Genomic DNA, 72,089 nt, shown 5'->3' with positions numbered 1-72,089 from the left:
TTAAAGGATTCTCTTTCTGCTGAAGGGAGCACCAGGAAGGGCAGGTTGGCTGAGTTATTAGCTGCTTAGATAGCAATGGACCATGAACCAGACAGGTTCTGTTAGTTTGTGTGGTGACCTGGGTAGTGGCCCTTGGCCTCTGATCTTTGTTGAGTGTGAATTCCCTGGGTGAGGGTGAGTCTTTGCCATACTAGCATACTAGCATGGGAGACTATGACTATCACTGGTCTGTGAAAATGATAAATATACCAGGTATTGAGTGACCTCTGTTTTTTAGTGTTGCATATAAATGAAAAAGAATCTGTGCAATAACTCAGTACATAGGTCAAGTTCTAAGCTGGTAGATTCACAGTGCAGAAAGTGAGAGACAGGACAGTGGTTGAGAATGTTCCTACTTCAACAGTAGTTGAGATTAGCAGTGTTTAGCTATGTAGTAATTACCTAATTAGTAATTAGTAACTATGTAATCAATTTTAGACGCTCCGTAAATGTCCCAGGTGGCCATTTTTTGTCCACATGCGAGGATAATCAAGAATCTTGATAAAAAACTGATCTTGTCATAAAGCCAAATTGCTATAGTTACAGTAGTTCAACCAAAATAGATCTGAGTAAAATGTGGCCCTGCCTAACAGGACTGTTATTACTGGTTTTAAATATACACCCTGAGATAAAAGATTTGAGAAATCTTTGACATTCTCTAATATAAATCCCTAGTTACTGAAGCACATGACCATCAATCCTGTTTCAACTTTTCAAAATAAATTTTTGAGATTATATCATATCCACATTCTCTTTCCTATTGAAATATTGGATCTGTTGGATGGTTATTACTGATGATTCATTCAGATCTACAGTAAAAAGAAAACAAGTGTGGCTGAAATAAATGAAGATGAAAAGGTAGTTTCAGGTAGCAACCAATTACTAGGATAAGCATGGAGTTTCAAGGAATTTATTACTATTGTAGAGAAGGCCCTTGCCTTGGAATGGAAGTCTAGCAAGATGTTCCAGGAGTAAGACTCCATCCACATAAATCTTCAATTTATGTAAGGAGTAAGAAAAGAGATTCCTAGTCCTAGGAAGCAACTTCATACAACACCTGCTATGCCTGTGGTCCAAGTGTGTTAGTTTCTATCAATTAATAAGTTAAACTTTTCAGGACCACTCATCATGTGCTGGTCCTGGAAACAAGAAAAAAAAATCAAAATTTAAGGTACTGGGTTCTGATTTTCTGGTTACAACTCAGCACTGTTACTGGCATCCATGATTGGCAGAGTCAGAAACCCAGTAAAGAGATTGTTTGAGAGTTCATGCCATGAAGCTGTGAGGATAAAACCTGTTGTTGTTGTTTTTACTTTTTGGGGGGCCTGCCACCCAGCTCTCAAAAAATGACACACACTGAGCCAAACTCGGAGACTTGTGGTCTCTCATGGGTCTTCAGAAGTTCTGCACTTTTAACATTTAGATTTAGGATTCATCTGTAGTTAATTTTGTGGGGCTTGTAAAAGGTTTCTCCTGTGTAGAGTAGCACTCCACTGCTAAACTGTGATGTAGAAGAGTAGAACTGATAATAGAATTAATGGTATAAGGATTTACCAGTCCTTAGGAGACATTAAGGCACACAAAGTGTTAGGTTGGGAGGCTAGGCTCCAGTTCTTAACATCTATCACTGCCACGAGGCCTGGTCTGGACTTCAAATCCCAGCATGCCAGGTCCTGACCCCTCTCTGGGGTGGGGTCGAGACCCCTCCCTGGGGTGGGGTCGAGACCCCTCCCCAGGGTACTTAAGTGATTCCCCAAAAGAGAAACACGTGGTGGTCTCCCTTTCTTCCTCCTGGGAGTCTTGTTCACATTAAACCTGCAGATTTCTTAATTCGGATTGTTTTGATTTGGCTTAATTGGGAATTTTTGCATCATCAGAGAGCTCGTTTAGGAAATATTCCTAACATTTGGATGTTCCCACCGAGCTAGGCCAGGTCCTTTCCACGTGGCAGGCCTCGTGTTTAAAGGCCCCTAGTCTGCAGTTCGTGCTCTCTATGCCACTCTTAAAACCGGCTTCTGGGCTACAGCAGCTTCGTCTTGGTGAGTCCCCTTTCTTGTCTATGCTATAGGCTTTGGGGGGGGTACCCATTCGTACTTATTTTTGTTGTTTTCGGATTTCTATTTGAAGTCGTGAGCTGACTCTGGGAATTCGAGTCAAGTTCTGGTCTTTCCTGCAGGATGGGGTTGGGTGAGGCAGAGATCTGTTTGTATCCGGACGCTGGTGTGAGATTGTTTGTGACTTACACCTTCGCCTTCAGGTCACTGTCCCCAACTTAGGTGGAGTGGCCTCCTGAGGCTTTTGGCCAGTGTTGTGCATCCTCCCCTTCCTGGGTGGTAACCAGTTAACAAACACAGAGTTTAGTGTATTTCTGTCTTTTCCTAAGTAGTCCTAAGTGATTCTTGTAACACCCTGCTGTCAGCCTCTGAATAACTTCACTGCCTGGGCTGTGTCTGCACAGAGCAGAGTGCTGCAATCCACAAATGGTGCTGCCTTATGTTGTTTTGCTTATGTTGTCGCATGTGAGAGATATCACCAAATTTTCCCAACTCGGAGCCTACTGGTCTCTCCACTATGTTCAGAATTTCTGCACCTTTTTAAATAATTAAAAAAAATGCTGCAAGATCCATGACGGAAGTGTGCAGCTGAATTGCTAGCGGGCCATGTTGCGCCAGACAGCAGACCATAGAAGCTGCCAGTCCTTAGCAGAAATGGCTGCTGGTCCCAGAGTGTTTGCCTGAGTGGTGGTGGCAGGCCATGTGGTGGCAGACAATGGATTCTGGGAGCAGCCAGAAATGGCCTGCCCCAAAGTGTGGCACGTGGAGGCATGCAGGGGGCCCTCAGAGCAGCCTGTCCCAGGCAGGGAAACAAAAGGCAGTCTGGCAGAAGATAGACATGGATAGACACTGTTGTTTCTTTTTGGGAGTCTGAAAGGAAACATGAAACAGTAGGAGCCCATGAGGTTAGGTTTATTATTGTAAAGCCTTGCCGACAGTGTTTGAAGAGTGGTTACAAAGAGGGCAGATGGATGACATCTTTGACTTTTAAATGTGTGTGGGTGAATGCCTGATGCTGGGTACTCCTGGGAAATGTGGACTTCTGGGTATGACAACACTCTATTCTGCGCATGCGCGGCCTTTTCTGGTGCTTCTGGGAAATGTGGTCTTTTAGATCAGGCAGGAAGAAGCTGTACTCTGCACATGCGCAGCCTTTTCCTTGATGCTGCGTGATTCTGGGAAATGTGGTCTTCCCCGTTTTGGAGAAACACTACTGCTCCATGAATAAGACTCCATCCTCCATACAACACCTGCTATGCCTGTGTTCCAAGTGTGTTAGTGCCTATCAATTAATAAGCTAAACTTTTCAGGACCACTCATCATGTGCTGGTCCTGGAAACAAGAAAAAAAAATCAAAATTTAAGGTACTGGGTTCTGATTTTCTGGTTACAACTCAGCACTGTTACTGGCATCCATGATTGGCAGAGTCAGAAACCCAGTAAAGAGATTGTTTGAGAGTTCATGCCATGAAGCTGTGAGGATAAAACCTGTTGTTGTTGTTTTTACTTTTTGGGGGGCCTGCCACCCAGCTCTCAAAAAATGACACACACTGAGCCAAACTCGGAGACTTGTGGTCTCTCATGGGTCTTCAGAAGTTCTGCACTTTTAACATTTAGATTTAGGATTCATCTGTAGTTAATTTTGTGGGGCTTGTAAAAGGTTTCTCCTGTGTAAAGTAGCACTCCACTGCTAAATTGTGATGTAGAAGAGTAGAACTGATAATAGAATTAATGGTATAAGGATTTACCAGTCCTTAGGAGACATTAAGGCACACAAAGTGTTAGGTTGGGAGCATAGTCCCCAGTCCTTCACATCTATCTCAGCCACCAGGCCTGGTCTGGACTTCAAATCCCAGCATGCCAGGTCCTGACCCCTCCCTGGGCTTGGGGTCAGGACCCCTCCCCAGGGTACTCAAGTGATTCCCCAAAAGAGAAAGACGTGGTGGTCTCCCTTTCTTCCTCCTGCGTTTCATGTTCCTGTGGCTTCCTGTTTCCCCCTCTAGGCTACCTGAGAGTTCAGATTTCCCATTAAACCTGGACATTTCTTAATTTGGCGTGGTTGGCGGTGGCGGAGGCAGCTGTGTTGTGAAGAGCAGCGGTGCAGTGGTGGCAGTGGCGGAGGTGAGGTGGGCGCTGGGGGTGTGTGGGAGGGGGAAGCGGGAGCTCAGAAGCCAGCGAGAGAGGGAGCAAGCGAATGGTGTGGCTCAGCGCTTACAGCCCATGAGGCAGTGAGAGGCCCCGGCCTGCCTGGGAGCAGCACGTGTGGCGCTGTTTGGCTGGCCTTGGTAGGGCCTGGGCCTTGGCGCGGCGGCTGCCTGTGGGGAAGCAGGCCGGGGCTAAGGGAGCTTTGCGTCCGGGGCCCCAACCATGGAGGGTATGGATGTGGACCTGGACCCTGAGCTCATGCAGAAGTTCAGTTGCCTGGGCACCACTGACAAGTTGCAGCCCAGCCGGAGTACAGGCATTTGCTCCCTGGGCAGGTGCGGTCCCATGAACTCCAAGCAGGTTGAAATATGGATGTCTCCATGGGAATTGTAAACCAGGCTAGAACAACTGACTGCAAAAGATACAAGAATATGTGAAGTCCCTCTTCTTAACCCCTCCTTCCATAAGTTAGTGATGCAAGAGCCTGGGATGTGGATTTGGTGTGGCTGCAGGTCCTCTGCCTGCCTCCAGCCCCCACGTGCTCCAGGGTTGTCAGCAGAGCAGATAGACCAGGGTGTGAGGTTCTTTAGCCTGGGTGTGGGTGCAGGTCTGCCTGTCTGTCTCTGTCTGGATGTTTGATTTCCAAGTGTGTGATGTTTGTTGCTCCTTATTCTCTTCTGAGACTATTGATTTTAAACACTTGATTGTGAAAGAAAAAAGCTTGTACGAAAATCCCCCCTCACCTTTTCATGTCCTAAAAAAAGCAGCCAACAGTAAGCTTTGTTTTATTGATGAAGTCCCTGGGCTGGTGGAGAAGGCCATAGAGAAGGGCAGTGCAGCCCGGTGTCCAGTAAATTGGGGCTTCTCAGGGACCGTATTTCCTCTACATACTTGGACCCTTGAGCCAAAGGCAGCCCCTAACAGGTGCTCACGCCACAAATCTCAGGGGGCTTTTGTCTGAGGGCCTTCTTAGGCCCAGTCTCTTAAGGACACTGCCACCCTAAAGCACATGTATGGCCATCCATTCTTTCTGCTTCCTGGCCTTGGAGCAGTGCATCTCCAGCTGTTCTCTTGGAATTATGAGAGGCTTCAACCCTGCCTCACTGGCTTCCCCATCTGTCCCCTACTAAGTACCTTCCTTTCTCAGTGTTCCAGCAAGGACATTGTGGGCTACTGCCACTGAGTGTCCTTCCCTTCTTGTGCCCCTTCCCACTTGTAGCAACCTCACCTGTAAAATGTAATGGCTCAGGTACCCTGGCTTCCTTCCCACAATCAAGTCCTGTCTGTGTATCCACGAGAGGTAGCTCATTCAGAAGGCCAGAGCAGGTGCAATCCTTGATCCATGGCTTCCCGGGTTTCACTCTTTCTGCAGCCCCTTAGAGTCTTCATGTCCACTAGGCCACCTTTTGGCAGGATCCCTGGTCTGCCACAGACTAAAGGCTAAAGGTCTTAAAGTGGAAAAAAAGGAACATTAGTTTGGTGTTGTGGTACACACCTTTAATACCAACACTATAGAGCCAGAAGTAGTTTGACCTGTGAAACTTTAAGGGGCAGAGGTAGATTGACCTCTCTGACTTCAAGGTGTGGCAGGACACACCTTTAATCCCAAGCCTGGGATGCTGGGACAGACAGCTCTGAGCTCAGGGTGTGGTATCAGACAGCTTTAATCTCAGCACAGGTGGTGCAGATCACTTTGAGTTGAAGGACAACCTGGTCTACAGAGTAACTCCTGGGCAAAGATGTAGAGAACCTGTCTCAAAAAGTAAAAGTAAAAATGAAAGACACAGGTTAATTAAGCCACATAAAAATGAAAAATATATAGAGAATCTTGATACTGTATGTTGTTATGCTCTCTTTGAATTTTTTTAATGCTGGCCCTTCATGTTACAAAACAGCATTACAACTAATATGGTTTCTGTGTAATTAATTCAGGTCTGAGCAGCTGGCAACAAACAAGCAGCCCCCTATCAATTCCTTAGAGAAGGTAAGGCACATTGCTCTGTGGAAGGTCCAAGACCCTCTCTACTATATCTTTTCTGAACAAGGTATCCATCCAAAGAGAATAGTTTCCCAAAAAAGCCAGTATAAGCAGTAGAGATAAATCCTGGTTCCACTCCCAGTGGCCCACCAGTCTTCCCCAGCCTTACCACTATCAACCACATTCCAAGGGAATACTTTGCACCTATGCTGGTTCCTTCCCAGTCTTACTGGTGTTGGTGAGCTCCCATTGGCTCAGTTAAACTGTGACCCCATCATGGTCTTGACCTCTTTGTTCATATTCTCACTCCTTCCAGTCTTCAATTGGACTTTGCCTCTGAGTAGAAATCTATTTTTTTTTTTTTTTGGTTTTTCGAGACAGGGTTTCTCTGGTTTTGGAGCCTGTCCTGGAACTACCTCTTGTAGACCAGGCTGGTCTTGAACTCATGGAGATCCACCTGCCTCTGCCTCCCTAGTGCTGGGATTAAAGGCTTGCGCCACCACCGCCGGGCCTTCGATTGTACTTTGAAAGATCAGTCCAGAGCTGTGATGTGTGTCTCTGCCTCTGCTTCCATCAGTTGCTGGATGAATGTTCTTTGATATTTAAGTTATTCATCATTTTGACTAAAAGACATGGCCAGCTCAGGTCCCCACTCCTCTATTGCTTAGGGTCTTATCTGGGGTCATCCTTGTGGATTCCTAGTAATTTACTAGAGTCAGGTTTCTTGCTAACCCCATAATGGCTCCCTCATTCAAGATATCTCTTTCCTTGCTCATCTCAATGATCCCATTTCCTCAAGTTCTCCCCACCCCTCCCCTTTCCCCCTTCTCTTCTCCTACCTTTCCCCCCCATCCCTGTGTTCCCATTTTCTTTCAGCTGATCTTGTATATTTTGAATTTCCAAGTGGATCTATATGTTTTTCTTAGGGTTCACTTTGTTACTTAGCTTCTAGGATCATGAACTATAGGGTCAATATCCTTTGTTTATAGCTAATATCCACTTATGAGTGAGTACATAATACCACATTCATCTTTTTGGGTCTGAGTTACCTCACTCAGGACGGTGTTTACTAGTACCATCCATTTGCATGCAGAATTTAACATATCTATGTGAATTTTCTACATTTTCTTTGCAAAAGCCCAAGGATCAAATGCCAAAGAGCAGTGCATAGGGTGCACTTAAGTAGGTTGGCACCATCTGTGCTCTGTATCCACTCTTCCACTATTTACTTTTCTGGTGCCTCATGTAACTGTCAGTGACAGCATCCTACAGCCCCCATTTCGCATTCTCCATAGGAATGTAAAGCTCTTTAGTCTCCATCCCATCAATCCCCAATACTTGTCTGCCTGACAAGAATAAGGATATTCTAGGATACATTTAAATTTCTCCCTTTGGCTAACAACTACTGAACTAATAGACACTATGAAATTTGAGTTTCCCTGGAAATTTCACTGAAAAAGACTGACTCTTTCAGGTGAGACCATGTCTACTGATGAAACATTTACTCCTTATCTTACCACCTTACAGGACAGACAGGAGGGTTTCAGAGATGGGAATGCTTTCATTATATGACTTATTTATATTAACTTAGTTTTGTATATCCCTTATCTTCTACCTAAACCTGTTAGGACCCCAAGGATAAATTAATCACCTTATATCTTCATCACCGTTTCAAATTAGTCTCACCCTAAAATATCATGTTTATTACTTTTATTAATAATTTGTTCTTTTTTATTTTCTATATTTTTTTAATCTTAAGTAATAGCCTCATTATGAATCTCTGGCTGTTTTGGTATTCAGTGTATAGACTAGGATCTTGTAGAAAATAGGGCAATTTGGCCACTTTATCTCCAGTGTACCTGAATTATAGTTTGGCATATCACAGACAACTCAATTAATACATTTTTGTTGTTCAAGACAGGGTTTCTTTGTGTATCTTTGGCTGTCATGTAACTAGCTTTGTAGACCATGCTGACCTTGAGTTTATAGAGACCTACCTTTCTCACAATATGTGGCTTACAATTGCTTTGAACACCTAGTCCTGCTTCTTTTGCTCAGTGCTGGAAAGAAAGTCTTGCAACTGCTGCAAGGCTGGGTCTTAAGTGGTCAGTGAGAAGGAAACTAGATGAGTGTCCTCCAACTAATCTGTAATTTATTGTGAACTTACAAATCAAGAGGGACTCATGTAAGAATTGAGGTCACTGACAAACTGTAAATCAGGTATAGTTCCAGCACAGAGAGGTATGGGCAAGAAGCATGAAAGCTTCCCCCCTTTGCCCATAGCTCACATAAGAAGTAGGTAGTGAGTCAATCAATTTTACATATTTGCTAAATGTTCTTACTGACCATTTCTTGGATCCACAGATTAAGGAATCAAGAAACAGAATAAAGAACCAAATTTATGAAACCAAATTACAGTAGTTCAACTCTGCTGACAATAATATAACTGTATAAAATGGTAATCCCCTGCCTAAAAGAACTATTATTTTACATATTTAAGATGTACAGCCAGAGATAAAATGTGTTGCTAATCCTTGTTGTCCTCTAATATAAATCACTAAACTTTGGAGCACATAACCATAAACCTGTTTCATCTTTTTAGATGAATTTTTGTGGATTATAATTACATCATTTACATCATCACTTTCTTGCCTCTAAGAGTTTCCAGAAATGAGAAAAATCATGAATTTTGCTTTTTCAAGAGTTGCAGTTTGAGTGTGACCTAGTGTTGTCTTCAGAATATCTGAGTTATGAGGGAAAGGATTGATTACACTGGTCAGTGACTCTAATGGAACACACACACACAAGAGACACCATATTTTGGAAAAGAACAGGAAGTGTTATTCTTGTAATATCTACACACAGTCTACACACAGGGTCATGCTTTTGGTGTGCATTGTGAAGATAGATTGGAAAACTGATGATATGGTTTCTAGAATTTCTGAATATTGCATTCCACTTTCAAATTTGTCTTATAAATGTCTCATATATTTTAAAAGGTGGTATAACTATGGTGATGTTGATTGTCTTTTGGCAATACATGATTAGAATGCTTCTAACTTTCTTCTCTCACCAGCAACAATGATATGATTCAGTGATGTTTAGTTCTAGGGGACAAAAGGAGCTACCATAGTTTCTCAGGTGTTCATGGTATTGGGCATGTAGATAGGGTAGAATCTATATCTTGTGATATAATCCTTGTGACATGAATCAGTTATTAAATTATTTTTCATAAATATTTTTTCATAACCTCATTGATCACTCTGAGTGTTTCCACTATGTAGCTTTGTAATCATCTTTTCTGTTATAAATTTTTGGAAATTTTCATTAAATTGTATTCATTTTATGCTGCAAATTTACTATACACAGCATAATGTTCCCAAGAATTAATTATTTGCCCATTTCTTCCACTTCTGCCCAGACAACTGAACAAACAGCATGTAATCTGCCAGACTGAAAAAGGTACTGAGCCATGTGTCTAACATGAATAACAATAATTGATTAATATAAGCTACAAAAGTTAACAGGAAGCCTGAGCTAATAGTACAATCAATTTTATAACTTATGGAGATCTCTGTGATTTTTATTTTGGGGCTTTCTGGCTGTGGGGTATCGGGAGGGACAGAAACCCCAACGAGCAGGCCATTCATTGTTACAGTGGGGTGTCCATTGCAAAAACAATAAAAGGATTTGTGTGTAGCGCTTGGCTTCTCCTTTCATACCAGAAGAATAGAAACAGTGTCCTCTGTACACTGCAGGGGTAAACACACTGGACAATGGCTAGATCTTAGACTGAAGTTTAAGGGCATGGGCTGCAGGGGTTTCCATAACAAGTACCTGATGGGGCACAGTGTGTGACTTTCTGTGTAATTTCCCATCATACATTATTTCCTTCCATGTGAATGAAGACAGTCACTGGTGGGTGTACAGTTTAGGAAGGAGAACTTGAACTACTAAGTATCCATTTTCCAATTAGTGAACTTTCCCAAGCAGATATGTTCAATCTTGGTTGACACAGTTAATCAGCTCAGATGTTTGAGACACAGGCCATTGACTGTAACTTTATGTGTCATCTTAGAGCACTCAGCAGCTAACCTTTTACATGGGACAAAGTCTTGCATTCTCTTATTAATAACATTCTCCCTACCAGGGAGTACCTACTCTGTTTCAAAGTCAGTATAACTAAGTATTCAATTATTTTTATCGTTTTTAGAAGTCAACTATTGTTTATCATATTTTAGATTTTATTTTCTTCAAAGGCATTACTGCTATAATCTCTTTGTTTCTATTTTCCAGTGTTTCCCAGTTTTTGAATTATCATTTTAGAGCAGTGGTTCTCAAACTGGTGGGTTATGACTCATTTTGTAGTGATCAAATGAATCTAGCACAGGACTGGCCTAAGATCATCAGAAAGTACAGATATTTATATTATAATTCATAACATTAGCAAAAATATAGTTATAAAGTAGTAGTGAAAATAATTTTATATTTGGGGGGGTCACTATGAGTAACTGTATTAAAGGGTCATAACACTAGGAAGATTGAGAAAAACTGGTGTAGATTAATATCTCCTGTAGCTCAGGCTTGCATCATACTATGTAACTGAGAATTGAAGTTAACACCTAATTCTGCCTTTGCTACCTAGTGCTGCAAAAACAGTCCTGCAACTCCTACCAAGCTGGACCTTGACTGGTCTGTGTGAAGGAGAAATAGATTAGTGAATGAGTATCCTTCAACTTCTCTAGATTTTACTGTTACTTTATGAGTGAAGTAAAACCTGTGTAAGAATTGAGTTCACTGATCAACTGTAAATTCAGTGTAGTCACATCAGAAAAAGGAATGGGCAAGAAGGAGGGTAAAATCTTTCCTGCTGTGATAATAGTTGACATTAGCAGTAAGTAGTGAGGTCATTAATTTTAGATGATCCATAAATGTTATCTGGCCATTTTGTGGGTCCACAGACCATGTATTTATGAATCTATATAAATAAATAAACTTATCATTAAACCAAATTACTGTAGTTTCAATAGTTCAGGTAAAGTAGAAGAGCTGGATAAAATGGTGTGGCCCTGCCTACCATGATTTATTTTTCAGGTTTAAGATGTGTACTCTGAGAGAAATGATGTGAGTAGTACTTGGTGTGCTCTAATACAAATCCCTTGTCTCTGGAGCACATGACCATAAAATCTGTTTCAACTTTTGAACAGAATTTTTTAGGATTATAAATACATTATTTCCACTGTCTCTTTCCTGCCTCTATGGCCTCCCATTGTGTTCTAATTCATGGCTTTTTGTTTAACTATTTGCTGTTTTAAAGTGACCTGTCTTTGGTTGCAGAACCTCCCAGTTATGACATAAAGGTTTGGCTACAGTGGACATTGATTGTGTAATTGAATACGTACACATAGGACCTGGTTTTTTGGAGGAAGTACAGAAAGTGCTCTGGGAGAATAGAAGATTTTACTAAACTACAAATTTCCGAGATTATGATCTTGTATGACCATAGTGTGGAAGGACAAACCTGAAAGATTTTTGCCTTCTGAGACATTTGATCTCTGCTCACCCAGTAGGGAAACTGCTATTGTCTTGAAGCACAGCTGGGTCATCCTAGCTAATGAGGGACTTTGGTTGGCAATCAGGAGCACCAGTAGGAGGTATTTGACAGGTTCTTTCAGAATTCTCTTGATTTGCTCTAAGGAGGTCCACAAGTCATGCCATGGTGAATATGGGAGCCACTGCCCCAGACCAGGAAGAGCAGGTTGGCTGAGCTGTCAGAGCTGCTTGGACAGGGATGAACCATAGCCAGATATGTTGTTGTTCTTTGTGGTGACCTGGGTAGCATCCCTTGGCCTTGATTTTTGTTGAGTGTGGGGGAGGCTCTGCCATCCTGGCATGGGAGACTAACTTGTAATCTTGTTGCCTTGTGCTATGTAACTGAGAATTTTTTAAACACCTAATCCTGCCTCTGCTGCCCAGTAATGGGTAGATAGTCCTACAACTTCTTCAGTACTGGGCTTTGACTTGTCAGTAAAAAGGAAAAATAGACCACCTAATGAATGACCTCCAGTCTCTCTGACTGTGTGTGATTGTAGATAAAGAGGGATCTGTGCAAGAATTGATTGCATAGACAAAGCTTGAAGCTGGTAGATTCACAGTGCAGCAAGGGAGAGACCGGATAGTGGTTTAGAACTTTTCTACTTCAACAGTAGTTGAGATTAGCCATGTGGAACTAGGTAATCATTTTTAGATGCTCCATAAATGTCCTGATGGTCATTTCTTGGTGTCCACAGACCAGGCAATCAAGAATCTTAACCGATCTTATTATGAAACTAAATTGCTATAGTTACATTAGTTCAACCAATATAGATCAGAGTAAAATTATGTGGGCCTGCCAAATAGGACTTTTAACTGGTTTTAGATATATACCCTGAGATAAATCTTTGATTTGCTCTAATAAAAATCCCTAGGTTCTGAAGTACATGGCCATAAATCCTGTTTCAGCTTTTCAAAATAATTTCTTGATATTATAACTATATCGTATCCACATTCTCTTACCTGTTCGCAAGCCCTACCATGACCCCTCAGTGTCTTCTAATTCATTGCCTGCTTTTCTTTAACAACAGTTGTGAATGTGACCTTTGTTTGGCTGCAGCATTTCCCAGGTATGATGCAATGGGTTGGCTGCACTGCACATTGAGTGTGTAATGGGATGTCCACACAAAGGACCCTGTGCTTTGGACGAGGAACGGGATATGCTCTCTGAAAGTCGAGTAATGTCTACTAAAATACTAACTTTCTAAACTAAGGCCCAGAAAGTTCTGTGATATCTGATTAATTTGATCTCTGATCACCCAGTTGGCAGCTGATAATATTCTGAGGCCCAGCAGGGTGGTGTTAGCCAGTGAGTGACTATGGCAAGGCTTAGCAAGCAGGAGCAATAGTGGTAGGTAGCTTACAGGTGGTTCTTTCCAGGATTCTTCTCTGCTTCTTTGTAATGAGTTGTAAGGAAGACCACAAGCTATGCCATGGTGAGTGCAGGGTGTTCAGAGATGATCTGATGAGCTGTCATTTCCGCTGGAATTTTGATGGACCATGAGCTAGGCTATGGTTCTGTTTGTTTATGTTGTGACTTGTGCAGTACACATTGGAGTGTGCTTTTGGTATGCAGTGGGAAGACAGATTGGAAAACTGAAATTTCATTCCACTTTAAAGTTTGTAATATAAATGTTTCAAATAGTTTAAAAGGTGGTAGAACTATGGCGATGTTTTTCTTTTGGCAATACATGATTAGAATGCTACTAACTTTCAGTTTTCACCAGTCACAATGATATGATTCCGTGATGTTTATTTCCAGGGATAAAAGGAGCACCAAGGTTTCTCAGTTGTGCATGGTGTTGGGCAGGTAGATGAGGCAGAATCTATATTTTGTGATACAATCCTTGTGACAGGAAGCAGATATTAAATTATTCTATTTTTCTAAATATTTTTCTAAATAATTTATCTTAAATATTGTTCACATTCACGATTGTTATAGCTTTGATGTAAGTTTTTTTTTGAGTGTTGTGTTTCTCTGTCTTTGAACTCACAGAGATCTGTCTGTGTCTGCCTCCGAAATGCTGGGATTAAAGATGTACGCCACCACTTTCCAGCAAGAAGTCATATTATGTCAATCTTTGTATTATTTTCTTATAATCTTATTGATCACTCTTAGTGTTTCCACTATGAATGCAGCTTTGGTAATCAGCTTTTCTGTTATAAATTGTTGGAAATTGTTATTGAATTGTATTCATTTTATCCTGCAAATTTACTATACACAGCATCTTTGTTTTTAGGTATCAAGTTCCCAAAAATGAATTATATGCTTCTTTATATACTTTGGTTTTATTTTTCATGTTGCTGATAATCTGCGAAATACTTTTGGTTTATTGGATACAATGTCTTTGTATGTGGGTTTTGCTGATTTTAGGTTATCTGTTGCTTTAGTTTTTGTGCATGAAGGTAGCTTTCTTGGTTTTGGGGTTTTCCTTCTAGTACTTTCTGTAAGGCTGGGTTTGTGGCTATGTGTTGTTTAAATCTGGTTTTGTCATGGAATATCTTGTTTCCTCCATCGATGGTGATTGAAAGGTTTGCTGGGTATAGATATCAGATATCTTTTATTGCATCTGTGGTATTTTAGTGTCTGCATTGCATCTGCCCAGGACCTTCTGGATTTCTTTGTTTCTATTGAGAAGTCGGGTGTAATTCTGATACGTTTACCTATATATGTTACTTGACCTTTTTCCTTTGCAGCTCTCAATATTCTTTCTTTATTCTGTATGTTTTGTGTTTTAATTATTATCTGATGATGTGAATATTTTTGATCTTGTCTATTTGGTGTTCTTTATCTTCTTGTACTTCCATAGTGATATCCTTCTTTAAGTTGGGAAAGTTTTCTTCTATAATTTTTTTGAATATGTTTTATGTGCCTTTTATCCCTATTATTCTTAGGTTTGGTCTTTTGATGTCTTCCCAGATATCCTGGATGTTTTGTGATTCTCTCTTCCATCTTTTCTATTCTGTTGATTATACTTCCTTTTGTAGTTTCTATTCATTTACCCAGATTTTCCATGTCCAGAGTTTCCTTGGTTTGTGTATTGCCTCTATTTCAGTCTTTAAGTCTTGAACCATTTTCTTCCAACTTTCTTAAAAATCCAGTTTGTTTGATTTTTTTTTTTGGTTTTCTTGAGTTTCTTTGAGGGATTTATTAATTTCTTCCATTTTTTTTGTTGTTTTTTTTCTCCCTTTTTTAAAGGGAGTTTTTAATTTCATTTTAAAGGTCTCTTTTCTCTTCATGAAGTTATGTTTAAAATCATTTTCTTCTGCTTTTACTTGGTTAGGATGATCAAATTTGCTTGATCTGTGATCACTTGGTTTTGATGGTTGTTTATTAGGTTGTTGGATAAATTCTTGCATTGATGCCTACCCATCTCTTCCTTCAATTGATGCTGGCAGTGTCTTTGCATCTTGGTCCAATTCTTACAGTGGCTGATATTGGGAACTGTTCTTTGTCTGCTCTGTGTCTCAGGGAGCCACTGAGGTCTCCTTTAGCATGCTTTCTTGCTCTATTCTCCTGGGTTGCTCTCACAGCATGTGCTTTAGAGTTCCCCCCTTGTTCCTCTCATCAGAACCTCTCCTGACGTCTGTTTCTATAACCTGCATCAGGATAGTGAGAACCTCTGCTGGGGTCCTCATCACTCACAACTTGGTCCTCTCTCTCAGTATTGTAGCAAACTATTTTTGAGTTCCACTGAAGTTGCAGGATATGTAAATTTTGTTGCAAAATGGTGTTTGTTGTTTGTGGGCATCCAGTGGTTCTCCTTTGTTGCTCTCCACAGTATGTGTTAAGGTGAGTCATTGAATCTGGAGTTTGCTTTTTTGCCTAGTTTGGCTGTCAGGTCTCCAGGAATTTTTCCCCTGACTCTGCCTTTAGGGATTACAGGCAGGCTACCTTATCTACTGGTGTTTTTCCTGTGGGTTCTGGGCATTCAGGCTCAAGCTTCCTTCTTGGCTGGCAAGGGCTTTGCCTACTGAGTCACTGCTCTAGCCCTCAAAGAACCTTTGACTTCAGGTCACCATCTTCAGTATAAAACTGTGGCTCCAGAAATGCTTGCTTTCAGAGCTAATTTCTTCTTTTTTTAAATTTATTTATTTATTAGGGATTTCTGCCTCCTCCCCGCAACCGCCTCCCATTTCCCTCCCCCTCCCCCGATCAAGTCCCCCTCCCTCATCTGCTCAAAGAGCAATCAGGGTTCCCTGACCTGTGGGAAGCCCAAGGACTGCCCACCTCTATCCAGGTGAACATCCAAACTGCCTAGGCTCCCCCAAAGCCAATACGTGCAGTAGGATCAAAAACCCACTGCGATAGTTCTTGAGTTCTCAGTATTCCTCATTGTCTGCTATGTTCAGCTAGTCCAGATTTATCTCATGCTTTTTCAGACCCAGGCCAGCTGGCCTTGGTGAGTACCCGATAGAACATCCCCATTGTCTCAGTGTGTGGGTGCACCCCTCGTGGTCCTGAGTTCCTTGCTCGTGCTCCGTCTCCTTCTGCTCCTGATTTGGACCTTGAGATTTCTGTCCGGTGCTCCAATGTGGGTCTCTGTCTCTGTCTCCTTTCATCGCCTGATGAAGGTTAATATTCATGAGGATGCCTATGTGTTTGTCTTTGGATTCACCTTCTTATTTAGCTTCTCTAGGAACATGAAATTATAAGCTCAATGTCCTTTATTTATGGCTAGAAACCAAATATGAGTGAGTACATCCCATGTTCCTCTTTTTGGGTCTGGCTTACCTAACTCAGGATAGTGTTTTCTATTTCCATCCATTTGTATGCAAAATTCAAGAAGTCCTTGTTTTTTTTTTTTTTTTCCGAGACAGGGTTTCTCTGTGGCTTTGGAGCCTGTCCTGGAACTAGCTTTGTAGACCAGGCTGGTCTCGAACTCACAGAGATCCGCCTGCCTCTGCCTCCCAAGTGCTGGGATTAAAGGCGTGCGCCACCATCGCCCGGCTCCTTGTTTTTTACTGCTGAGTAATACTCTAATATGTATATATTCCATACTTCATCCATTCTTCCGTTGAAGGGCATCTAGGTTGTTTCCAGGTTCTGGCTATTACAAACAATGCTGCTATGAACATAGTTGAGCATATACTTTTGTTGTATGATAGGGCCTCTCTTGGGTATATTCCCAAGAGTGGTATTGCTGGATCCAGGGGTAGGTTGATCCCAAATTTCCTGAGAAACCGAAACACTGCTTTCCAGAGTGGTTGCACAAGTTTGCATTCCCACCAGCAATGGGTGAGTGTACCCCTTTCTCCACAACCTCTCCAGCAAAGGCTATCATTGGTGTTTTTATCATTGTGGTTTGGGAGCTAATATCCTAATGAACAGAGTCAAAACACAAACTTTGGAGTGTATTAAAACCAACCAAAGGTCCAATGAATGTTATCAGATAGCGTCTGAGACTTGTAGCTGAGATCCCTCCCTGCCTGTACCCATCTCTCTGGTGAGCCTAGCCTTGAATGACTAAGTTATCTCTCCAGCCCCATCAATGCATTTTTTCCAAATGCCTTGTTTTGTGACTTTCATTGTTCTGTAACTGTAGACACCTCACAAACAGCCTCCACATTGGAACACAGAATTTGGGATAACCTAAATTTGTGTTTTTGAACCACAATGACTCAGATTTGCCTCCTGAATAAACTGACTCTCATTCGTGAGAGCTGTTGCTGTGATCTTACACCGACAGTTTTTAGCTACAGTCTTATTCCTGTGCTTTAGAGTTCTAGGCTTTCCACTTAGTTCCACCTTTATGCCCTTTGAACAACACCCCCCACCCCCAGAAATTATGTATTTGAGTTCTTTAGATTTTACATGCGAGATCACATAAAAGATATTTTTCTAGCTTATTACACTTAAGGCAATGTCCTCTAGGTTCATCTATAACAAAAAAATAAAAGCAAGCAAGCAAAGCAGCATTTGGATGCATAGTCAGACTGGTCTCAAATTTGTGAGTCTCCTGCCTCAGCATTCCAAGGTATGGGATTATAAGACCTGCCTTCTCATTTTTGTTTCATGAGTAAATGAAATTCTCATAGATGACAGCTTTTTTTTCTCTTGACACTTATGTTGCTTCCATGGCTTGACTCTTGGATGAACACAGAGTACAGACTCTATTAAGGTTTTGACTATACATACAAAGTGGGATTGCTAGATCATCTGGTAGTTCTAATTTATTCTAAAGATTTGCTTACATATTTTAAAATTACGTGTGCAAATGTGTGTCTGTGCATATGAGTGAAGGCTACAGTCCAAAGAGGTTGTCAGTCACTCTGTAGCTAGAGTTACAGCTGTTTGTGAGTCACCCAGTGTGGGTGCTGGGCATCGAAGTTGGTAAGAACACTGTGCAATCTTAGCCACTGAGTCATCTCTCCCGTCCTCCTATTTTTAATTCTGGAGAAAGCTCTGTGCTGTTTTCCATAATACCTATACTAATTTATATTCTCACCAACCAATACAAATCAACAGCAACAACAACAACAACAAAATAGTCTCTGTATGGCCCAGCCATGACAAGTTCAATAGAGACCTAAATTTTATTTTACCCTAATGCAACACCTGATTCCAAGAAAGATCACTCAGGCACAACCCAGGAACAGACCATCCAAGAGAAAATACCTAACATTCCACAGCCCCCATGCACCCACCCCTTTTCACCAGGACTCCCCCATGAGTGAAATAACTAATTAAAGCCTGCTGCAGAAGACAGAAATTTAAAAAGAAAGCCTTGAGAAAAATTTGAGAACTTCACATTGAAAAATTAGGAAAACAATTAGTAGTCACACTGATAGGGCCCTGCTTCAGTTTGGGAGCTAGGGGGGCAGCTCCCACTCTGGAATAAATGAAACCTGGGTGAACCTGAACCAGATCTACAAGGAGGAATGGAGAAGTGAGGGCCAAAAGGAAAACAAGAACCCAAACTCCAGGAGGAAATTGCCCCAGTGGAGCACTTTGTCCAAATTCCCTGTGACTTACACCAAGGCAATGTGAGCACATAGCCTTTGAGCCACCCTAGACTCTGGAGACAAAACATGAGTTCTCTCATTTTCCTAGCCAGCCCAGTGCACATGGTACCAGCAAATGCTGTTTAGTCCTGTGGTAAAATAAACGCTAATTTTCAGGGTCTGACTTATTCCTGAAATACCCTCCTAATACTGTCCTATGTTTTCTGTCTTATTATTTTTATTCATCTTTATATTCCTTACTTTTTATTTCTTCCCAGACAGCTTTCTGGTTTGGTTTTGTTTGTGGAGACAGAGTGCCAAGAAACCCAGACTACCCTTGAACTCCTGAAGCTGCCGCTTTAGCCTCCCAGGGTCATGATTATAGTCACGAGGCTCCTGCCTGGCTGACTTACAGTAGTGGATCTTCCCTCTCCTTCTCTCCAAAAACATTAATGGAATTTGTGCTTTTATCCCTTTTCCTAGAATAATCTAAGCTTTCATACATAAGACCTAGGTATCCCCATATCAATATCCATGTTTGGAAGATCTAAACACTTTGTGATGAAACATGGCAGACAGCCAAAGCATTCTGTGCACTTGTCTGACACTGGATTGCTTCTACTTGGTTTTCTTTTGACACTTGCAACAAAGTTGTTTGAAGTAAACCTAAAGAAAATTGGCCTTCCTAATACAAACTGATACGTGCATTAAAATATTTAAGGGCCATTTTCACCATTTCCTTTTTTCTAATATCTGGGTCTGACTGAGAAATAAAATAGGTAGCCAAGACTATGGCTCCTATGGTCTCTTGGACCCGATTTTTTAAAAAATGGCTGGATTTTCATCAGCTAGCTGTGTAATCCCTTGAAGTTTGTCAAAATTAACTACTTTTTCTGAGACCAGTTCCATACCCCGAAGGAGGCAAAGAACCATGATGTCCCGCCTCTGTCAGCGCTTTGGCCAGGTTTGTAATCCTAGTGTGGTTCTCTGGCCGGCATGGCCACTTCCCCCATAGAGACTGTACTGTCTACCAAACGAGTCTGGTCTGCATATTGTCTCAGTGCTTCCTGAATTCTACGTGGCTCCTCAGGAGTGAGAGTAGAAGCTTGGATGATGTAGTAGTCATGCCAGGCTAGAACATAGGTCTGGGACAGATACCAAAACTCTTTAATATAAGCAGAAGGATTAGTAGAAAAGAAACAGCCACTTTTTTATCTGAGAGATATCCGGAAAAGGGAATATGGACTTTTATTGCGCCATTGACCCCCACCATTTCCTGAAGAGGGCAGAGAAGAACAGAATTATGGTGGGATCTGGTATAGGAGGAGACAGGGGAGGATTGGGAGGGGCTAGCTCAGTGTGAACAGGGGATCCAAGGATTGGAAGTTGTGGTAGGAGGGGGAGGTAGGGAAGGAGGGGGGAAAGGAAGAAGTTGACCTTCAACCTCTGGTTAGCTAGGGAGGCAGTAGGTGAGGTTCGGGAAGGAGAGAAATGTGGAGAACATTGCTCGCAGGTGGGGTGGGTAGTGAGGGTTTGAGGGAGTGGGGGAGGGGCAAGTGCCTCTGGCTGTTTGGTCCAATTGGAATTATCAGGGTCCCAATTCCCAGTAGACCGGGAATTTGGAGGTGCCGCAGTCCTAGCATCCCAGACCAGTGCTGCAAGACACTGGCTACTGAGGGAGGGCCAGGATTTATACTAGATCCACTTAAACTCAAGACATTTTGTTTTATTAACTCTTCAATTGGGATCCAGGAAAAAAGATGTTTTGTCTTAATAACTCTTCAATTGGGATCCAGGAAAAAGATGTTTTCTTTCTTTTTTTGTTTTATAAACAGTGTTTTTCCCTGTAGTCCCAACTGTCCTGTGACTCACTCTGTAAACCAGGCTGGCCTCAGAGATCTACAGTTTTTGCTTCCTTAATGCTGGGATTAAAGACATGCACCACCACTGACCCATCAAAAGGATGCTAAACTCTTAAGTTTAAAACCTTGGATGCTATTTGCAGCCTATCATTTCCTCATCCCATGTTTTAGCTATTGCAAAACATTCAACTATTGGTCTAAAGTAGTGTTGATATGGTGACTAAAATGGTAATATTCTGAATAAGGCAAACGTTAGCTCTGTTGTACCCTGACACAGTCAGACCATATCTATAATACTTTATGCTTTACAAATACACATTTAAAGTTGTAGGCTTTTTTTTCAAGAAGTAACTCTGAAATACTGGAAGAATATCTATCTACAGGAAATGCACATGGGATCCAGAGCCATGAAATTTCAGCAAAGATCTGAAGGGATAACCAGTGAAGAAGTATTTGATGTTATTTTCACTGCAGCATCATGTTAGATAGATCTAGAACAAAGGCAGAACTGCCCAAAGATAGGACCAGTATCTTAAACAAGAAATTATTCTCTCATCTCATGAAATGTTTTATAAAAAGTAGTTGAGTTATTCTGTCAATATTCTGTAGATTTATAAGTTTTATTTTAATTCTGTGTCATCACATCTCTGACTTTGCCAATCTGCCTAGGCTTTGGGAGGTTTCTCTAAGGCCCTGATGTATAAAGCAATAACAGATCTCTTGGGAATACACTTGGGAGAGCTGGTAAAGATGTGGGGCCAGTGCCTTTGGAAAAGGGTTGTTTTAGATTCTCAGAAACCAGGACTTTTTCACAGAAGGGTGAAAACTGGTTATCCGTCCAAAGACCACTGAGGACTTTGTTTATAATGTACTTGAGTTACCCAGTGTATTTCTTGTGCAACATTGTCTGATTTGCCTTTTTCTGAATTTGTATACTTCCTTTTAAAACCGATTTACATTAGCAAGAGACTTGCTGTTGAATCATAATTAGCAGCCAGTGCTGGGAATGCTGCGCTGTGAACCTTTTGCTCACCTGGTTCTGTCACTCAGACACCACTAGGCAATCAGTGACCCCAGCAGACCCACCAGTCAAATGGGAGGGTTCTTCCATTCCAGTTTAGCTCTTCCTGAAGAAATCGTCGTTTCTCTCCTCCTCTGTTCCTTGGGCTCCCTTGTCGGGAGAGAGCATTTGAGCTTGGCAGCTGCACCATGGTGAGTGAGGGGTTGCTCTCCACAGACAGGAAGAGCGGTGTGCCAAGGTGAGTAAGGGGCTAATGTCCCCACGTGTGGAGGAGTAGCTGGGCTTGGCGGGTGAGGGGCCGCTGTTCCCAAACTAGGTAGAGCGGCCTGCTGAGGCTCGCGTCTGGTGTGGTGTGTCCTCCCCTGGCTGGGTGGGAGCCAGTGGACAAACAGTTTAATGTGTTCCTGCCTCATCCTGCCTCGCCCTGCTCATCCTAAGTAGTTCTAAGTCATCCTTGCAACTCCCTGCTGGCAGCCTCTGAATAACTTCACTGCCTGGGCTGTGTCTGCACAGAGCAGAGCTTTGGGAGCCGCAAATGTTGGTGCCTATAGTGCTTATATTTTTGCATGTGGAGATATCACCAAATATGCCAAAGTCGGAGACTAGTGGTCTCTCCTGGGTCTTCAGAAGTTCTGCACTTTTAACATTTAGGTTTAGGATTTGTCTGTAGTTAATTTTGTGGGGCTTGTAAAAGGTTTCTCCTGTGTAGAGTAGCACCCCGCTGCTAAACTGTGATGTAAAAGAGTAGAATTGATAATAGAAATAATGGTATAAGGATTTACCAGTTCTTAGGAGACATTAAGTCACACAAAGTGTTAGGTTGTGAGCTTAGGCGCCAGTCCTTCACATCTATCCTAGCCACCAAGCCTGGTCTGTACTTCAAATCCCAGCATGCCAGGTCCTGACCCCTCCCTGGGGGTGGGGTCGGGACCCCTCCCCGGGATACTTAAGTCATCCCGCAGAACACGTGCTCTCCCTTTCTTCCTCCTTGGGGTCATGTTCCTGACTCTTCCCGTTTCCCCCACGGGAGCACAGACCTCCCATTAAACCTGGATATTTCTTAATTTGGCGTGTTTTGATTTGGCTTGATTGGGACTTTTTGCATCATCACAGAGCTTGCTTAGGAAATATTCCTAACATTTGGAGGCTCCCACCAAGCTAGGGCAGGTCCTTTCCACTTGGCAGGCCTAGTGTTGAAAGCCCCCTAGTCTGCAGGTGGAGCTCTACGCCATGCTTACAACTGGCTTCTGGGCTTCAGCTGCTGCGTCTTGGTGAGTTCCTTTTCTTGTCTATGCTATAGGGTTTGTGGGTGACCCATTCGTACTTATTTTTGTCTTTTTCAGATTTCCATTTTAAGTCGTGAGCTCACGCTGGGAATTTGAGTCAGGTTGCTGTCAATCCTGCAGGATTGGGGTTGGCTGAGGCGGAGATCCGTTTCTATCAGGACTTCGGGCATTCAATCTCCGCGACCCCTTTTTGACCTAATAGCCACTTAGGAGGACACTCTGAAATGGATTTAGGCCATGTGGTTGGGCATAGACTCTTAAATGGGCACTTACAGTTCAAAGCCAGGTCTGTTTTTGCCCCTGTAAGCCTCTTACAAAAAAAATCGTTTAAATTGAGCCTGACTGATACAAATGAGCAAAACTTACATATATATGGTTTTTTGTCCATGTTTTTTTTTTTTGTGTGTGTGTCTGTTCTCCTCTCCACCCCCACCTTAGGCCGTCTCACCACCATCCTGCCTGAGGCACTGCCTCCCCCTCCCTTCCTCAAGCCCACACTCCCTACCTCCTCTGGTGGAGCTACATTCATTTCCCAGTCCTTCACATCTATCCCAGCCACCAGGCCTGGTCTGGACTTCAAATCCCAGAATGCCAGGTCCTGACCCCTCCCTGAGCTAGGGCAGGTCCGCTTACAACCTGCTTCTGTGCTTCAGCTGCTGTGTCTTGGTGAGTTCCTTTTCTTGTCTATGCTATAGGTTTTGGGGGGGACCCATTCGTACTTATTTTTGTCGTTTTCGGATTTCCATTTGAAGTTGTGAGCTCACGCTGGGAATTTGAGTCAGGTTGCAGTCAATCCTGTGTGATTGTGGTTGGCTGAGGTTGAGATCCATTTCTATTGGGAGGCTGGTCATTCAATCTCCATCTTTTTGACCTAAGAGCCACTTTGGAGGACGCTCTTAAATGGACTTAGGCCATGTGGTTGGCGGAGCTGTGTTGGATATTTATTAATTTGGATTGATTTGATTTGGGAATTTATGCGTTGTCAGAGAGCTCACTTAGGAAGTATTCCTAACACAAAGTAGAATTTAAGTATTCTATTTTTCTAAATTTTTTTTTTTTTTCGAGACAGGGTTTCTCTGTGGTTTTGGAGCCTGTCCCGGAACTAGCTCTGTAGACCAGGCTGGTCTCGAACTCACAGAGATCCGCCTGCCCCTGCCTCCCAAGTGCTGGGATTAAAGGCGTGCGCCACCACCGCCCGGCTCTAAATTTTTTTCTAAATATTTTTCTAAATTTATCTTAAATATTGTTCACATTCACTATTGTTATAGCTTTGATGTAAGTTTTTTTTTTTTTTGAGTTTTGGCTTTCTCTGTCTTTGAACTCACAGATATCTGCCTGTGCCTGCCTCCCAAATGCTGGGATTAAAGATGTACACCACCACTTTCCAGCAAGAAGTCATATTATGTCAATCTTTGTACTATTTTTTTATAATCTTATTGATCACTCTGAGTGTTTCCACTATGAATGTAGCTTTGTAATCAGCTTTTCTGTTATAAATTGTTGGAAATTGTCATTGAATTGTGTTCATTTTATGCTGCAAATTTACTATACACAACATCTTTGTTTTGAGGTATCAAGTTCCCAAAAATGAATTATATGCTTCATTATTTACTTTGGTTTTATTTTTCTTCTTGCTGTTAATCTGTGAACTACTTTTCAGTTTATTGGATACAATGTCTTTGCAGGTGGATTTTGCTGATGTGAGGTTATCTGTTGCTTGAGTTTTTGTGCATGAAGTTAGCTTTGTTGGTTTGGGGTTTTCCTTGTAGTACTTTCTGTAAGGCTGGGTTTGTGGCTATGTGTTGTTTAAATCTGGTTTTGTCATGGAATATCTTGTTTCCTCCATCGATGGTGATTGAAAGGTTTGCTGGGTATAGATATCTTTGCTTGCATCTGTGGTGTCTTAGTGTCTGGAGCACATCTGCCCAGGACCTTCTGGCTTTCTTGGTTTCCATTGAGAATTCGGGTGTAATTCTGATACGTTTACCTATATATGTTACTTGACCTTTTTCCTTTGCAGCTCTCAATATTCTTTCTTTATTCTGTATGCTTTGTGTTTTATTATATGGCTAGGGGATTTTTTTTTATCCAATCTATTTGGTGTTCTTTAAGCTTCTTGTACCTTCATAGGGATATCCTTCTTTAAGTTGGGAAAATTTTGCTCTATAATTTTCTTGAATATGTTTTCTGTGCCTTTTTTCTCTATTATTCTTAGGTTTGTTCTATTGGTTTTTTCTTTCAGTTTATTTACATGATGTATTATATTAATTGATTTTTGTATGTTGTACCATTCTTGCATTCTGGGATGAAGCTGACTTGATCATGGTGAATTTTTTTGATGTGTTCTTGGATTCAGTTTGCTAGCATTTTATTGAGTATTTCTGCATATCTATGTTCATAAGTGAGATTATTTTTTAATTTTCTTCCTGTCTTGAGTCTTTGTGTGGTTTTGGGATCAGGTTAACTGTAGTCTCATAAAAAAGAGTTTGGCAATGTTCCTTCCGGTTCTATTCTGGGGAACACTCATAGGAGTATAGGAAGTTCTGATAGAACTCAGCATTAAAACCATTTGTCCCTGGGATATTTTTGTTTGTGAGGCTTTGCATGATAGCTTCTATTTCCTTGTAGTTTATAAGTCTATTTAAATTGTTCACCTTGTCTTGATTTAATTTTGGTATATGGTACCTAACCAGAAAACTGTCCTTTTCTTTTATGTTTTCTAATTTTGTTTACTTGTCTGCCTGGCAAGAATAAGGATATTCTAAGATACATTCAAATTTCTCCCTTTTTCTAATAGCTACTGAAATAGACACTATGAAATTTGAGTTTCCTTGGGAATTTCACTGTGGAAAAAGACTGACTCCTTCAGGAGAGACCATGTCTACTTAAGAAACATTTACTCCTTATGTGACCACCTTACAGGAGAGACAGGAGGGTTTCAGAGATGGGACTTATATGACTTAGTTATATTAACTTATTTTTGTATAGCCCTTATCATCTATCTAAACCCGTTAGGACCCCAAGGATAAATTAATCACCTTATATCTTCATCACTGTTCCAAATTAGTCACACCAAAAAAATATGTTTATTACTTTTCTTAATAATTTGTTCTTTTTTCTTTTCTATTTTTTATATTAAGTAATATCCTCATTATGAATCTCTGGCTGTGTTGTAACTCAGTGTATAGAGTAGCATCTTGTAGAGAAATCAGAGCTATTTTGCCACGTTATCTCCAGTGTTCCTCAATTATAGTTTGGCACACCACAGACCAATTAATACATTTTTGTTGTTCAAGACAGGGTTCCTTTGTGTATCTTTGTCTGTCCTCCAACTAGCTTTGTATACCATGCTTACCTTGAGTTTATAGATACCTACCTTTCTCATACTATGTGGTTCAGAATTCTTTTGAACACCTAGTCCTACTTTTGTTGCTCAGTGCTAGAAAGAAAGTCTTGCAACTGCTGCAAGGCTGGGTCTTAAGTGGTAAGTCAGAAGGAAAACTTTGTTGAACGTGACCATAAACCTGTAGTTTAAAAGGTAATAGAACTATGGTGATGTTGATTGTCTTTTGGCAATACATGATTAGAATGCTTCTAACTTTCTGCTCTCACCAGCCACAATGATATGAGTCAGTGATGTTTAATTCTAGGGTACAAAAGGAACTACCAAAGTTTCTCATGTGTTCATGTTATTGGGCAGGTAGATAGGGCAGAATATGTATCTTGTAATATAATCCTTGTGACATGAAGCAGATATTAAATTATTTTCCATAATTTTTTATAACCTCATTGATCACTCTGAGTGTTTCCACTATGAATGTAGCTTTGTAATCTGCTTTTCTGTTATAAATTTTTGGAAATTGCCATCTAATTGTATTCATTTTATGCTGCCAATTTACTATACACACCATAATGTTCTTCCTTTCTTCCTCTCTTTCATTTTTCAAAATGTGTTTTAGCTTACAACTTTATATTTCTGCATTTTTAGACTGGACCCTTAATTTCTATATTTTATTCTTATACTTTTCATTATTGAAGAAGGAAGCTCTCTCCTCTCTTTTCCTGCTTGCCCTAGCTCTGGCTACCAAGCTCATTTCTTTTCCAGCATTAGAGCCTACTTCCTTGAAATTTTGGTATATACTGAATACCAGCTGAGATATTCAGCCTCATGAACTTAACAACTATTTCTATTGTTTGACAGACATTTTTGGATTACCTGCATCACAGCTTGTAAGACATTCTAATAAATCCACTTTCTGTATACATGGAGAGATTCATTCTACCATTCCTATCTATGTAGACAACTTTGAATAATGCTGCTGTGGGTTTTTTCACCTGCCCATTGAGGAAGATGTGATAGCATTAGTGTTCATAAACACTTTGTTCCTATCTCATTATTCTCTAAGTATTCAACTTTTCCTGAAGACTACTCTTTATTTTTATCACTTTGACAACAGTTTGTTCTAAATTTCATGAATGAAACTCCAAAGAAATGAAACCATCATGCATATTTCTGGTTGTAGAAAGACTTATTATCTGTTTTTAATCTGTGATCTAGGTCTTGCTTTTCTTTCCTTGTTATCTGAAGTCCCTGTGACATCCAGGTAAAAATTACCTTCAGTTCACCTGACCTCAGTTTGGTGTCACATAACAAATATCTCCTTTTGTATCTTTGAATCTCCCTTTAGCCAGGTGTTGGTGGCTCACGCCTTTAATTCCAGCACTCGGGAGGCAGAGGCAGGCGGATCTCTGATTTCGAGACCAGCCTGGTCTACAGAGCTAGTTCCAGGACAGGCTCCAAGACCACAGAGAAACCCTGTCTCGAAAAAACAAAAAAAAAAAATCTCCCTTTAACTGATAATATTCTGGGCATCCTTCCACCTGTGGGACAGTGGCCTGTACAAGCTAGCCTGTGTCAAGAAGAATGGGCAGTGCCTATGGAGAGCTGGAAGATAGTAGGATCTGTTGTTGGAGCCAGGGGTACATGCTATGGAAAGGGTCTTTGGTATAAAAGGCAGGGCCAAGAACCACTGAGCTGTGTCTTTAATTTTCATTTTTTAAATTTTTATTTCATTAGTTAATTAATTTATTGTTTTTCAAGACAGGATTTCTCTGTAGCTTTGGAGCCTTTCCTGGAACTAGCTTTTGCAGCTTTCTTTCTCTTTCTTTCTTTCTTTCTTTCTTTCTTTCTTTCTTTCTTTCTTTCTTCCTTTCTTTCTTTCTTTTATTTTTTAATTTAGTTTTAGTTTTTCGAGGCAGGGTTTCTCTGCACCTTTGGATCCTGTCCTGAAACTAGCTCTTGTAGATCTATCTATCTATCTATCTATCTATCTATCTATCTATCTATCTATCTATCTATCTATCTATCTTCTATCTATTGTCTTTCGAGACAGGGTTTCTCTGTAGCTTTGGATCCTTTCCTGTAACTAGCTCTTTTCCTGTAATTAACTCTCTGTACCTTTACCCATAAAATATACAGGAAAAAAAGCTTTGCTTGCTAACCAGCCCCAGAGGAAGAAATTCCTTCTCACCTGGGTGCCAGCAGATACAGCACCAGGATGTTTAGCTCAGGGAGCCAAATTTCATCCTAATCCTCCCAGTATCTTCCAGGGAGCTGCACAGCCACGCCCCTTCTGAGACACAAGGCACCTGCCTTGTCAGTCAGTCTTTTATCCACCGTTAGCCCTAAGAAATGCATGCTTGGTGCCATTGTTCTCACCTATGGGATCGCTAACCACATCTCCGTGGGTATGTAAAGGGAAAACCTTGTGGTATGGGTAGATAGTGAGGAACATTGAGGAGGGCCATAGAAAGCAGAACATCAGGAGCCTAGAGAGAGCGCACACAGAAAAAATGGAACTTGATAAAAAGACTTCTGTGAGCTAATTTGTTTTGTTTGCCCTCAGACCTTATTGCAGATGTCACCTACTATAGCAATCCTTCTGAATCCTGAGAGGTCTAGTGGGGCTTAACACCAACATAAACCTCAATAAAAAAAGAAACAAAGGGTTCATCGAACTCATTCTTTGGAGATTTCTGTTTATAGACCTGAGGTAGGGCCTGCACAGATAATTAGAAATACATAAAAACAGGTTTCTCAACGGATAGCTAAAAATTAGGACTAATGATGTTTTTCTTTGGCTCATTGTCAAGATAAAATAAGGTAACTTACAAAATTGTGTAGTTTATGACTGCAGTTTAAATAACTGCAGTGGGCCGGGCGGTGGTGGCGCACGCCTTTAATCCCAGCACTCGGGAGGCAGGGGCAGGCGGATCTCTGTGAGTTCGAGACCACACACCAAATGGGCTCAGTTCAAAGCTTGAGATTTAGTGTTTGGTGTTGTAAATGCTTCCGACCCCTTCAGGAAAGATCTATGTGTCAAATAAATTATACTAGGTTAGGTTAAATGGTTTTCAGAATTTTTTTTAACAGAGGTTTGTGAAATATCTGAATTTTTCTTTTGTTAGCAAAAATGTTGATGCACCTGTCATTGTGAGTGGAATAATTATTTAGTTTAGTTTCTATGTAATTTCTTATACTGCCATGTATTCTTTATGACTCTCCCACAGCTGCCTGACTCCCTATTTAGATCTGTACATAGTTTGAAGGAGCACATCTGTCATCATCCGGCATATAATTAACAGCGTGTGAAGTGATGTTGTCTGAATTGCCACACAGGAATAATGGTTGGGTGATTTGAGGTGACCCCAACTGTCCTTTTCTGAAGTATAGTACATGATGGTTGTTAGTGCACTTCACCCTTCTCATTCAGAAGGAAGCAGCCAAGAGTCTGCATGCCTGGATTTTGTTTCTTTACTATTTAGCATGATAATTTTTTACATTTGTTTTCCTTGTATTCTAAACTAAAACCAGTTTCCGCTGGCATTTGTTGACATCACATTGGCTTCAGGCATTTTGCTTATGTAATCTGTAATTGAGTTACCAGGAGCCAGAGTCGTAAAGTCATTTAGCTCGGTGGTAAAGTCATTGCTTGGCATGTGTGAGTCCCAGGGTTTAGTCCAGTGCCATGTAAACAAAAACAAAGAGCCAAATCCCAGAGGAACTTATGTATTAGTTGAGTATTTGGCAATGGATGGATTTAAGGTGTTACAAGTCAGAGTCCCTAAAATGTGGTTTGTAAATTTAATGAACTTTGAATTGACAAAAATAAAGCAGCAGTGTTGGTAAGGAAAACTGAAACCCTTGACTTCTCAGTAAGGTTTTTCCTGAATAGAGCCTTGGAAAGAAATGCTTAAGGCACAGAAGCAAAGATGCCAGGAATGCTTCTGTAGATAGTTCCGTCTCCATGGTACCTTGGTTCCTGCTGGTCCCATGCTCTGCCACAGGGTGCACTGGCAGGTGGCAGGTGAGTTCCAACAAGAGAACAAGCCTTGAAATTGTAGTTGGAGGCTTGTAATTGTGGGTAATTGGTTTAGCTCACTGTGCCTGTGTCCTTACCTGGGAAGAGAATAGTAGTAAGAGCCTCCAAGGCTGCTGGCTGCCCACTAGGCTGCTGTTATTTTAACTGTTTCCTTTTGAAGCCAACTGTCAGCAAATCCATTTTTGCTGTTGTTCCTTATGTTTGCCATTTGAGCCTCAGCTTATTCAGAGATCAAATCACTACATTGACTATCCAGAGTAGTTTTTCACTTGAAATGCTAAGATTTATGGGAGAAAAGTGCAATTTATGTAATTAATGCTCAAATCTAGTTCAAGGACTAGTCTCAGTCTTGCCTAGAAGGTTTTAGAAATGCAGTCTCTGGTTCAGCCTTAGCTCTCTTGGAAGGAGGAAGCCGAGGTTGATAGTTTGTATATGCAGTGTCAACATCTGTGACAAGGAAGCTGCAGTTGAACTGCACACAGTGGTTTCAGCTAAATGGTCAGAGTTAGTCAAAGTCTCTGAATTTAGACCACTGTGTGCTGGATAGTTTACTGGCAGCTTGAAATAAGCTAAAGTCATGTGAGATTAAATTTTAAAAAGGGTCTCCATAAGATTGGATCCCATGCAAGCTAGTAGGACATGTTGTTGCCTCATGCTATGTACTTGATAATTGCTTTAAACTCCTAACCCTCCTTCTGCTGCCCAGTGCTGGGTAGGTAGTCCTGCAACTCCTTCAGGACTTGACTGGTCTGTGAAAAGGATAAATAGACCAGGTAGTGAGTGACCTCCAGTATCTCTGTTTTTTATTGTTGCTTGTAAAGGAAAAATAATCTGTGCAAGAACTGAGTACATAGGTCAAGCTTGAAGCTGGTAGATTCACAGTGCAGAAAGTGAGAGAAAGGACAGTGGTTTAGAAGGTTCCTACTTCAACAGTAGTTGAGATTAGCAGTATTTAGCTATGTAGTAATTACCTAATTAGTAATTAGGTAATCAATTTTAGACGCTCCATAAATGTCCCGGATGGCCATTTCTTGTTTTCCACATGCCATATAATCAAGAATTTGGATCAAAAACATATCTTGTCATAAAGCCAAATTGCTATAGTTACAGTAGTTCAACCAAAATAGATCTGAGTAAAATGTGGCCCTGTCTAACAGGACTGTTTTTACTGGTTTTAAATATACACCCTGAGATAAACGGTTTGGGAAATCTTTGATGTGCCCTAATATAAATCCCTAGTTACTGAATTACATGACTATTAATCCTGTTTCAACATTCTCTTTCCTATCCCCAAGCCTTACCATGACACCCCTTATTATCTTCTAATTTGTGGCTGATCTTATATATTTTGAATTTCCAAGTGGATCTATATGTTTTTCTTAGGGTTTACTTTGTTACTTAGCTTCTAGGATCATGAACTATAGGGTCAATATCCTTTGTTTATAGCTAATATCCACTTATGAGTGAGTACATAATACCATATTCATCTTTTTGGGTCTGAGTTACCTCACTCAGGACAGTGTTTTCTAGTTCCATCCATTTTCATGCAGAATTTCAAATATCTTTGTTTTTTACCACTGAGTAGTAATCTAAGTATATGAATTCCACATTTTCTTTATCCATTCTTCAGTTGAGGGGTAATCAGGGTGTTTCCAGGTTCTGACTATTACAAAAAATGCTTCTATGAACATAGTTGAACATATATCTTTGTAGTATGATTGCGCCTCTTTTTGTTATAATGCCAAGAGTGGTATTTCTGGGTTTTTGGGTATGTTGATTGCCAGTTTTCTGTGAAACAGCCATAGTGATTTTGAAAGTGGTTGCACAAGTTTGTATTCTGAATAATTATTTCACATCCTCTTTAGCTTACAGTATCATTGGTGTTTTTGGACTTAGCCATTCTGACAGGTGCTCTTATATTGTTTATATATGTTTCTTGTACCACTGATCTCTCCAAGATCTTCATCATGAAGGTGTATCAGATTTTGTTAAATGCTTTTTCAACATCTAATGAGTTGGTCATACGGTTATTTTCTTTCATTTTATTTACATGATGGATTAAATCAATAGATTTTTTTTATGTTGTACCATTCTTGCATCTCTGGGATCAAGCTGACTTGATAATGAAGGATTTTTTTGATGTGTTCTTGTATTTAGTTTGCTAGCATATTATTGAGTACTTTTGCATATCTATGTTCATAAGTGAGATTATTATTAAAAATATTTATTTATTATGTATACAATATTCTGTTGGTGTGTATGCCTAAATGCCAGAATAGGGCACCAGACCTCATTACAGATGGTTGTGAACCACCATGTGGTTGCTGGAAATTGAACTCAGGACCTTTGGAAGAGCAGGCAATGCTCTTAACCACTGAGCCATCTCTCCAGCCCCTGTGAGATTAATTTTTAATTCTCTTTCTTGGTTGAGTCTTTGGTTTTGGGATAAGGGTAACTGCAGTCTCATAAAAAAGAGTTTGCAATGTTCCTTCTGGTTCTATTCTGGAGAACACTTTGAGGAGTGTAAGAAGTTCTGATAAAATTCTGCATTAAAACTATTTGTCCCTGGGATATTTTTGTTTGTTTTTCTTCTTCCCTAAATTGTATAGTTGATTTCTACCTCCAGTTCTTATCCCACCTTCCTCTGAAGAGGTAACACTAACTACCATTATGGAATTGTGGTAACTGCTATTGTCTTGAATCCCAGCTAGGTGGTCCTAGCTATTGATGGACTCTGGGTGGCAATAATGAGCCCCAGTAGTAGGAAGTTTACAGGTTCTTTCAGTGTGGTCCCATATTTTGATATGGCACAAAAGCCATTAGCCCTGTCTGAGCTGATCACGTAGCTCTGCAGACAAGCTGTCTCTGCCCTGAACAAAAGCCAGGATGCCTGCTCCTAGCTTCTTTTGTTAAAATGTGGATTACCTGAGAAGAAATGTTTGACTGAAGCTGATGACTTAAGAGTTCAGGCATTTGGTGCTTCCTTTCTTTTGTAATTTGGAAGGTGTCTTATAGAGATGCTAATTCAGGGCCTACCTGACTGCTAGATGCAGATGTGACTTGAGCCCTGGCACCTAGTAAAAAATCTGCCCCCTAGAGCTCCGGAAGGCAGTCTAACAGACAAAGAGCCTGTGTTCTACTCCCTGCTGTGCAGTGCAGCTTCAACTGAAAGAAAAAAGCCAGACTTAAATTAAAGTAGCCTCTGAGGTAAGCAGGTTAAAATGCTTTTTCATTTCATAATTTTGCCTTTTTGTTAATAGTCTGCTGTTTGTAGGCAAGTGAATTCGTATCCAAGGTGGATTGATTTCAGTACTGTGCCTCTAGTAAAGTTTAAAGTCAGAGATTGTGATGCATTCAGAAGTTCCTTGATTGTACAGGATTTTAAGATTTTTCAGGCTAGCCTGAGTTTTTATCTTTTCTCACAAGGTTAAGGATTGTTTTTCAACATCTGTGAAGAATTTTGTTACAAGTTTAATGGGCATTTGCATTAGATCTGTAGATTGCTTTCAATAACATTGTCAATTTTGGTATGATTGGTGCTATCTTTACAAGAGAGTAGGAAATCTTTCAATTTTCTGTTGGCTTAAATTTCTTCCTTCAGAGATTTAAAGTTCTTGTTATACAAGTTTTTCAATTTGTGTGATTAGAGTTACTAAAAAATATTTATGGTTTTTCTGACTATCTCGTTTATGATATATGTAGAGGAGATACATTTGAGTTGTTTTCAGATTCTGTGTATGATAAAGTAATTCTGGTATGAACATGGTTAAGCACGTGTCCTTGTTGTATGGTTGAGCCACTTTTGTATATAGGCCCAGAAGAGATAGCTGAGTTTTAACGTGGTTTGTTGCCTAATTTTCTGAGAATTCAACAGCAGTGGAGGAGTTTCTCTTAAACATAAGTTGTGAGTTTTTTTTTTAAAGTTTAAGTTCCATTTTATTTTTCCAAGGTGTTTTCTTCTATCTTTATGAAGCCACTTTACATGGGTTTTGGTGGAGGTCGTGGTGCCGCACCAGCAGGTCTAAATCGTGGTGGGGGTGTTCGGTCCTTCCGAGCTTCCTGGGATCGATTCCTGACTACCTTGCTATGAATATCACAGCTCACACAGTAATGCAGCTTGACATAAGTTTGGGGAGCACATAGGCATCGAAGACACTTGCTTCAGATATATCCCTGACGGCAGCCGCCTCTACGATGTTCCTAATGACGAACTTCTTAATGGCCTTGTCCTTGGGCACACAGCCGGCGCAGTTAGTGCAGCGAATTGGCTGCACATGGCCGCGGCCCTTTTTGGCACGACCGTTGTTTCTCCTTTTTGGTCATCATGCAGCCAATTCCCGAAAGAGGCAAGTTGTGAGTTTTTGATCTTGGTCATGTTACAGAGATAAGATGGAGTCTCAGAGTTGTTTTGATTTGCATTTTCCAATGGTTAAGCATATAATATTTGAGCAATTTTTGAATGTTTTCAGTCATTTTAAGTTCATATAAAGTTATGGTAAAGAAAATTATGAAATTATCAATAATTGAAGAGCTGGTACTGACCGGCTAAACATGCAATTAAGAATAATTCGGAGAGCTGGTATTGACCGGCTAAATATGAAATTATCAATAATTGGGAAAGCTGGTTTTGACCTGCCAAACATGAAATTATGAAAATTGGGAGAGCTGGTTTTGACCGGCTAAACATGAAGTTACGGTATTAGAAATCTATAGATCGGTATTGACTGATGATGTGGAAAAATCATGATTGTGAGTTGCAGCGATTGAGAATTGGCTGAAAGAGAGATTGACTATGAATGTTGAGTTGATACACATGCTGAGAAAGTAAACTCTGAATGATGTTCTATACCAGCGGAGGAAACATTTTCAACTCAGGTGATTCTACTCTCCTTTAAGATAGGAGAATATAGTCTTTGGGAGCATAATTATACATGAAGCATTGTTATGCATCCTAACAAGATATGGCTGATACACAGGGCCTGAAAAGTATATTTATCTCCACTAATCTCTTTACAGAGGTCGTCAGTCAATGACGGGTGTGAGGCTTCTCCCCAGATGCCTAAGACAGGGGCTTGCATAAAAGATGCCTGCTCCAATGACGGGAAAATTTGGGTAAATGAGGACTTTGCCCAAGTCAGGCGCGACATATCTGTCTTGTTGCAGAAGCACAGGGTTTATTAAAATTAATAAGAGAGTGGATTGTGGGCCCATATTTCGGTATGGCACAAAAGCCATTAGCCCGGTCCGAGCTGATCACGTAGCTATGCAGACAAACTGTCTCTGCCCTTAACAAAAGCCAGGATGCCTGCTCCTAGCTTCTTTTGTTAAAATGTGGGTTACCTGAGAAGAAATGTTTGACTGAAGCTGATGACTTTAGAGTTCAGACGTTTGGTGCTTCCTTTCTTTTGTAATTTGGAAGGTGTCTTATAGAGATGCTAATTCAGGGCCTACCTGACTGCTACGTGCGGCTGTGACTTGAGCCCCCGCACCTAGTAAAAAATCTGCCCCCTAGAGCTCCGGAAGGCAGTCTAACAGACAAAGAGCCTGTGTTCTACTCCCTGCTGTGCAGTGCAGCTTCAACTGAAAGAAAAAAGCCAGACTTAAATTAAAGTAGCCTCTGAGGTAAGCAGGTTAAAATGCTTTTTCATTTCATAATTTTGCCTTTTTGTTAATAGTCTGCTGTTTGTAGGCAAGTGAATTCGTATCCAAGGTGGATTGATTTCAGTACTGTGCCTCTAGTAAAGTTTAAAGTCAGAGATTGTGATGCATTCAGAAGTTCCTTGATTGTACAGGATTTTAAGATTTTTCAGGCTAGCCTGAGTTTTTGTCTTTTCTCACAAGGTTAAGGATTGTTTTCTCAAAGTCTGTGAAGAATTTTGTTACAAGTTTAATGGGCATTTGCATTAGATCTGTAGATTGCTTTCAATAACATCGTCAATTTTGCTATGATTGGTGCTATCTTTACAAGAGAGTAGGAAATCTTTCAATTTTCTGTTGGCTTAAATTTCTTCCTTCAGAGATTTAAAGTTCTTGTTATACAAGTTTTTCAATTTGTGTGATTAGAGTTACTCAAAAATATTTATGATATTTGTGACTATCTCGTTCATGATATATGTAGAGGAGATACATTTGAGTTGTTTTCAGATTCTGTGTATGATAAAGTAATTCTGCTATGAACATGTTTAAGCACATGACCTTGTTGTATGGTTGAGCATCTTTTGTATATAAGCCCAGAAGAGATAGCTGAGTTTTAAAGTGGTTTGTTGCCTAATTTTCTGAGAATTCAACAGCAGTGGAGGAGTTTCCTTTAAGCATAAGTTGTGAGTTTTTGATCTTGGTCATGTTACAGAGATAAGATGTAGTCTCAGAGTTGTTTTGATTTGCATTTTCCAATGGTTAAGCATATAATATTTGAGCAATTTTTGAATGTTTCCAGTCATTTTAAGTTCATATAAAGTTATGGTAAAGAAAATTATGAAATTATGAATAATTGGAGAGCTGGTACTGACCGGCTAAACATGCAATCAAGAGTAATTCGGAGAGCTGGTATTGACCGGCTAAATATGAAATTATCAATAATTGGGAAAGCTGGTTTTGACCTGCCAAACATGAAATTATGCAAATTGGGAGAGCTGGTTTTGACCGGCTAAACATGAAGTTACGGTATTAGAAATCTATAGATCGGTATTGACTGATGATGTGGAAAAGTCATAATTGTGAGTTGCAGCGATTGAGAGTTGGCTGAAAGAGAGATTGACTATGAATGTTGAGTTGATACGCATGAGAAGAAATGTTTGACTGAAGCTGATGACTTAAGAGTTCAGACGTTTGGTGCTTCCTTTCTTTTGTAATTTGGAAGGTGTCTTATAGAGATGCTAATTCAGGGCCTACCTGACTGCTAGATGCAGATGTGACTTGAGCCCTGGCACCTAGTTAAAAATCTGCCCGCCAGAGCTCAGGAAGGCAGTCTAACAGACAAAGAGCCTGTGTTCTACTCCCTGCTGTGCAGTGCAGCTTCAACTGAAAGAAAAAGCCAGATTTAAAGTAAAGTAGCCTCTGAGGTAAGCAGGTTAAAATGCTTTTTCATTTCACAATTTTGCCTTTTTGTTAATAGTCTGCTGTTTGTAGGCAAGTGAATTCGTATCCAAGGTGTATCGATTGTAGTACTGTGCCTCTAGTAAAGTTTAAAGTCAGAGATTGTGATGCATTAAGAAGTTCCTTGATTGTACAGGATTTTAAGATTTTTCAGGCTAGCCTGAGTTTTTGTCTTTTCTCACAAGGTTAAGGATTGTTTTCTCAAAGTCTGTGAAGAATTTTGTTACAAGTTTAATGGGCATTTGCATTAGATCTGTAGATTGCTTTCAATAACATTGTCAATTTTGCTATGATTGGTGCTATCTTTACAAGAGAATAGGAAATCTTTCAATTTTCTGTTGGCTTAAATTTCTTCCTTCAGAGATTTAAAGTTCTTGTTATACAAGTTTTTCAATTTGTATGATTAGAGTTACTCAAAAATATTTATGATATTTATGAGTATATTGTTCATGATATATGTAGAGGAGATTCATTTGAGTTGTTTTCAGATTCTGTGTATGATAAAGTAATTCTGCTATGAACATTGTTAAGCACGTGTCCTTGTTGTATGGTTGAGCATCTTTTGTATATAGGCCCAGAAGAGATAGCTGAGTTTTAATGGTTTGTTGCCTAATTTTCTGAGAATTCAACAGCAGTGGAGGAGTTTCCTTTAAACATAAGTTGTGGGTTTTTCATCTTGGTCACGTTACAGACATAAGATGTAGTCTCAGAGTTGTTTTGATTTGCATTTCTCCAATGGTTAAGCATATTATATTTGAGCAATTTTTGAATGTTTCCAGTCATTTTAAGTTCATATAAAGTTATGGTAAAGAAAATTATGAAATTATGAATAATTGGAGAGCTGGTACTGACCGGCTAAACATGCAATTACGAATTAGGAGAGCTGGTATTTACTGGCTAAATATGAAATTATCAATAATTGGGAAAGCTGGTTTTGATCTGCCAAACATGAAATTATGAAAATTGGGAGAGCTGGTTTTTACCGGCTAAACATGAAGTTACGATATTAGAAAACTAAAGAACGGTATTGACTGATGATGTGGAAAAATCATGATTGTGAGTTGCTGCGGTTGAGATTTGGCTGAAAGAGATTGACTAAATGTGGAGTTGATATGCATGCTGAGAAAGTAAACTCTGAATGATGTTCTGTACCAGCGGAGGAAACATTTTCAACTCAGGTGATTCTACTCTCCTTTAAGATAGGAGAATATAGTCTTTGGGAGCATAATTATACATAAAGCATTGTGATGCATTCTAACAAGTAATGGCTGATACACAGGGCCTGAAAAGTATATTTATCTCCACTAATCTCTTTACAGAGGTCGTCAGTCAATGACGGGTGTGAGGCTTCTCCCCAGATGCCTAAGACAGGGGCTTGCATAAAAGATGCCTGCTCCAATGACAGGAAAATTTGGGTAAATGAGGACTTTGCCCAAGTCAGGCGCGACATATCTGTCTTGTTGCAGAAGCAAAGGGTTTATTAAAATTAATAAGAGAGTGGATTGTGGGCCCATATTTCGATATGGCACAAAAGCCATTAGCCCGGTCCGAGCTGATCATGTAGCTATGCAGAAAAGCTGCCTCTGCCGTTAACAAAAGCCAGGATGCCTGCTCCTAGCTTCTTTTGTTAAAATGTGGATTACCTGAGAAGAAATGTTTGACTGAAGCTGATGACTTAAGAGTTCAGAATGCTTTGCTCATTTAAAACATCTGGGTGATCAGAAAATCAAAACCAAACAGAAGCATTTCTTGTTTTCTGTGGGACCAGGCAGACCAGAAACAGGAAAAAGTGAGTAGGAGAGGGCTGTAAGGTCCACGCTCTCTTCATCATAGCTTCGACTTTCAGTGGAGAGAGTCTTAGGTGGTGATAATGCCTGAGTGAACAGTCTCTCTTTTAGCCTTATCACCTGGCTACAGGCTTCCTGGGATGCAGTTCCTCTCATAGTCCTATGAACTTCTATAGTGTTTGTTCCCTGAATGTAGCGTTTTTGCCTAGTCACTGGCGCATCCGATAGTGTTTGTTCCCTGAATGCCTAGTCACTGGTGGAGGAAGAGCCATTGTTAAATGTGTGGTGGAGAGGGCCTTTTCTCTTAGATGACGTGATTGTACCAAACTCACTTTGTCGTGCTCTTTGGGATACATTTAAAGTGACTGTTTACAAAAGCTTTTACCTGATATTTTGAGTCCAACTATTTCTTTTAGTCTTCTCAGACTCCTACTTCTGTATGAGTCTCTTGCCGGGCGACAGTATAGTAGACGCGTGCTGCCACCATGTGGCTAAATAGTGCAATGACACATTTTACAGTTCTGGAAGGCTGGCTGTCAGGTCTTGAAGCTGAGCAATATACTCTTGAGCTCAGTGAAGCTTAGGGCAGTAATTGTCAGAGTTTTATCTGAATAGTACCCATAGAATTCCTGAATAATCTTACGATTTTCATGTATAAGTTCTCTGCTGGTGCTGGTGCTGTCCTGATAGGTCCATAGCATTGATTCAACTGCCACAGACTCTGCCTTCCTCCCTGTAAAAGTTAATTATACTGTTGAAGAGATGGCCTGTCTCCCTGCAGGGCAATTATTCAAACTGTCTTTCCCCTCTTTGTCATCAGGAAGGCTCAAAAGAGCCTGGGGAAATAATAAGACACAGTTATCCTGTTCACTGGGTACAATGGGGGCATGGGCAGAGTTAGATTTGTTTCAGTTCTAGCATTGCAAAAACCCTTTCTGCTTTCTTTGCACCGCTAGCTAGCTATTTGTTTTTTGGAGGCAGTCTGTGATCAAAGTCTTTTCATGCTTGTTTTCCAGATCTTTCTCCCAAGCTAATGGTTTAAGCAATGAATCCTTTGAACAACTTAAAGTAAAACATGATCTGTGTTACAAAGGTGACGCATAAATCCAACTACAGTTAATCAATAAAAACCAGGGGACAGATATGGGAGTAAAAACCTGGAAGACCAGAGAACTGGGAGCAGTCACCATTTGCTTTCTATGCATCTCCTTTCTGCATTTAAAAGGGTGAGATTCTGTCTCTACCCAACCACCACCACTACCACCACCACCACCGGGCTCCTATGGTCAACTAGTGGTTAGCTCCACCCTGGATCTCCAGGCCAGTTTTATTTGTCAGAACACAAACAAAATGCTACACAACACATATGGAAGGATTTTCATGAGCCTTTTGGAGGGGTGTTCCTCACTTGATCAGACAACAGAGCTGATTGATTAGATCAATCAAATCATTCCTGATTTGTAGACCTATTATGTCAGGAGGCTGCATTCTAAAAGTCAGCTGTGTGTGTGTGTGTGTTACACCCAGGCATTGAGCTGAGACTGCTGTCTCAGAGGAGTTTCCAGATTCGAGGTAGGATGCTTAGGTGTAGGTCACAGACATGAGAGAGACAAAGAGTAGGAAACACTACATTATGAAAAGAGGAGCCATCTGATGTCTTATCTTAACTCTGATAGATCTTGATTACCACAAGACAGCACCTCCCTGGGTCTTAACTTGTGGATGTTTATTGTCTGTTGGAAGTCTATGTGAACCCAAGAAGCACAAACCTTTCTCCTTGCCTTCTTTATTGTTTAGGGTCAGAATGAATGAAGTTAGGACATTTTTAAAAACTTGTTATGTCTGGTGCTTACTATGGAATCATGTGGCCAGACTTCAATTTGGCTCAGGACTGATGGAGTTCAAGATCATTTGTCACTGGTGGTGGAGAAGCGGCACTCACCACACTCTGAGTTTGTTCAGTGACAGAAAGTAAAGGATCCTAGGAGGATAAGCATAGAACAGTAGATCCTAGCCTAGCATGGGACATTTGATTCAGACTTCTGTTTGTTTACCAGAAAACTGACAATCAGAACGGTGACAAGGTGTTTGCTCGAGGTCACTGGAAATTTTGTAACAGTGAAGCTCATAATCTAGGGTTTCAGTCCTTTATCATGTTCTTTCAGAGACAGGGTTTCAGACAACCTAAGGTGGCCTGGTATTAAAGCAGAATACTGCTTTAGTATTCGAGATGCTGAGATTGCAAGTGTGAGTCTTTGTACCTAGTTCTGACTCTTCAGGCATAACTTCAAAAACTTATTTATTATGTGTGTATGTGTGTGCATTTTTGTGGGCATACATGCACTCATGCACCATAGCATACATGTTGAAGACAGAAGACAGCTTGTGGGAGTTGGTTCTACCTTGTGGTTTCTGGGGATTAAAATTAGGTCCTCACCTCTCTGCCTTCCTGACTTCAGGCATATAGCAACCCCCCAAAAATTGAGCTTGTACAAAGCCATACATTGCCTTAGATCACCCACCCTCTCTAAAAACCTATAGGTTATAACCTATAGTAAAGAACTCTCTTTAGTTGGGATTCAGAACAAACCCCTATTGCAGTGACTGATGTAACTAAGCTGTCCTTTCTACCTGAAATAAATATCAGCTCCTATTTATACCAACCTGGAACAGAATCCTTTGCTCATTTAAAACATCTGGGTGATCAGAAAATTAAAACCAAACAGAAGCATTTCTTGTTTTCTGTGGGATCAGGCAGACCAGAAACAGGAAAAAGTGAGTAGGAGAGGGCTGTAAGGTCCATGCTCTCTTCATCATAGCTTAGACTTTCAGTGGAGAGTCTTAGGTGGTGATAATGCCTGAGTGAACAGTCTCTCTTTTAGCCTTATCACCTGGCTACAGGCTTCCTGGGATGCAGTTCCTCTCATTGTCCTATGGACTTCTATAGTGTTTGTTCCCTGAATGTAGCATTTTTGCCTAGTCACTATTTCTTTTAGTCTTCTCAGACTCCTACTTCTTTATGAGTCTCTTGCCGGGCGACAGTATAGTAGACGCGTGCTGCCACCATGTGGCTAAATAGTGCAACGACACATTTTACAGTTCTGGATGGCTGGCTGTCAGGTCTTGAAGCTGAGCAATATACTCTTGAGCTCAGTGAAGCTTAGGGCAGTAATTGTCAGAGTTTTATCTGAATCGTACCCATGGAATACCTGAATAATCTTACGATTTTTATGTATAAGTTCTCTGGTGCTGAGCTAAGAGAGCCAGTGTGGTTCATCTTCCCCGGGCTATGTGGTAGTTAGTGATCAAATGCAGATTTTTTTATATTCTTGCCTGGTCCTGCATCATCCAGTGTGCTCCAGCATGATCTGAGTGGTCCTGCATGTTCTTTGTATCTCTTGGGCCGACTGGCACTCTCCTGACTGCATCTGTGCAGAGCACAGGGAGCGGGACTGTGCTTTGAAATATCCTTTATGAAATCAGCCCCATGTAACACAGATTTGCCAAGGTTGGAGAGCCCTGGTCCCTCTAGTATCTTCCAGAAGTTTTGCACTTTGAACATTTAACATTTAGGTTTACTATCCATCTGTAGTTAATTCTGTGGAGCTTGTAAACAGTAGTTCCTTTATAGAGTAGCACTCCACTGTTACTGTGATAAGACTAGGATTGATGGTATAAATTCTTAGAAAATATTAAGTCACAAAGTAGAATTTATATAAGGGAGAGTTGCATCCCAAATCCTCCAAAGGTTAATGGTATGCTAACTGCACATGTTAGAGATTAGTATAAGACATAAATGTTTGTTCCCTAGGATTAACCAGCTGCATTCCCAAAACAAAGGCGACAGCCCTGTTTTAAAAACAGCAGAAACACCCATTCCTCCATTAAAAAACCATCCTTTTAATGCTGCTCAAGAGACCATGCCAGTGTCACAACCCCATTAAGTCCTGTTGTGCCATAAAGGTATATTAATTCTAGAACATTGGCATTTCTAGTCTTTATGAAAAGAAATTTTGAGTCAAGGTCTCCTATGTTGATTGAAGTATATTTGAACCCTGTCTGTAGCCCCACAAGGCATTGCCCTTCTTGTCTTCTTGCCTAAACACTCTAAACCTTGGATTGCATGTCTGCAGCACCACAACATTCTGAAATTGCCAGTTTGAGTACATAGTGGACTGTCCATTGCAGAACAGAGAGAGGATTTGTTTATGGAGCCTGTCTTCTCCATTCAGACCAGAAGCGGAGGAACACTACTCTGAGAAAACAGATAATAGCCAGGTCACAGACTGAACTTGAAGGCAGTGAGCTGCAGGGGTCTTCATTTTAAAGAAGGACTGACTGATGGGGCATGATGAGTGACTTTCTCTATAATTTCCCTGCATGTATTAATTCCTTCCACGTGAGTGAAGACAGACATAATTCGTGCGTGTGCAATTTAGGGAGGGGAGCTTGAACTACTGAGTATTCAGTTTCCAATGAGCAGATCTATGCAGATATGTACAATCCTGATTGGATAAAGTCAGCTGAGATGTTTGAGAAACAGACAATTGAATGCAACTCCATGTGTTAGATTACAGCACTCAGTGACTAACATTTTACATGGAAGCTGAGAAACCTCTTCCATTGCTGGTCTGGGTCCTCAGAACCCAAGACTTTTCACAGAAGGGTGAAAACTATGGTTATCAGTTCCAACACCACTGTGGACTTTGTTTATAATGTTCTTGGTTTACCCAATGTTTCTCTTGTGCAACATTGTCTGATTAGCCCCTTTCTGAATTTGTATACTTCCTTTTAAAACCCAACCCATTGATTTACATTAGCAAGAGACTTGCTGTTGAATTTGACTTAGTTCTACAGTCAATCTGGGATAGGTGTGATTAGCAGACATTGCTGGGACCTTCTGCTCACCTGATTCTGACACTCAGACCTCACTAACCAATCAGAGCCTCCACCAGTCAAATGGATGGGTTCTTCAGGGAGCAAGGACTCCCAGTTTATCGCTTCCTGAAGAAATCATAGTCTCTTGTGCACTGTGTCTTGGGTTCCCTTGTGGGGAGAGAGTTTGTCAGCTGTACCATGGTGAATGAGTGGTTGCTCTCCACAGATTGGAGGAGTGATGGGCCAAGGTTAGTAAGGGGCCAATGTCCCCAGGTGGGAGGAGTGGCTGGGCTTAATGCATGTGGCTGCTCTTCCCACGTGGCTGTGCTTGGCAGGTCAGGAGCCACTGTCCATAAACTAGCCTGCTGAGGAGTGCGGCTGATCTGTACAGTCCTCCCCTGATGGGTTGGGAGCCAGTGGACAAAGAGGTTAGTGTGTTCCTGCCTTATCCTAAGTAAGTAGTCCTAAGTGATCCTTGCAACTCTCCATGGCAGTCTCTGAATAACTTCACTGCCTGGGCTGTGTCTGCACTGAGCAGCTGCAAATGGTGGTGGCTGTAGTGCTTATTTTGCCGCATGTGGAGAGATATCACCATATTTTCCAAACTCGGAGACCACAGTATCTTTAGAAGTTCTGCACTTTTACCATTTATGTTTAGGATCCATTTGTAGTTAATTTTGTGGAGCTTGTAAACGGTTTCTCCTGTGTAGAGTAGCACTCCACTGCTAAATTGAAGTAGAGCATAATTGATAGTAGCATTAATGGTATAAAGATTTACCAGTTCTTAGGAGACATTAAGTCACACAGTAGAATTTAAGTAAGGGAGGGCTGCATCCCAAATTCCCCAAAGATAAGTAGTATGCTAACCATGCCTGTTAGATATTAGTATCATGAGATGCAAATGTTTGTTCACCAAGATTAATAAGCCATTAAGGTACATTCCTATAACAAATGAGACAACCATGATTTACAACCAGCCAAAAGACCCACTTCTCAAAGACCTCTAACATGGTGCTCAAGGGGCCATTATAGGCTCACAACCTGTGTGCCATGAAAGTATAATAATTCTAGAACAGCTGCATTTTTCAGTTTTTAGAAAGGCTGAGTTAACTTTTAAATTAAGGGATGTACATGACTTTTTTATTGTGCATTGTCCCATACCCTGTCTTGACATGCAAAACTGTCAGTATCAAGGGATTACAGAACTTCAATAAAGAACACCAGAAAGTGGCAGACAGAAACAATAGGCTAAATGCAAACCCTAGTTTCACTGAAAAACCCTGTTATTGGAAATGGTAACAACAAACAAAGCAATTAGTACCTGAGCTTTACCTCAAGGTTATAAAAATTCTTTTGTTCATGCATAATGCTTGCTTCTTGCTATAAATAGGGTAGTTTGTAAATCTCCCATCGCCACTGATATAGAAATCCAATCTCAGGTGGTGATCAGATATAACTTATAAGCTTTGTGTGCCCCATGGAGGTTTTTTCCTTTTTTTCTGGAATCAACTTTGCTTCTGGTTTAATAGATTTTAATGGTCTGCCCCCTCCTCAATAATTGCATGCCACCTGGACACAACAATAGTAAGCAAAATGTTGTCTAAGTGACCCTAACAGACATCCTATTCTTTATCATAATAGAATGATATCCTTTTATTTTTTTCTTTATTTTTATTTTTTATTTTTTGGTTTTTCGAGACAGGGCTTCTCTGTGGCTTTGGAGCCTGTCCTGGAACTAGCTCTGTAGACCAGACTGGTCTCAAACTCACAGAGAACCACCTGCCTCTTTGAATGCAGGGATTAAAGGCGTGGGCCACCATTGCCTGGCTGAATGATATCCTTTTAGTAGTCACAATATCTTCTACAAAGTTAAAACCTCAGAAGGCTTCAAGTGAATCTCTCCAAAGAATGTGGTGTACTGGATGAGTTATCGTCATTGATTTCTGGTAGTTTGATTTTGATTAGAATCCTGTCATTTCTGTTTAAGAAATTATAGTCTATATTTGTAGGCTATGTCTTTATGTCTCATTTTTTGAGTGCTGCAATCTATGTTGTTAGTTTTATTATCATCTGATTGTTCCTCTGGAAAATGATCGGCCTTCAACAATTTTTTTTTTTTTTGGTTTTTCGAGACAGGGTTTCTCTGTGGTTTTGGAGCCTGTCCTGGAACTAGCTCTTGTAGACCAGGCTGGTCTCAAACTCACAGAGATCCGCCTGCCTCTGCCTCCCGAGTGCTGGGATTAAAGGCGTGCGCCGCCACCGCCGGGCTGGCCTTCAACAATTTTGTATCTAGAAAATTTCATGTTAAAAGTTCCTTATGTTTTCGTTGGTTTGAGAAGTTTCTGTGGAGAGTTGGTTTTAGTTTTTTTTATTTATTGTTCTTAGAGGCCTTCCTCTTTCCATTCCCTGACATTTCTGTGTTTTCCAGTTGCTGTTTGGGCTTTGGCTGTTTAAGTGATTGGATGTGATTAATACATTTACTTTCGATCTTTAAAACCTCCTTGTATATTATTGCCTTTTTCCTAATTAGCCTCACCTGTCAACATGACATTGCCTAGGGTTATCTGAAGAAGCATCAGTTGAGGGTGTGCATAGATGAGAACATCTAATTGCTGCATCTGAGAGAAATTGTATTGATTTAAAGTGTGGGAAGGCTCTTCCACTGAGTTGAAAATATCTCTAAGCAAGTGGACCTGCAGAAGAACTAGCTTAGACAAACGAGAAAGGTAGGAAGCAATGTTTCCCCATGTATTGTCTTCATTTATTAGCTTGAGTTTCCACCCTAAGCTCCCACAAGGATGGACTGTGATCTAGGGATATCAACCAGATAAATCTCATTATCTAAGTTGCTTTGGATAGAGTTTAATCACAACAATGGAGAAGAAAATTGGAACAAAAATGGTACCTCAAATGTACTTTTATTACTGCAAAGGACTTGAAAATTTTAGGTCTGCCCTTGCTATCCTGAATGGAATTGTTTTATTGTTGTTTTGTTATTTAGCCCAGGGAGGCAACTGATACATAGCAGCTTTCCTCCCAGCCTCAATATGCTGGAGTTACATGTCATGTACTCCCATTGACAAAGAGCCAAATATTTGAATTTTTTATACATGGTCATTACTTGTGCAGCTGGCACTACTTTCTCTTTTGACACTGTGGCCAGTTATTTTCATTTGCTTTACTTTGAAAATAGTAAAGCTCCTAAAAACCCTATAAGACCAGAAATAGACAAGTACTTTCTCACCCTATCTCAGAGCTTTTTCAACATTAGCTTTAATTCTTTACCAAGTATCTATATCTTAGGTGCCTTCTGGATACCAAATAATTTTAAGGCTTCATTATTTCCACACACATTTCTAAATCAGAAAGAGAAATGTGAACCCTATGAGTTTTTACTGAATGCTTTAGGATAGCAAGGTACAGAGAGGATTTGGCTTGTCCCATTACCCTGTAATTAAGATTACTTATCTGGTTTATAATTTAAATCCCTTCCTAACTTTTACTCTTTATGGTCCCTGTTCTGGCACCACCTTTCAACATCTACTGCATTGTGGTCCCTTGGTATGGTTGTCTTGTAAATCAGTACCCAGTGATGCATAGTATGAACAACTGCACAATAAGATTTATTTACTATGGCGTTTTATACATACTAAAAAGTGATACCTCAACTCTGAAACCTCTGTACTCATGTACGTGTGTACTCTTGCTTCTCCTTCCTAGAAACAATACCTCAATTAATCAGTAATAAAAGTGAAAATAAGTACAAAGATACAATGCAAAAAGTATACAGAAGCAAAGCACTCCTTTTTAACTGGTACAGTGTGAGCAACTGCGCTCAAAAACAAATTCTTTATCCATGGTATAGATTCTGAGAGAACATTTGAGAAATAGGCAGTTTGCTTTCATCTATGCTTGTTCTCTCATGCAACCATTTCCCAAGTTTGTCTCATCTGTGCCACAAGGAGCCTGCACTCTAAGCTAGTCTTGTGCCTCCATATTTTCCTCCTTTTAGATTTTTAAGTTAATTGAGTTTTATTCATAAAGTATGTAAATATTCTGCATTTGGTTGAAAGAAACTCTTATGGATTACATTAATGCATTTATGAATTTTGTACCATCCCTGCATCTTTTTGATGAAGCTTAATTGTTAATGAAGGTTTTCAAAATGTATTCCTGGATTCGGTTTTCCATCATTTTATTCAGTATTTTTGTGTTCATGTTCATTATTGAGATTGTTAATTTTCTTTCTCGGGTGAGTCTTTGTGTGGTTGTCATCAATCTTAATGTAGTCTCAAAAAGAGGTCTGGCTATGTGCAACACTTAGAGGAGTATAGCAATTCTTCATTAAAACCATTGGTCCCTCGGATATATTGTTTGCTTTTTATGAGTTTCTATTTCATTAAAGAGTATATGCCTATTTAAACTGCTCACCTAGGCTTTATTAGATTTAGGTAAATGGTACCTAGCCAGAAAATTGTCCATTTCTTTTAGGTTTCCCAATTTTGTGTAGTACAGGTTTCTGTTGTTTGCTCTAAGTATTTTGTGGATTTCATTAGTGTTTGTTGTCATGTATTCCTTTTTATTTCTGATTGTGTTAGTTTGGATCTTCTCTCTTGTCTTTTTTATTAGTTTGCATAAGGGTTTGTCTATCTTTTATTTACTCAAGTAACCTGCTCTTTGTCTCATTGATTCATTGCATTTTTTGTTTCTAAATAATTTATTTGAGCCCTCAATTTGATTAGTTTCTGTTTTCTACTTCTGGGCATGTCTGCTTTTTTTGTTCTAGAGCATTCATATGTGCTGTTAAGTCACTGCGCTTTCTGTATTAGCTATGAACTTTCCTCTTAGCACTGCTTTCATAGTGTTCCACAGGTTTGGGTACAATGTTCCTTCATATTTTTTTAAATAAGACTATTTATTTATTTATTAATTATGCAGTGTACTGCCTGCATGTATCCCTGAAGGCCAGAAGAGGGCACCATATCTTTTTTTTGAGGGCACCATATCTTATTATGGATGGTTGTAAGCTACCCATGTTGTTGCTGGGAATTGAACTCAAGACCTGGAAGAGTAGCCAGTGCTCTTAACCACTGAGCCATCTCTCCAGCCCAGCAGTGGTTATTCCTAGGGCCCATGTGCATACACTGGTAAAGAAAGAAAATGACGATACACATATCAACTACCTTTTCCTCCCTTTTGAAAGCATCTCTTAAACTGGCGCTTTCTCTCCTAAAAGCACCTGCCATTTGCCTGCCGGCTTCACATAATTGAAGACTGTTTAGTTACAGCAAGGAATGAGATTCTGATAATGCCAGAACATAGACGAGTCTAAAAAGCAGTTTGGTCAGTAGAGGCTAAATGCTGAATGGTCCCACTATGGGAGCCTCCACAGTGCTAAATGTACAGATGAGCAGTTGCTGGGGACTGGGGGAGGCAAGAGACCCTACTGGGTATTTGGTCTCCCTGAGGATCATAAAGATGATTTGGAACTCCGAGGAGGTAATGGTTGTGCACATGAACATGGGAGGGAGGGATCCATCTACATCAGATCAGTTTACATTGGGCACCCGGACCTTGAATCCCTCCAGAGCAGCTCTCTCCCAGACTAGGTGCTAGGAGAGGCACAGCAGTGACTCAGTGCATGCCAGTGGCAGGTGGAGAATTCAGGCCCCCGGTTTGGAGGAGGGCTTGGCTGCAAAGACCACTCCTCTTTCCAAATGGTGTAGAGTTTTCCTCAGCTTACACCAGCTGCCAGTACCACCTCTAGGGCAGAAGCCCCATGGCACAGTGACCCCACTCCTGTGACAGAGGAAATTTGGTCACTATAAATACCTGACTTTGGATGAAACCCCACAAACAGGCTGAGCAGACTTTAAGGAAAGATCTGGCAAGGAGGGGGCAGGGCTCACACACATGCTAGGTGGCTGGGGAATCCATGACAAGGTCCTACATGGTCCTGCTCAGAGATTTTACTAGCCAGGGCTGCAGTTATAGACTGAAGTTTAAGACGCAGTGGTGAAGGTTCTGGGGAGGGAAGAGCTGGAGTGTTTCCCGAGTCTCTGGGGCCAGCTTTTCCTCTTTCTGTCTTGGCTTCATTGAGATCTCCCCATGGTCCATGAAGAGCTGGGTACCTGTCTACTTAGCTCAGGCAGTGCACAGACCTGTCTCCCTGCCTGCTTTCAGCAACACACTGAACCTGGATGGCGCACACTGCCACATGACAGGAGTGGCTGGATCAGGTTTTCCCCAGCCTTGGCTCCCATCGCCCTCTGTGGTTCTCACCTCCTCCTGGGCCTGAGTCCTTGTGTTAACCTGGCCGTGGGACACTTGCCCTCCCACTGCATGCATGTCAGTCCAGCAGCTGGAATCCTTCATATTTGTAGAATTTTAGTATTTAATTTATTTTACCTTGACCCATGGGTGGTTCAGTGGTTTGCTGAATTTCCTTTGTTTTGTAGGATTTATGAGATTACTATTATTTTCAGGTTCTAATTTTAAATCGTGGTGATTTGATAGTACACAGTGTGTTACAACTTTTTTTTGTTTGCTGGGTTACACAGTGTGTGGTCATTTTTGTGGAAGTTTACATGAGGTGCTGAGAAGATGGTATGTTCTTTTTTGTTTGGGTGGAATATTCTATAGATATCTGTTAGGCCCATTTCATTCATTACATCTCTTATTTCTCTTATAAATTTTTGTCTGGTTGACCTGTTCATTGTCGATTGTGGAATACAGAGATATCCTGCCATTAGTGTGTAGGTTTTGATGAGTAATTTGAGTTTTAATACTGTTCCTTTTACATGTGTGAATGCAGTTGTATTATGGGTATAAATGACAATGATTGAGACTTCATCTAGACAGATATAACTTGTTATATATATATAGTGTCATTGTATATAGTGTCATTCTCCAATTCTTCTGACACCTTTATTTTGAAATCTAATGTTAGATATTAGGATAGCCACACTTGCTTGTTTCTTGGGTCCTTTTCCATATTTTTTACTCTGAGGTACTGTCTTTTTTTGAGTTTGAGGTAAGTTTCCTGTGTACAACAGATGGCTTATTCTTGTTTTCTTATCTATTCCCATAGCCTGTGTCATTATATTTGAAATTAGCGCATGTATATTAAGAGATTAATGACTAGTTTTGACAATTACTGTTATTTTTCTCTACTGAAATGATCATATTGTTTCATTTTCTTTCAGTGTATTTATATGATAGATTTGATTGGATTTCCATGTGTTGAACCGGCCCAGTATCTCTGTGATAAAGCCTCCTATTTTTTTGAATCAGGTTTTTCAGAATCTTATTGGGAATTTTTTCGTCGATGTTCATGAGCGAGATTGTTCTTTAATTCTATCTTGGTGGCTTTTTATTTTTTCGTTCAGTGTCATGGTACCACTGTTGCTTAATATAAAGCTTCTGTTTCTATTAAGTGACACACGTTAAGGAGTTTGGGTATCAGCTCTTTGAATTTCTGGTAAAATTATGTAGTAAAACTAATTGGTGCTGTGTTTTTCTTGGTATGTAGGTTTTTTTTGGCTGCTTATATTTCCTCACCACTTCACGATCTATTTACATTGTTCCCTTGGTCTTATTGAAATTTGGTATGTTATTTATCTAAAAACAAGTCCATTTATTTTACATTCTCCAACTTTGGCATATAGGCCTTTGTGTTAAGATATAATTATTTCTGAATATCTTCAGTGTCTGTTATGTCCCTCATTTCATTACTTATCCTGTTAATTTGCGTGTTCTCTTTCTGTAAGTTTTTATTACATTGGATACCCATTTGTGAATATTGTTTTTACTCAAATAACCAGTTCTTTGTTTCATTGACTTCTTTGGATTGTTTTTTGTGTTTATATTTTGTTTGTTCGAGTCCTCCATTTGATAATTTCCAGCCTTCTACTCCTGGGTAAGAATGTTTTTTTTCTATAGCTCTCAGCTGTGCTTTTAGGTGTCTAATGTGAGCTTAGCGCTGCTTTTGGTTTGTTTAATTTGTGTCTTTGTTTTCGTTGAATTCAGGGAAGACTTTAATTTCTTTTATTTCTTCTATGACCCAGGCGTGGTTTAGTGGTTGACTGTTAAGTTTCCATGAGTTTGTCTGCTTTCTGGTGTTATATGCCAGACATCATTACAGATGGTTGTCAGCCACCATGTGATTACTGGGAATTGAACTCACGACATGGAAGAGCAGGCAATGTTTTTAACCACTAACCCATCTAAACAGCCCCGTCCCTTTTTTCTTAATTTTTTTTTTGATTTTTGAGACAGGGTTTCTCTGTAGCTTTTGTTTCCTGTCCTGGAAGTAGCTGTTCTATACCAGGCCTGACTCTAACTCACAGAGATCCTCATGCCTACGCAAAATTTTTTTGTGGCATATTAGCTTTACTTTGTTATCAAGTATGTGGTCAATTTTCTAGAAGTTTCTGTAGACGCTGAGGGTATATTTTTTAATATTTGGCTTGATCTACAGATGTCAAGTCCATTTATTTAATTATGTCTATTATTTCTCTTATTTCTCTGTTATGTTTCTGTCTGGTTGACCTATCCATTGTTGAGATAGTGCTGCAGTCTCCAACTGTTAGTGTGGTTTGAGGTGTAAATTTATTTCTAGTAATGTGGGTGCATTTATATTACTGAAATTTATATTTGGTATTCATACTTCATCCCTTGAAATATACCTGCTATGAGTTTAAAGTTTCCATATTATTCTCTTTTGATTGGTTTAAGTTAGAAGTCATTTTTGTTTCTACAAGTTAGTATTAGACCTTTTTCCTTTGCTTCTCTTAATATTCTTTCTTAATACTGTATCATTTGTGTTTTACGATGTGGTGAGGATTTCTTCAACTCTATCCATTACTGGTTTGAATCGCTTCTTCTTGGTTTCCTTTACTAGGGTATCTTTGGATTTTTCATTTCTTCAAAGTTGTTATTCTTCTTCCATTTGTTTACAGTTGTTTTTCACATTATGTTTGATGGACCCTATCTCTTTTCTAATTTTAATTTTAAGGTCTATTTTTTCTTCCTCGGGATTAGGGTGTTCAAATTTTCCTGTTGTATACTCACTGGATTCTCATACTATCATGTTGTCTTTCACATTTTTGGAGGTATTCTGACATAACAGCATGTACATTTGTACCAATCCTGTTAGGAGAGTCTTGGCTGCTTGGTACGCTCTTTGCTGTGGCTAGGTGTGTGCTTGTGGTTTTTTCTTGGTCTGCCTTCTCTTAGTTCTCTTAGCCCTGGAGTCTCTTTTATCCACCCTGGAGTAGGCTGTGATGGTGGACCTCAACACCCTGCAGGTAGATAGGAGTCCTTGGTGGAAAGCTTGGATGGGATAAAGCCACTTGCTGGCAAGGGACATCACAGACAAAAGGGCGTGCTTGCTTGGGTACATGTTCAGTGTGATTAAGAAACTACTGCAACAGTTGCCTTCACTACTTTGTCCCCTATGCCCCAGTCCCCTTCCATTTTGTATTCTGGAGTTCTTATTTCCTCATTTTGCTGCAGACTTGTTGGCAATCATAAATCATAAGAATGAGAATATAAAAATGTTGGTTCTAGAAATGGAAAAGTAAAAGTGAAGAAATGTGGTTTTAACATTAGGAGAAAGAAAGCAGAATGTTAGCAGCTTTCTCTTCAGCTTAAGGTGATATGAGAGTCCCATCTGTCTGTGCTGTGAATATGGTTGCTTAATAACAAATCTGTTTCAGATAGTGTTTGAGCCAGTCAGGAAATTGAAAGTCAATGTTGATAGAAAGAATGCAGAGTCAGAGAGAAGCAATATAGCTAGTACGGAGACAGATGATGGAATTTTACAAGGGAAGACAATATACAGATTAAAGGAGATTGCTTTAATTTATGATATGAGTTACCCATAAATACGCTTAAGCTATTGTCCAATGAGTATTCCAAGTAATATGGTTTCTGTCTTATCATTTAGTTCTGAGCATCCGGAGCAAACAAGCAGCCTCCCAACCATATCCATTCGGTCCTCAGGAGGTAAGACATTTTCATCTTTTGATGTCTAATTTCTTTAGCTCTTTATATATTTTGGAGATTACTTTGGACATTAGTTTTTTGCATGTTGATAGATATTTATCTAGTTTCATTCCTCTACATGTTGACATACAGTTATGCCAGCACCATTTGTTGAAGATGCGATCTTTATTTCATTGTATAATTTTAGCTTCTTGGTCAAAAATCAGCTGAACTTCTGTGTGGATTACTATCTGTGTCTTTGATTTGATTCCAGTGGTCAAGTCTGTTTTCATGCCAATACCAAGCTGTTTCCAATACTTTATCTCTGTAATGGAGGTTGATGGATTTTTATGCCTCTGGAACTTACTTTCCTGTACAGGATTATGTTGTCCATCATTGGTTTTTTGATATTGATTATTGCTCTTTAAACTGACATTAAGAATTTGTTGTTGTTTTGGTATGGATTCCATTTAATCTACAGATTGCTTTTGGACAGATTGCCATATTTATTATGTTTATTTTCTCTATCTAAGAACATGGGGAGATCTTTCCATTTCCTGGTGTATTTTCATTTCTCTCCCCAAAAGCTAAAAGTTAATTTTGTAGCATGGAGGCCTTAGTGATCTTCTGGGAGGGCTTTTGATCATCATTTTGGAACCACCATTATGACTGTTAGGTACAGTAAGTCTGACGTAGATAAGCGGCAGTACCTTACTGTGCGCTTTAGTCTCTTGTAGATAAAAGAGGCGCGCACAGATACTTTCATTTTCGGATACTTTCGTTTTCGCTGCACTTGTAAGACGGACGTAGATGAGCCGCGGGTGCCTGCTTGTCATCAAGGGCTCCTAGCAGTCCGTTATCACAGCACTAGAGTCAGTGTTAAAACAAAGACAAATATTGCCCATCAGATGCTGAAAAAGAGATTGATCGAGTGGCTCACTGGCATGCTTGCTCCGGTAAGGGGCAGGACCGTACTGTGCCCTTCAGTCTCTTGTAGATAAAAGAGCCATGCACAGATACTTTCTTTTTCGCAGCACTTGTAAGATGGACGTAGATAAGCCGCGGGTGCCTGCTTGTCATCAAGGGCTCCTAGCAGTCCGTTATCACAGCACTAGAGTTGGTGTTAAAACAAAGACATAAAAATTGCCCATCAGATGCTTAAAAACTTCAAAAAAGAGATTCATCGAGTGGCTCACTGGTATGCTTTCTCTGGTAAGTGGCAGGACCTTACTGTGGGCTTCAGTCTCTTGTAGATAAAAGAGTCGAGCACAGAAACTTTCCTTTTCGCAGCACTTGTAAGACGGACGTAGATAAGCCGCGGGTGCCTACTTGTCATCACGGGCTCCTAGCAGTCTGTTATCACAGTACTAGAGTCGGTGTTAAAACAAAGACATAAAAATTGCCCATCAGACGCTGAAAAACTTCGAAAAAGAGATTCATCGAGTGTCTCACTGGTATGCTTGCTCCGGTAAGGGGCAGGACCTTACTGTGCCCTTCAGTCTCTTGTAGATAAAAGAGGCATGCACAGATACTTTCTTTTTCGCAGTACTTGTAAGACGGACGTAGATAAGCCGCGGGTGCCTGCTTGTCATCACGGGCTCCTAGCAGTCCGTTATCACAGTACTAGAGTCGGTGTTAAAACAAAGACATAAAAATTGCCCATCAGACGCTGAAAAACTTCGAAAAAGAGATTCATTGAGTGGCTCACTGGTATGCTTGCTCCGGTAAGGGGCAGCACCTTACTGTGCGCTTCAGTCTCTTGTAGATAAAAGAGCCAAGCACAGAAACTTTAGTTTTCGCAAGCACTTGTAAGACGGACGTAGATAAGCCGCAGGTGCCTGCTTGTCATCATGGGCTACTCGCAGTTCGTTATCACAGTACTAGAGTCGGTGTTAAATCAAAGACATAAATATTGCCCATCAGACGCTGAAAAACTTCAAAAAAGACATTCATCGAGTGGCTCACTGGTATGCGTGCTCCGGTAAGGGGCAGTACGTTCCTGTCTGCTTCAGTCTCTTGTAGATAAAAGAGGCATGCACAGATACTTTCTTTTTTGCAGTACTTGTAAGACGGACGTAGATAAGCCGCGGGTGCCTGCTTGTGATCATGGGCTCCTAGCAGTCCGTTATCACAGTACTAGAGTCGGTGTTAAAACAAAGACATAAATATTGCCCATCAGACGCTGAAAAACTATGAAAAAGATTCATCGAGTGTCTCACTGGTATGCTTGCTCCGGTAAGGGGCAGCACCTTACTGTGTGCTTCAGTCTCTTGTAGATAAAAGAGGTGTGCACAGATACTTTGGTTTTCGCAGCACTTGTAAGACAGACGTAGATAAGCCGCGGGTGCCTGCTTGTCATCAAGGGCTCCTAGCAGTCCGTTATCACAGTACTAGAGTCGGTGTTAAAACAAAGACATAAAAATTGCCCATCAGACGCTGAAAAACTTCGAAAAAGAGATTCATTGAGTGGCTCACTGGTATGCTTGCTCCGGTATGGGGCAGCACCTTATTGTGCGCTTCAGTCTCTTGTAGATAAAAGAGGTGTGCACAGATACTTTGGTTTTCGCAGCACTTGTAAGACAGACGTAGATAAGCCGCGGGTGCCTGCTTGTCATCAAGGGCTCCTAGCAGTCCGTTATCACAGTACTAGAGTCGGTGTTAAAACAAAGACATAAAAATTGCCCATCAGACGCTGAAAAACTTCGAAAAAGAGATTCATTGAGTGGCTCACTGGTATGCTTGCTCCGGTATGGGGCAGCACCTTATTGTGCGCTTCAGTCTCTTGTAGATAAAAGAGGCATGCACAGATACTTTCTTTTTCGCAGTACTTGTAAGACGGACGTAGATAAGCCGCGGGTGCCTGCTTGTGATCATGGGCTCCTAGCAGTCGGTTATCACAGTACTAGAGTCGGTGTTAAAACAAAGACATAAAAATTGCCCATCAGACGCTGAAAAACTTCGAAAAAGATTCATCCAGTGGCTCACTGGTATGCTTGCTCCGGTAAGGGGCAGGACCTAACTGTGCGCTTCAGTCTCTTGTAGATAAAAGAGGCGCGCACAGATACTTTCTTTTTCGCAGCACTTGTAAGACGGACGTAGATAAGCCGCGGGTGCCTGCTTGTCATCAAGGGCTCCTAGCAGTCCGTTATCACAGTACTAGAGTCGGTGTTAAAACAAAGACATAAAAATTGCCCATCAGACCCTGAAAAACTTCGAAAAAGATTCATCGAGTGGCTCACTGTTATGTTTGCTACGCTAAGTGGCAGGACCTTACTGTGGGCTTCAGTCTCTTGTAGATAAAAGAGGCACGCACAGATACATTCGTTTTCGCAGCACTTGTAAGACAGGCGTAGATAAGCCGCGGGTGCCTACTTGTCATCAAGGGCTCCTTGAAGTCCGTTATCACAGCACTAGAGTCGGTGTTAAAACAAAGACATAAAAATTGCCCATCAGACGCTGAAAAACTTCGAAAAAGAGATTCATTTAGTGGCTCACTAGTATGCTTCCTCCGGTAAGGGGCTGGACCTTACTGTGCGCTTCAGTCTCTTGTAGATAAAAGAGCTGCACACAGATAATTTCGTTTTCGCAGCACATGTAAGACGGACGTAGATAAGCTGCTGGTGCCTGCTTGTCATCATGGGTTCCTCACAGTCCGCTATCACAGCACTAGAGTCGGTGTTAAAGACATAAAAATTGCCCATCATACTGAAAAATTTCTTAAAAGAGATTGATCCAGTGGCTCACTGGTATGTTTGCTCCGGATCGTTGACTCTCCTCGTGGAAACGTCCTAGAAGAAGTCCAGGACAGTACGTCAGAAACTGAACGTACTGAGAGGTTGGGCGCGCACAGGAAGAAGGCCTCCCTGGTAAGTCTAAGGGTGAGGGGATGAATACTTTGGACCCTTATGGTCCACAATGCACCATGATAAAGAAAAGTAAGGAGAATGGTACATTAATCTCTATTCTCTTAGACTGTGTCATTATATGTGGATTGAGTGCATGTATAGTAAGACATTAATGACTAATAGATGATAATTTCTGTTATTTTTCAGTGAGAGTGGTTGTTAGAGTTTTGCTGATGTGAGGTTTTTGCTTGAGAATTAGTGTGTGAAGTTTTCATTCTTGCGTTGGTGTTTTCCTTTTAGTAACGCTGGGACCTTTTTAATCTACTTTATTTGTTGTTCCTTATGCTTCTTATACCTCTTTCTTAAGGTAATGTATATTTTATGTTTTGAAAGTTTCCTTTTGTAATTTTCCTGATTATATTTTCTGTGCCTTCTATCCCTCACTTTCTTAGGTTTTGTTTTCTGTTTTCCCAGATTTAATGTATGTTTTGTTAAAAATTTGTTAGGTTTCATGTTTTTATTTCATTACCTGATCTAGCATTCTTCAAACCTGAGATTCTCTCTTCCATCTCTTTTATTCTGTTTGTTGTACTTCCCTCTGTAGTTTCTGTTCATTTTTCCCTGGATTTTCATATCTGGGGTTTATATTGTTTTCTTTATGGCTTATACTTCAGTCTTTGGTCTCAAATCGTTTTCATCAGCAGTCTGTTTTTTTCCCCCTTCGTTATCTTGCTTTTTTTGTGTGATTTTTAATTTTTTTCATATTTCAGCTGTTGCTTTTTTTCTTCGTTTTTTTAGTCAGATTTTCATTTCACTTTATGTCTTTATCATCTCAATAAACTTATCTTCTTACATAAGTATAGTCCTTTTTCCTTTGTTTTGAAATGTGCCTGGTCTGTGATCACGTGATTCTGATGTTTCAATGTGACCTCTTAGAATGTTGTATAAATTATTGCATTATAGTCGACCAACTTCTTCTTTTCATTTTACCTTGGCAGTGTCTTGCATCTTGTTCAAATTGCTACAGTGGCTGTCTGAGTCTTTGGGAAGTGTTCTTGGTCTGCACTCTGGTTTGGGGGTCTCATTTCTCCTGCTCTTTTTCTTCCTTTTTACTTTATTGCTCCTTTGGTTTACAAAACAATATTTTCCCAGCTTCATGTCATCTGCCCCAGGAGGAGCCTGCACTTTGAGCCAGTTCTGTGTCTCCACAATTTCATTGTTTTTATTTTTATTTGAATTCAAATGGTGTTTTAACCATAAAGTATGCAATTATTATGTTTAGTCAAATATAAAACTGATACATAATCAAACATAAAAAAGTATTAGCATGATTACGATAATCATACCACTGGAGGTATGAATAATGATTTGTAAGAATCCCTTAAGATCTAAACCTGCCAAGTTGTCATCAAAAATTTGTTCAATGTTTGAGGGTTATGATTTAACAAAAGTCCTATGTAAGTGAAAATTGAAATATTGAGCAGAGGCATTTCCCAGAAGATAAGCTGGAATATTATTCCATTCCCGTAAAAAATCTTTATAATCCAAATTATTAATGCAAATAGTGGTTGAATTCCAATCACAACAAACACAAAGTAATTTAATTAGTTCCTTCCTGCAACGATACAGGTTTTTTTTTGCTTTGGTACATCAATTTCTGTTCAAAGTCAAGCATATAATTAAACCTGCTGAAACCAGCTTATGAAAATATGCCATTGCTCTACAAAGTCTTTTGTCTGCAAGGATGTATGTAAAGCGATACTAGCCACATTAGCAGTATCAACAACAGCAACAAGGTCAGGAATTACAGCTCTTACTGAACCTAACATGAACTTTGTTCTTTTCAATATCATATTGAAGAATTCAACAAAAATATCATCTATAGAATTTTGATATCAAGCATGACCTTAGTTTATAGGCAGCTAAATTTGTGTATGTTGCTCTAATATCATAAGTGATGATGATAAAACTGAATAGAGGAATTAATGCATGACTACAATTGCTAATCATTAAAACTAATTCCAGTAGGACAATTGATTCTTTCAAAAAAATACATATGATAGCGGCACTGAAGCAGTAACATTACTTCTAAATAAGGTAAATACATAAGTAGAAGTGGATACTGGTGTTCCAAATAATGATCCATTTAAAACCTGAACAGGTTTAACGGTAGCTACTATTTGCCAATTATGCATCTGTTTTGCAGCTTTCACTCTGAATAAGGCAATAAGATCATCACTGATCCTTCCATCTCCCCATGCAGACAACAGCTTCCATTTACCGTTTTATTACTTGTTTGATTCATCATTGTACCAATAATCAAATCAGAAGAGGTAATATTCCTTTCAGAACAAGTGTTAATAAAGTCACTATATGTACGACAATTGATCCATTTTTTTTGAATTTTTTCCAAATTTTCCGAAAGAAATTTTACATATAAATGGCTTATATTTTAACATATAATATTTAAAATATGGATATAGGGGATATGAAAATTCATAATTTTCAGTATTATTATCCAAGGTCTCAGTCATGGACTGTGCTCAGAGTCTTTGAGGATGATTGCTAGATTTTCCTATTTTAATAATAGGTTGTTACCACTGCTGAAATCCCATTGAAAACCAAGCACCATTTCCAAATAGTATTGGCTCCCTTTTATCCATATAAGTAAAACTATATGGAGTCCCATCAAAATCATTCAGATGAGTTAAATTATTCCAAGGAGGAGTAAGGATACTGGGATTGTTATACACTAACACATCAGTATCTACCCAAAAGACAGGCTGAAACATTGTTGGGTTAGGGACATAAGCCCATTAACTTACATCTGATCCCCGAACTGAAGAGACAGATAGCAGAGCCATCAGGGCCGGAAAATGATGTTCATCCATAACAGCTATTCTGGACTGCTGTATAATAATCTGAACCTAAGATGGCAAGAGATTTCACCCGACCCCATGACGGTTAGGATGAGGACCTATGTCATCAAGGTCGCTTCCATAGAGAGAATTGCCATAGAGAGAATTTGTCTTCTTTGACAGAAGGGCCATCATGAGTCCATTGGAAACCTGTCTTTATTTTCTGCTCTTTTCTTAGTTCTGATCCATAACTGACGCACATCTTGCAGAGTAACAAGACTATCTTCTCCCATTCAGCATTATCAATGCCAGCTGCCATTCATTACCTTGCATTTTTGTCCCCTATTTATTAAATTCGGGATTTGTGGTGTTTATAAAACGTTTCTTTGCGGATTAAGTTATGCGCATGCAGCGTATTTAGGAAATTTTATATAAACAACGCTTGCTGTAAATTGGCTCTCCCATTATTCTAAAAAACACATTAATTCAAAACTTCCTTTTTCCTCTTTTTGATTTTTTTAAATTTGTCTTATTGACTCATGGACACATTTAACAATAGCTTGTTCTTGTGGATTATATTAAATACTCGTAACAAGAGCAATGATATATGATTCACAGAACCTAGGAAATTCATTAGAATTATATAAGTATGTCCATTATCTGTTTTAGTAAAAGAGGTAACACAGGTGATGGAAAAGGTGTTGTATAACTTGTGTGTTCTCCAGCTAATGGAGTAGCCCATATAAATGAACAAAGAGTATCTATGGTTACTTAGGGGAATGATAAACGTTCAAATTCTGTAATGAGTAATAACCATTTGCAAAATATCATTTGATTGAGATCCTTGATGATTAGCCCACTGAGTAATGAAATGGATATGTAACAGATGACAAATTGAAGAATTTAAAATAATTTATTTAGCTTGTTGAAATGGAATTTTATGTGTGACATGTACATTATTATCATTAGTATGTAAATGTTCATGTTCTCCTTGAACAAAGGAAAAGGTACTAATTTATAACGTGAGGATTTTCAAATTTAATATATCCATGCAAATTTGTGTTTTCGTGCATGAGTAAGAGACTTTATTTTGATTTAAGAGCTAAAATGAATTTAAACAAAGTTAACAGAATGCTTACTGGAACGAAGTACGGCATTAAATGTATTTTTAACAATTACTACAATATAAGCTCAATCACCTACGATATTTAATTCCTGAGGTAAAGAGGTAAATCTTGCTTGGCTTTTACAACAGCATACAATTAATTTTGTTGTATGGACGAGTAATCTGTAAGTACTACCCAGTACTTATATTCTGTCCAATAATCACTTAGTTTTTCAACCATCATTAAAAATAGTTAATGCATCAGGTAAAGGATTGAAAGCTAAAATTTTTTTTGAAGATTTATTTATTAATTATGTATGCAGCATTCTGGCTTGCTCGATGTATGCCCGCACACCAGAAGAGGGCGCCAGAACTCAGTACAGATGGTTGTGAGCCACCATGTGGTTGCTGGGAATTGAACTCAGGAGCTCTTGAAGAGCAGCCAGTGCTCTTCACCTGAGCCATCTCTCCAGCCCCTGAAAGCTACAATATTATTCATTAAAAATGTAAGTACTCCCACAATTTTCTGTGGGTAAATGATATTCAAAGTTCCAGTAATAGAAACTGCATGAATTTGTAAAGCTTCTTTAATCTAAAACATGTATTCTACTTATTCTTTTGGAAATGCAAAAATGATAGTAGAAAAGTTTAGACCTGTGAAAGTCAGACATCGTGGTTGAATTCCATAGACTACCATTTGTTTATAACTCATTGTTTTTGAAAATATATGCTTTTTGTTAATCCATTCAATGGGAAATATATTTTCAGCCGAAGAGCCTGCAGGATATTGATAAGTATCCAATAATAATATTTTAAATGGATTGTTTTTTCAAAAAAATCAATTTTCTTAGGATCATGGGCCAAGTTAAGTTCTATGAGCAAATTTAAAAGGAGATCGATGGCAATATAATCCCTGATCCCATTGACAAAGAGGCCATATATTTGATTTTTTTTAATGCATGGTCATTACTTGTGCAGCTGGCACTACTTTCTGTTTTGACACAGTGACCAGTTACTTTCATTTGCTTTTCTTTGAGGATAGTAAAACTCAAATTATATAGACCAGAAACAGACAGGTACTTTCTCACCCTATCTCATAGCTTTTTCAGCATTAGCTTTAATTCTTTACCAAGTAGGTGCCTTCTGGATACCAAAGCATTATAAGGCTTTATTATTTCCACACACATTTCTAAATCAGAAAAATAAACGTGAACCCCATGAGTTTTTATTGAATGATTTAGCGTTGCTAGGTACAGAGAAGATTTGGCTTGTCCCGTAACCCTGTAATGAGGATTACTTATCTGGTTAATATTTTACACTTCCTAACTTTTACTCTTTATGGTCCCTGTTCCGGTGACACTTATCAACATTTACTGCATTGTAGACCCTTGATATGGTTGTCTTGTAAATCAGTACACTGGGATGCAGAGTATATTATGGCTTTTTATACATACTCAAAAGCACAACCTCAACTCTGAAACCTCTCTGTACTCACATACATGGTCATGATAAACTCTTGCCTCTCCTTGCCAGAACAATACCTCAATTAATATCAGTAATAAAAATGAAAATAAGTACATAGAAACAAGGCAACACGTATACAGAAGCAAAGCACTCCTTTGTGACTGGTAGAGTGTGAACACCTGAGCTCAAATGTCAACTCTATCCATGGTATAGATTCTGAGAGAACATTTGAGAAATAGGCAGAGTTTGCTTTCATCTATGCTTGTTTTCTCATGCAACCGTTTCCCGACTTTGTCTCATTTATACCACGAGTAGCCTGCACTCTAAGGTAGTTTGGTGCATTCATTATTTTCCTTTTTTTTGATTTTTATTTGTGGTAAAAGGAGTATTAACCATAAAGTATGAAAATTTTCCGCATTTGAAAGAAACATCATCAAAAATAGAAAGGTATAAGAATGATTGCAATAAGCATACTAACAGAGGTATGATTAATACCTTGTGTGAATCCCTTAGGGTCTAATTTTCCATATTATCCTGTCAATTCATCATCATAAATGTGTGCAATGGTAGAAGAATCTGAATCAGGATATGATTAGGAAAAGCAAGTCCTATATCATCACGCAAGTGCTCAATGAGAGATTGAGAAGCAGCATTGCCCAAAAGATAAGGTTGAATAACCTTCTATTCATGTTAAAAATCATTATGAGCTTTATCAGTAATGCCAATAGTTATTGAATTCCAATTACAAGGCAAAGTAATAAGTTCTTGCACAGATAAATATTTCTTTCACAACCATCCCACAGTTTGCTTAAGTCCATCAATCTCTGTCTGAGGTAGAGCATGTATTTGAGCTTGTTGAGTCCAGTTCTTGATAAACTTTATACTGTTGCCCTACAAAATGCTTTGTTTGCAGGGATGTATGTAAAGCAATACCAGTCACAGAATCATTAGCAGCAACAGCGATAAGGTTAGGAATTACAGCTAATACTAAATCTAACATGCAATTTGTTCTTTTCAATATCTTATTTAGGAATTCTACAACATGATGATCTAGAGAAATTAGAGCCCAAGAATGACCTATGTTTACAGGCAGCCAAATATGTGTATATTGCTGTAGTGTCATAAGTGATGAGGATTAATCTTAACAGAGGGATTAATACATGAATATCATAGAAAATCTTTACTACTAATTCCAGTAGTGAAATTGACTCTTCCAGGTTAAAATACATATGTAAGTAAGTAGCACATAGGTAGTAACATTAGTATTACTGAATAAGGTAATTTTACAAGTAGAACCAGATACTGCTGTTCCAACAAATGTGCCCTTAAAGAGCTGAACAGGTTTTAAGGCAGCTATCTGTATTGCATTATGGGCTGTGTGGAAGGCAATCAATGCCAGAAAATGGCCTCCTGTTAACTTTTTATTATTGGCTTGATTCATCCTGATAACACTAAGCAAATCACAAGTTGTGATATTGCAGAACAATTGTTACAAAGTTAACCATATGGGCCTCAATAGACCCATTTGTATTGAAGTATTTTTCCAAATATGCTCAACAATTTTCCAAAAGATGGCTGATGTTTGAAATTGTAATGTGTATAATCTATACATACAGGTTATGCTGTTTCTTAATTTTCAGTGCCAATATCCCATGCATGATTAATGGGCTATGCTGAGAGCCTCATGAATTTTTTTTTAAGTTTATTTATATCATGGATTGTGTTACTGCATTTATGACTGTTGTATCATCCCTGCATCTCTGGGATGAGGCTGAATTTATTATGTAGGTTTTTAAAATATATTCCTGGATCTGGTTTGCCATCGTTTTATTGAGTATTTTGTTGTTCATGCTCATTACTGAGATTAGTTTTTAATTCTTTTCCTCCGTTGATTCATTGTATGATTTCGCATCAATCTTACTTCATACTCATAAAACGAGTTCTGGCAATGTTCCTTCTGGTTATATTTTTTGCAACATTTGGAGGAGTACAGGAAGTTCTGATGGAATTCTTCATTAAAACCATTTGGCCCTGGAATATTTGGTTAGCTTTTGATGAGAGCTTTGATTTCCTTTAAGAGTATATGCCTAGGGGGCTGGAGAGATGGCTCAGTGGTTAAGAGCATTTCCTGCTCTTCCAAAGGTCCTGAGTTCAATTCCCAGCAACCACATGGTGGCTCACAACCATTTGTAAAGAGGTCTGGCGCCCTCTTCTGGCCTTCAGGCATACAGACAGAATATTGTATACATAATAAATAAATAAATTTAAAAAATTAAAAAAAAGAGTATATGCCTATTTAAATTGCTCATCTAAGTCTTATTTTATTTTAGGTAAATGGTGACTAGCCAGAAAATTGTTCATTTCATTTATGTTTCACAATTTTGTGGAATACAGGTTTCTGTGGTATGATCTATATTTTTTATAATTTTATGTTTAAAATCTATTTCTTGTACTACCTCTGGATAAGGGTGTTCAAATTCTCCTGTTGTAAATTCCCTGGCTTCTCATACTATCATGTTGTCTTTCAAATTGTTGGAGGTATTCTTACATAAATGCATGCACATTTGTACCAATCCTGTTAGGAGAGTCTTGCCTGCTTGGTATGGTCTTTGCTGCGGCTACCTCTGTGCTTGTGGTTTTTTCTTGGTCTGTCTTCTCTTAGTTTCCTTAGCTCTGGAGTCACTTATATTCCACCCTGGAGTAGACTGTGGTGATGGACATCAACACACTCCAGATGGATAGGATTCCTTGGTGGCAAGCTAGGATTGGATAGAGTATTTTTGCATTCATGTTCATAATTGAGATTAGTTTTTTCTTCCCTTCCTCTTTTGAGTCTTTTTGTTTTTGCATCAATCTTACTGCATAGTCATAAAAAGAGCTCTGGCAAAAAGAGCTCTGGCAATGTTCCTGGTTATGCTAGCCCCCCCTCCCCCACAGCTGCTGAGCATGCATCCACGCCCAGGAGCACGCAGCTCCCGCTGCCTGGAGGGCGGGGCCCCCATGAAAGGTCCAGCTGCTCCGTAAGCGTGCGCCCGTGGGAGGAGGCTGCGCTCTTCCCTCAGGGGCCCAGCGCGGTGTGAGGATCCCTGTCAGCTTTGGACCGGTCCCGGCAGCAGGCGAGGTGGGCACGGGAACCCGGGACCCCAGGCCGCGCAACACAGCCCCGAGGCTCCTCGCCCACTCTCGCGCTCCAACCCATCCCCTCCGCTTCCTCCATTTAGCTCGCCTGATAGCGAGCTGGACGCGAACCAGGGCAAGCCTTGGGCCTTTCAACTTAGTGGTTTCTGGCCCGCTGCCCGCGCGCTATGTGTGAGGCATGGCCCGGCGAAGGAGGCACTTAGGGGGCTTGGGGCTCCCCAGCTGGCGGCGGTGACGGAGAGGGTGCGCGGAACAATGAGCTGGGCAGCTGCAAGCCGAGACAGCTTTTAGCTGGCTGAGCGGGCCCACCTGCAAGCATGGCCCCCGTGCTCGGGCCAGGTGTCCCAATGCTTTAAGGACAGAGCGCCCAGATCATGGCGCACTACGGCTGGGGCTGTGGGGACATTCCTTCATTAATTTATTTATTTGTGGAGAGCTTTCTCTGAGCAACCTTGGTGGCCAGCACCAGGAGCATTAAGCTGTGGCATTTTGAAGAACGGGACAAAGGCCGCTGCCAGGGTCACAGAGAGGGGCTCCTAGGTCCTCAGGGGGCAGCATCATCTCTGGCCCCAAGGGCAATGGGCTCATCCTCCAGCCTGTAGCACAGTGCACACTGCAGCTTCTACCGCATGCGGACTTTGCAGGTCTTAAGCTTTGAGAAGAAGGCCAAGAAGGCACGCTTCTACTGGAATGGGGGACTGCTACTTCAATGGCCTGGTCTTTGCCATCTCCAATGATAGCTTCAGTTCCTTTGATTCGCTTCTCACAGAGCTGACCCTCTCGTTTTCTGACAATGTGAACCTGCCTCAGTGCGTCCGCACAATCTACACCATAGACTGCAGTCGGAAGGTCACCAGCTTGGAGGAGCTGCTGGAAGGTAGGAGGGGTGGGCAAGGCTTGGCAGGTGCAGGCAATGCTTGGAAGGTGCAGTGACTGTGGGCTGAGTACTTCCCCGCCTAGAGCGGGGCAGGTGCTTTCTAGGCAGCCAGGAGGATTAGGGCTCCTCTGTAGGTTGTGTTGGGCCCAGCGCACACATTCTCTGTCCTTCTCAAGAGATTTGCCTTTTTTTTTTGGAGAAAATTCTAATGAGTAGAGACAAATACAGACAATGGTACCTTTAAAATTAGCCGACTTATTTTTGCTGGAAGGGCAAGCTGTTTGAAAGCATGGTCCTCCAGTGAGGCGCGGGGTAACCCTTGGTGGAGCTCAGCGCAGCACCTGTACCATCCCCCTGTTGGGGATCCCACTGTACCTTCTGTGCATGGCTGTGGTTCTGACTTGCTCCAGGTTGGCTTTTCTGATTTCACTTACGGCAAAAATCACTCGAAATCAAGAGGGGCGATTCATCATAGCAGGTATCAATCTTGGCTTCATCTTGGACCATATTGGACACTTTGAAAAGTATAGGTGACTGGCCCCACCCACCCCTTAGATATTATGATGTGCATGGTTGGGGTGTGACTTGAGCATTTAAAGTTTTGAATGTTCCTCAGATGATTTCAGTGTGTAGACAAAATGGAAAAGTAGCTGTGTTTAAAGAATTTTCCACATTTGTTTGACAGCAGGGTGAATCAAGATGAATCTCACCTGCCTTCTCCCTGAAGAGGATAACTAGGGTCAAGGGAAGTGACAGCAGAGGCCTATTAGAAATTAGTGCCTGAGTTTCTCCATTACTTTTAGCAAATGGTACCCTTGCTCTGTCTACAGGACAACATAATTAAAATTGTCTTCTATATAATTTAGCAGTAGAAGGGACTACCTCACACTTTGTCTTAGAAGTGAGATTTGGTTTTAAATACTAATAGAAGAGAGTAAGAAATCTGTAGGTGTGCCAGTACAATGAAGAAAACATCATTGAGAGGACCACATTACTTTCATATGCATATCAGAATATACATTTAGAGCAATTTAGTTCATTGAGCTCTTTCTTCCTTAAAATATCTTTTACAAATTTAAGATTAATTTTGAAATAATGATAAAATTGTTTCACAGTCAGCGAGTCTCCTCCCCCATTTCCTTGCTCATCATCTTCATCTCTTAACAGTATTTTGCCTCACTTGAAGAAAGTCTTAAAAATGCATTGCTGGCTCTATGCATGTTCATTAAGCCCGTGTGATTGAAAGAACCTGAAATGTGGCTCAGTGGATATGTGTCTCCTTAGTTTAGTGATCAAAGTCAGTAGCTGGGAAGTTACACATGAATCTTATAGTGCACTTAAATACTGAGTAGCCTGGCTCCTAGAGATACTTGTGGCGTGGTCTTCAGAATCTTCCAGCAAATTTATGCCTGACACCCACTGCCACCTCCAAGGGCTGCGATTAAAGGCATACACTACCATGCTTTGCCTTCTTTATTTTTTTGACTCTGAATAGACCATGTGGAGATTCATAAGGCTATGTCTTCTTCCTCCTCCTCTTTCCCCTTCTTCCTGTTTTCCTCCTCTTCCTTCCCCCAGCCCCTAACTCCCTTCTCCTCTTCCAGGTGCCCAGGCACTTTGACATCAGAGTTACATCTCATGCCTGCCCTGCTTATTGTTTATCTGTCCTTCAGATATGACCCATTTCCCTCAAGTCGTCTCATTCTTGGAAGGCCTGTCTGTCTGTCTTTCATTTTTGGACGAACACTTGTTTTCTGAACTTTTGTTACTTGTGTGAGTGCTGAATCTAAGTCACAGTCGGTATTGCTTGCCTAAAGTTAGGGCTAAACTGTGCTATTATATCCATGGAAGATTAAGGATGCAGGAGAGGAGAATTGAAGTACCCCAGAGGCTGGGGAACCACTGCTTGGATGAGCATGTTAATGGTATGCTACACTCATTGTGCCCCAGTTTGTTTGCAGATGTCAACCGTCTTTCAGTTTGAAACCATTCCACTAGCCTTATACTTGCAGTTTATTTATTTGGACAAGAGTCTCATTGTTGTAGTTCTGGCTGACCTGGAACTAAGATACACCTTCTTCTGCCTCCCAAATATTCTGTTTGAGATATATATGACCACTCTTGGCTATATTTGATTTTATTTGCTACATAGGAGTTATAGCATGGGGTATTGTGAGCTATCTCAATGCATGTACACAGTGTTAATGATCATGTCACGGTAACTGGTGTATCTATCACCTCCAATATTTTTTTGTTTGTGCCAGGAACTTTCAAAATCCTCTCTGCTATTGACTTGGAAACATTTTACTAAATTTTTGTTAACTGTAGTCATTGTACTACTGTGTGGAACAGTAGAAGTTGTTCCTCATAATCCCCTGATATTACAAAACCTGAATGTTTGTGCCACTGGAAATAAGAATAGGAGCCTGGTAGTGGTAGTGCATCCCTTTAATCCAAACACTTGGGAGGCAGAGGCAGGTGGATCTCAGTGAGTTTGAGGCCAACCTGGTCTACAGAGCAAGTTCCAGGACAGGCAAAAAAAAAAAAAAAGAAAGCCGGGCGATGCCTTTAATTCCAGCACTCGGGAGGCAGAGGCAGGCGGATCTCTGAGTTCGAGACCAGCCTGGTCTACAAAGCTAGTTCCAGGATAGGCTCCAAAGCCACAGAGAAACCGTGTCTCGAAAAAAAAAATAAAAAAAAAGAAAGAAAGAAAATAAGAATAAGTGCGGCAGGTGAGTGTAACTCAGTGGTAGAAGGCTGCTTTACAAGATTCCAGCTCGTGGTTAAACACCCATGGGTCATGACCTCCTGGGGATGAATGACCCTTTCACAGTGGACACATATCAGATATCCCGCATATCAGATTTTCTTCACAATCCTTAACAGTAGCAAAATTGTAGTTATGAAGTAGCAATGATGTAAGCATGAATTCTAATTCTTATTAATAATAAAAACTGAGAGTCAGATACTGGGTGTTAATGCTGAAGATTAGAGAAGCAGAGTGCCAGCCACTAGAGAGTTTTTACTTCTACCAGTGCACAAACCAAGGGGCAATCCTGTCTTCAGACTACATCTTCAGACTGTATCTGTCTCCACTAAACCTTCAGACTGCAGTGCTCTTGACTCCTCCCTCTTTATAGTCCTGTCTAGTCCTATCTACCTCCCTAGTGCTGGGATTAAAGGTGTGAACCCCCACTCCCTGGGTTTTAGTGATTTAGCTTTGCACTACGATCTTCAGACAAGCTTTGTTTGTTAAAACACAAACAAAATAACCGTACACAGTGAAATATGGTTTGGGGTCACCACAGCGTAAGGAACTACATTAAAGGGTCACAGCTTTAAGAAGGTGGAGATCCACTGCTCTAGAGCACCACCACCAATAGTGGTAAAACAATCTACATAAAAATCTAGCATACAAATGATAGAGATTGCTAACTGCATTGCAATTTAAAGATATTTATAAACATAAAGATGATATGCAAAGGTTCCATACTGCAATGCCATCCAAGCACAGTGGCTGTGAAAGAACTGGCCAACCTTCATGACCTGTGAAAATGTAAGTTATCAGGATAAAGCTGCAGGCAATGTTTGTACTAACTTAACTGCTATTCACGATCCCTTCAGTGCTTAATGCTATGTTGGTGTGCAGAATTGATGCAATGCCCTTCAGAATGCCATGCACTGAGCCAGCTATATAGCTAACTGACTTCTATTCCTAGTAAGTGAATATTCTCTGCCCGTAACTTGCTGTGAGCATATCTTTAAATTAGGTATTATCTTATTTTCCCAACTAATTCCTGTCCAAGTTACATACCTTGCACCTAAAGAGTTAGAGCTTTGGGCAGGAGTTTGTGTGGCTGTGCTTCATTTAGAGGTAGTTATTTAGATGTATTTCACAATGGGGTGATGCATACATTTTATCATAAAAACCAACACAAAATTAAAATTCCCATTGTGAACTCTAAGGGTATCTTACCCTTGACCAGGTGTGGAGAACTGAGGGCAGGCCACGGATCTCTTAGTTTACACTAGTGCATGAGAACTATTTTTGGTCTCCTCATTAGTAGAATTTCTGTTTTCACATTTAGCTAATTTCTTAGGTCTTAAGACAAACTTCTGTAGTGTCGTTTTATTAGTATTTTTAAAAATAAAGCTTGGAAAAGTAAAACAGCCACACTGTCCAGTCTTACTGACTATGCAGCAAATGACACATACTTTAATCCCAGTAGTTACAATGACATACACCTTTAATCCCAGTAGCCACACTAGTTTACCATAGAAACCAAACAGTAGTGGTGCATGCCCTTAATCCCAGAATTAGAGATGATTATAAAATGGGAGGAGACAGCTCACAGTCACAGTCTCATTCTGAGACTTTCTGGAGGCAGGATCACTATTTTCGGACTGAGGTTAAGGTCAGAGCCAGTGACTGACTGCTTTGCTTTTCTGCTCTTCAGGTTGAACCCTAATACCTGTCTCTGAGTTTTTATTAATCATGCTCCCACTCCTATATCTATATGTTGAAACCTCAGTATATAGACATACCTTTCTTCATATCTGCGTCCACAGTAGCTTCTCTGCACTTTTCCTGGTGGCAAGCATCATAAACCCAACAGCTGGATGTATCTTCAGGAGAGAACTGTGCTTAGCTTTCAGATGTGTTGAAAATGTGGTCATAGAGGTCACCCACCTTATTTTGTGTCCACCGCAGATGGAAGTGACAGGGAAGCTCCTTGGGCCTGACACACGGGT

At 40.3% G+C, this 72,089-nt stretch overlaps 1 pseudogene; it reads right to left on the bottom strand.

Annotated features, from left to right (window-relative positions):
- Positions 1-34,218: 34,218 nt before the first annotated feature.
- On the bottom strand, positions 34,219-55,386 carry LOC142836625 (small ribosomal subunit protein eS26 pseudogene; annotated as a pseudogene).
- Positions 55,387-72,089: the final 16,703 nt, after the last annotated feature.

This window comes from Microtus pennsylvanicus, chromosome 16 (genome assembly GCF_037038515.1).
Source record: "Microtus pennsylvanicus isolate mMicPen1 chromosome 16, mMicPen1.hap1, whole genome shotgun sequence".
NCBI lineage: Eukaryota > Metazoa > Chordata > Mammalia > Rodentia > Cricetidae > Microtus > Microtus pennsylvanicus.
This window is presented reverse-complemented; position numbering and strand designations above follow the sequence as displayed.